The sequence below is a fragment of the Hylobates moloch genome, unplaced genomic scaffold (genome assembly GCF_009828535.3).
Source record: "Hylobates moloch isolate HMO894 unplaced genomic scaffold, HMol_V3 SCAFFOLD_21, whole genome shotgun sequence".
Taxonomy (NCBI): domain Eukaryota; kingdom Metazoa; phylum Chordata; class Mammalia; order Primates; family Hylobatidae; genus Hylobates; species Hylobates moloch.
In genome coordinates, this window is record NW_026652296.1 from 1746529 (window position 1) to 1815282 (window position 68754).

Sequence of the window (68754 nt, forward strand, 5' to 3'; positions counted from 1 at the left end):
ACCTCAGAGGTTGCAGAGACTCAGCAGCAGCTTTGGAGGACAAAGCGCTGAGCCCGTGGCCCCACAGCAGATCCCAAGGCACCAAAGGCAGCACTCGTGCCAGGTGGGGACAAGTCACACAGACACCCAGGGCCCGAGCCCGCAGCTGCGCCTCCCGCAGCCAAGGGTGCAGACGGTGCAGCCCTGTCCACTGGGGCCTCGCCCTCCGCCAGCCTCCTCAAGGCCGTCCTCTGACCCCCCACACACACACACCCGAGGTGGCTGCATCAACAATTTCTCCTCCTCTTTTCTTGTGAAATAAATGGTCGTTTGTGTCTAAGCTTGCTGGCATTTGCCTGGATTTAATTTGGCAACAAGAAATGAGAGTTTCGGGGCCCATCCATGCTCTGTACACACTCTAGTGCTGGTGGCCCTGGGAGAGGAGATTCAGTCTGTTTGCAACGAGCTGGAGTCACATTGGGTCGGGGAGGAGGGGGGCGCCTAAAGCCCTGGCGCTGCCTGGGTTCCGAACGCCCGGCACCTCCTGGAGACCCTCGCTGACCCAGGTCCCAGAGAAGTGCCCCGCAAGGCCACCAGGGGGCGCGCATCGCCTGTCAGCCCCCACCCCCACCCCCACCCCGCAACCCTCCAACCCACCCAGGAGGGTCGGGCATCGCCTGCCGGAACTGCCACCCCCACCCCGCAACCCCCCATCCCTCCCAACCCACCCGGCAGGGTCCGGGGCTCGGGAAGGGGGCTCAGGTGGAGGACGCACAGGCCCTGCGTGTGGCTGCTCAGACAGGGAGGGCGGACCAGGGTCTCCCTGGGTCTGGCTCTGCAGGGGTGGAAATATGCCACTCAGCCGAGGCGCCACAAGCCCAGTCCTCCACTCCTCAGGCAGCCCCCCTGATCCCCCTGCACCTCTGCGAGGCCACCATCCAGGCACCGCTTGAGAGCCCAGATGACAGAGGCAGGCCAGCTCCCAGAAAGCCGGGAAAGCCCTGAGGATGTGCTGAGGCCACTGGCCCTGCGCTGGACCCCACCTGTGTCCACACACCCAGCCCTCTGTATGGAAATCGCCACTGCTGACCCATGGGACGGGGCCAGGTGGAGACAGACACACGGGTCACCCAGCCCTCCCTACAAGGGGGAGTGGGCGGGAGGAGGAGGGGGCGCAAGGCCCGAAGGGCCAGACACAGGAGCAGCCGGGAGACGCCGGCAGCCGGGGCTGGGGCTGTTTCTTTCTCCTCTGCAAACCGAGCTGAGCTGTGGGCAGCCTCACCCCCACCTGTGAGAGAACAGACTGGGGAAGGTAAATGGCCTGCTGGGAGCCTTTGGAGTAATCACCTTCCTGGGTGCCAGGTGAGTCCAGGGGGAGTCCAGGGGCCGCCAGCTCCACGGGAGGTGCCAGGAGCCTGGGCCGGGGCAGGCAGGAGCAGGGAGGCCACAGGGGCCGGAGCTGAGGGAACCTCTGTCTGTACCCCTCCCTCCAGAAGCCTCTGTCTGTCACCCACACGTGCTCAGCCAACCTCCCTCTGTGGCAGGTGGTGAAGGAGGTGGACGAGGCCTGGCCTTGGTGGGTTAATCTGCTTGGGAAGATGGTAAGGAGCCTTCACCAGACAGACTGGCTGGGGTGAGGGGCCCTCGGGGCCAGGGCAGGCAAGGAGAGCTTCCTGCAGGAGGCAGTGATTGCCCCACCAGCAGAAAGAGGCCACGGCGTCCCTGCGGCCTGGACTCCCGTCCGCCCACAGCCTCCCGAGGACGGCCTGATCCAACAGGAGGGTGCCAACCTCAGCCAGTCTTGGCGCTGCAGGGGGCTGAGGACATGCCCGCATCCATCTGTCTGCCCTGCGCGTCCATCAGGGACCCCACATGCCTCCTCCCGGTGATGACCCCCCGCCCACCCCACAAGACATTCAGAGCGGATTCGGCTTTCTGGAAGACACTGTGTGTTGTTGAGCATTAATTATTGGACACTTGGAATAATACGTTCCGGGAAGTTTCACAGCTATATTTAGTCTGGCGGTTTTTCAAGCCAACTGACGTCTCCCGAGCCTCCAAGGAGAAGAATTGAGCGCCAGGCCCCATCCTGGCGCTCGATCTGCACCCAAGGCCAGTGCCAGCGTCCCGGGGCAGGGCCCTCCTGCTAGAGACCTGGGGTGTACCCAGTTTTCCTGTCTGTGATGCTCGTGTCAACCTGTTGGTTCCAACTGCAACCCACCAGCGCCCCCAGCATTCCTGCACCCAGGAGGCCGGTATCTGAGGCTCTGCAGACTTCCCAGGGCCTCCGTCAGGGGTGCTGTGTGTCCTGCCCCAGGGCCCAGGTCGCGGTCTGACCATTTTAAATCTCCAGCTGAACAGCACTCACAGGGGACAGGAGCCCTCAGTAAACTCCTGTCGCAAGCGACCCCTGCCACCTTCCTGTATCTGTAGCCTGGCCCTAAAGATAGTCTTGAGATGGGGGCGGGGACTGTGTGAGGCAGGATTTCACCTTGAGAAGGCACCGTGGGAGAAGACGGGAGCGACCATTTCACACACTTGGGGGGTGAGCTCAAGGCCTGGGCTCCCACCCTTGCACTGACCCTGGCAAGCTCGTAACCTTAGGTTACCTGCCTTCCCTGAGCCTCGGTTTCCCCTCTTTGGGTCCCCACCAGAGGTCTCGTGGCCTCATCAACTCTGCCCTGGTCTGATGGGGTTGAAGAGCTTTGGTTTCAGGATGTCCTGGGCTCAGATCCCAAACCCATCACTCCCCGCTGGGGGACGCCTGAGCAAGTGCCGTGGCCTGGCTGTGGCCTCATAGTTGTCATCTGTAAAATGGGTGGTGATGATAATATCACCTCCATGGGAGACAGAATAACAGCTCCCCAAGGTGTCCACATCCTAATCCGAAGACCTTTCAGTATGTTACCTTAGGTGGCAAAAAGGACTTTGCAGAGATGGTTAAGGACTTTGAGGTGAAGATATGACCCCAAATTATCCGGGGGGGGGCCTACATGAGACCACAGGAGTCCTTATAAGAGACAGGCGGAGGGAGATTTGACACAGACCGAGGAAGAAAAGGCCCCCCCCATGGAGATGCAGGCGGGGGCTGGAGCAACGAGGCCTCAAGCCCAGGAGTGGCCGGAGCCCCCAGAGGCTGTAGGAGCAGGAAGAATCCTCCCCCAGGGCCTCCAGAGAGAGCAACTTTGACTTTAGTCCCTTAAGGTTCACTTAGAACTTCTGACCCCCAGAACTGTACCCAGAGGAATTGGTGTGGTTTAGGGTCCTAAGTTTGCGGTGATTTGTCATAGGAGCCTGGTGACACACCCGGGACTTCTGGAGGGTTCCACAGAGGCCCTGCGCAGAGGCACTCAGTGCACGCACGGAGGTCCCTGCCTTCCACCTGCTGAGGCCACCCAGGTGTCTGGTCCACCCTCACCCTGCTGGGTCCAAGCAAGACGCCCCCCACCACCTCCCTGCCCTCTTCCCTGCACAGCGCTGCTGGGACCCCTCCAGGGCTGGGGGCCTCACCACCTAAAGCAGCCTGCCCAGAAAGCAGAGCATGACACCAGCGTGGGGCCACCTGGGGTCAATGTCATGGGGCCCCGAGGCCAGCCCTGCCTGGGAAGCTCCAGAGTCAGTCCTTGGGCTGCACCTATGCCAGCCTCGCCCCACGCATCCACGTGGCACAGGAGTCCCTGGCAGCCAGCTCTCTGGTCCCCGACCTTCCCTGGCATGTTCTGTCTCCCCACCAGCTCCTGGCTTCGTTTCCGAGCTCTGGATGCCTCTGATTTCCTTCCCAGGGTCCTGGCATGTGTGCCCGGGGCAGGGATCTGGTGCCACAGCCACTGGGCACCTGCTGTGTGTAGACACAAGAAGGCACTGCCCGGGCCTTGGGGAGGTGGTCTCCAGGGCCCTGGGAGCTGGGTCTCCACTAGGGTTCCAGGGCAGGCAGAGAGACTGCCTGGAGGGGGTGCTGAGCAGGCCTGGCACAGCTGCTGCAGGTGTGAGGGGGCTGCCCAGGACCCCCTTGGCAAGGGCATAGGAAACCCCACCGAGAAGGGAACAGGAGGAGCAGCTCCAGGAGCCAGCCGGAGGCAGGGCTGGCTGGGCCTTCGGAAGCTTGGCTGTGCCTAGAGAAAGTGGGGGGCTCTGGGGGTTCCAGCGAGGCTGGCAAGAGCTGTCCGCCATCCCCCTCTGCAGGCCCCAGGGGCTGTGGGGTTTGGGAGTCACATCAGGCCCTGCGAGGCAGCCTCTCCCCAGGAGCCAGATGCTCCACTGGGCCGGAGCCCCATGTCAGGCCCCCCACAACTGTCCTGCCCAAACAGGAGGGGCTCAGCACCCCCCAGTGTTGCACGGCCCCCGTGCTCCAGGCCTCTCTTGGAGCTGCGGCCCCTAGAGGTCTCATGTCTCACCAATTCCCCTGCTCGAGGGGCCTGCCGCGCTGGGAGAAGAGACCCTCACCCACAGCTGGGTCTGGCCCCAGAAGCCCCAGGGCCCTGTAATCAGCAGCTCCCTCCTCCCCGCCGCCTCCATCCCGGCCTCAGGCGTGAGTGGCTACTGTGCGGCAGCTGGGCTTAGGCTGTGCTGGAGCTCTGGGCCCTCATCATCTGTTCTCAGCACCCGTGTCACCTTCTCTGGGAGGCCTCCCTGATCACCCCTCGAATGTCAGCCCTGAGGCTCTGCTGTTTCTGCCGTGCCCTCCTCACCATCTGCCCTTGTTTCCGTGTTTATTCTTTTCTCCTCCCATAGGCCCAGGGACAGGGGCTTCTCTGCAGGTCGCTGCCCCGTCCGTCCGCAGCACCCAGCCCACCATGAGGTCCATGCCTGGAGGGCCTCCCTGTCACCACCACGACTGTGGACGCATCCTGCCAGCCCCATCACTCAAGCCCTGGGTCCCGGGGAGCTGCAGGGAACCTCAGAAGACTCGGGCCTCCACCTACAGCAGGAGGGGCTGGGGAGAGGGGCTGTCTCCTCCATCTGCAGAAATAACAGACAGATTCCAGGGCTGCAGGAACCCCTGTGCCACGAGAGAAAGAAACTTGGCACTTTGGGGAAGAAAGAACAGAGGCTGGAGCAGTGAGGCCATCAGGGTGGAGACCCGCCCCGCGCGGTGGCCACTCTCCCTGCAGGCCTCCAGGCCCCTGCTACTGCTGTGCCTTTTCCAGGAAAACTCCTATGCAGCCTCTGAAGCACAGCACAGAAGCCCATTCCCCTTGGGAAGCTCCTCTAGATCCCCCCTATGTCACACTGGGAAAGAATCCCCATCCACGCCACAGCAGGTGCACAGTGGGCACCTGGCAGGGCCAGGGAGAGGCTCCCTGGGAGCCTGGTGGGGGTGGGGTGGGTGGAGCTGGGAGAGCAGAGAGGGCAGTCTGGGGTGGGGGTGAGGGCTCAGGGAGGCTTCCTGCAAGGGAAGGTCCTGCAAAGAGAAAAGGGGGCAGTGAGGACGCCTGGCACAGATTAGAGGCTGAATGTTGGCTCCAGGTAGGCAGAGAGGAAGGAGAGAGGGAGGGAGACAGGAGCGTAAGTGCAGGCGGTGGTCCCCAAGTCGTACCCTTCAGAAGAGTAGTGTGAGGGTGGGAGTCAGGGGCTCACAGCTGAAGCGGGGAGCAGGCACAGAGAGGAGGTTGCTTAGCAGCCGTGGGCCCTGAAACCCATCTGGAGTTTCAAGACACACGTCTTCTCACCGGCTGGACATCCCCTCCTCCAGAGCTCTCTGGGGCCACTGTCCTAGGTACTGCATCTGCACACAGGGGTTCCTCCCAGCCTCCCTCTGGGGTGGGAGTTCAGAGTCACGCAGCTCTCCAGGCTACGCTGCTCCCCCCACCTCAGGACTCAGTTTCCCCAGAGGTGACAAAAAGGTTGGAATGGGCCAGTTTCTGTGATCACCCTGTGTCCAGAGCTCCATGTGGCATGGGAAGGAACAGGCAGGGGTGCTGAGCACAGCAGGTGCAAGGGGGACAGGGCCAGTGTGAGGGTGAGGGGCGGTGTATTCGTCAGGGTTCTCTGGAGGGACAGAACTCACAGGACAGATGTATATATAAAGGGGAATTTATTAAGGAGTATTAACTCATGTGATCACAAGGTCCCATAATAGGCCCATCTGCAGGCTGAGGAGCAAGGAGAGCCGGTCTGAGTCCCAAAGCTGAAGAACTTGGAGTCCAATGTTCGAGGGCAGGAAGCATCCAGCACAGAGAAAGCTGTAGGCTGGGAGGCTAAGCCAGTCTAGCCTTTTCATGTTTTTCTGCCTGCTTTATATTCTAGCAGAGCTGGCAGCTGATTAGATGGTGCCCACCCAGATTGAGGGTGGGTCTGCCTTTCCCCGCCCACTGACTCAAATGTCAATCTCCTTTGGCAACACCCTCACAGACACACCCAGGATCAATACTTTGCATCCTTCAATCCAATCAAGTTGACGCTCAGTATTAACTATCACGGGAGGGGAAGGGCAGGACAGGTGCCAGGGATGGGATAAGGGGGCAGAGCGAGGGTGTGGGTGAGGGGCGGGGCAGGGCAGGTCAAGGAGGCAGGGCAAGTGTGAGGGATTGGGGGAAGGAGTGAGAGGCGGGCAGGTTGCACAGGCGTCACTGCCCCAGGGTCTCTATAGTTAGAGCCCTGCAATTCAGGGTGACCCTTGAACTACAAGGACCCCAGGGCCAGTGGCCCTATTCCTGGCCCTGCAGACCCTGGGGATGGCATCAAGGGATCCCGCCAAGGCTCTGCACAGCAAGGCAGCTCTCATCCCTCCCACCTGCTTAGTCCCTGGGAGACCCCGCTATCTGGTGGGGAGTGGGCCCCCCAGGGCCCTTCCCATCTCTAGGACAACATGGAGGCACCCCATAAATCATGGTCCTGCCCCACGGCATCACTCACCAATCCCCACACAGCCCCGAAGGGGGAAGGAGCTACTATGAATCCCACTTTACAATGAGGAAACTGAGGCACGGAGAGGCTCAGCAGGTTGCCCGGTGCCAACAGGGAGGAAGCGTGGTTTGAATCGGACACCGTGGCCCCAGGGCCCATGTTCTTGGATCGGTCCCGCAGCCCCCAGGAGCGTGGAGGGCCCTGGGCTGAGCAGAGAGTACCTGCTTCCTCCAGATCACAGCCTGGACAGGCTGAGCGTCCTGGCCCTGAGGTCTGCAGCCCAAACTGGGCTCCCGTCCTGCAGTCCACTCTGTAAAGTGGGGGACAGATGACCTGTGGACTCTGACACTGTTAGTCCTCCATCTACCCTTGCTCCCCCTCCCTGGGACTCCGTTTCCCCAGCAGTAGCAAATGAGTTGGAATGGGTGGGTCTGGAATGGGTGGATAGTCCCAGAGTGGCCCAGGCTGTCCCCCAGGGAGGGAGCTCTGCCCAGCGCAGGCTGCAGGGAGGGGAGGGGAATGACATTGGGGCAGGGACTCCAGGGAGCACAGCTGGGACACTGAGCCTGTTACCCTGACTTTATGGCTGGATGAGCAGTGAGTCACTGTCTGTTATAGGCTGTGTCATGCACCACCTCCCTGGGGCGGTCCCTTGTCCTCCTGCCCCAACCTCGGGGCACCCAACTTTCAAGGCTAGCAGTTGGGACGCTGCTAAAGGTTAGGGTAGTGTGTGCTGGGGGACGCCCTCTCCCTGGCCGTCAAGGGCCCAGGCTCAAAGTCCAGAGCTGCCTGCCTGCTGCGCCAGGCTTCTGTCTCAGAAGTGCTCGGCTGGCAGGAGGGGCCCGGAGCCCACTGGCCATGCTGGGCCAAGCCCAGGCTCAGGTGCAGAAGGCCCAGATGAAGCCCGAGGGCTGAGCCACTTCGGGACAGTGAGAGGTGCAGGGCGCACTCAGGATAATAAAGTGCCTCAGACACAGGTGGGTGTCTTCACCCCTCCAGTGGCCAAACGTTTTAAACAGAAACTTCAGGTATGGAGGGGGAGGAGCCAGGCCTGCCAGCGCATGGCTGAGATGTTCTTCATTTCTGGAAGGGGATCTGCAGCATTTGTTAAATGACATGTCTGTAACTGTCCCCCACAAGCCCCCTTCGGGGAACTTATAAAGGCCACTCACTACACCCGTTTAAGTGGGCTGGGGAAACTGGACACACCTGCACGTCCATCTCCAGGGACTGGCCAAAGCCCCTCACACATCCCATCACAAAACATCCTGCAGCTGTCAAGGGAGGGAGACCAGACCCCAGCCTTCTAGGGGCTTGTGGGGAAAAGGTGGGGTGTGGGAGAGGCAAAGGATCATTGCTTTTCCTTTAGAAACTGTATTATCTAAATGGTGACTGTCAGCGTGCATTACTCTTTCAAAAAGAAAGTCCAAAAGGAAACCCTATGGAGGGCTTTGCTTTGGCAAAAAGAAAAAGGAATTGGTTCTTCTTGCCTTAGCACCCGCCATCTTCCAGATAAATCCCCAACTCCTCGGGCACCCCCGACCCCCAGGTGTCCTTCCCCATCTTCAGTCACCCCAGTTCCAACCACTCACTCATAGCAGTCACTCTCTATGGGCCTCAAGACCCTTCTTACCACCCCAACCTGTTCCCTCTGCCCTGAAAACCCTTTCCTCTCATTTCACTCAGCAAACTCCTACTCATACCTCAAAGCCCTGCCCAAATGCCTTCTCCTCTGTAACGCCAACAGACACACTTCCATGGTAGATAAGCTCCAGGCTGGGGCAGGCTGACCTGGGGGACCTCTAGGTTCTTCCTTATGGAGCCTGAACTTCAGCTATAAAACAGGGCATGATGGAGGGAGCTGTCTTCATGAGCTCTAAGTGGTTGACAAGGATGATGATGATGATGATGATGACAATGATGCCATCATTGTGAGGACCACAAGCCAGACCGGGGTGAGCTCTTCCCACCTCCCAGCTCCCTGCGAGGCTGGGCTCGTCACCCCACTTCTTGGATGAGAACTCTGGGCACATGGGGTGCTCACTTGCTCCAGACACAAAATGAAGGAAGGGCTGGAACTTGCACCAGGAGGGCCTCCTGCCAAGCCTGAGTCTATGTGCACAGAAGCCTGTGTGGAGGACCCGGTCTCAAACTCATTTCCTACGGATTCCCAGGGATTCCTGGTTAACTGGTCCGTGGCCACAGGGCCAGTGCAGCTCAGGGCCACAGCCGGGAGGTGGGCAGCGGAGGATGGCTCCCACTCACCCGTGCCCCAGGTGAGAGGCTCCTGCCCAGAGGGGCCTCTTCAACCACCGGCACCCCTTGCCCTGTTGGGAGAGAAAGAGCAAGAGGAAGGGGGTATTCACTCCACCCCCCTCTCCCTCCACCCCCAGCCCCGACGGCCTGCAGGGGCCAGGGAGGGGGTAGGGAGGGCAGACTGGGCAAAGCCCTGGTGTTCTCCAGCCAAGGCCAGGGGATTACGCGGCCAGATAAGGCCTCTGGCTGGAGCAGGGCGCTTATCAGACCTCGGGCAAAACCAACAAAGGAAAATGCGGCAGCAGGGGTGGGTGAACGCCCCATCTACCCTCCCCCGGTGCAGCCCTCTGTAGGCTTCTGTCCTCTCCTCGTCCCCAGGTGGGGACCAGCCCTGACTTCAAGGCTTATCTCCAGGGAAAATGTTCACCTCCTTGAATCAGGTGCAAATGCTGCCAGCTGCGTGACTTATCAGCCCCCAAGGAAAGAAAGTGTGAACAGCCTGGAGGGAGACACCAGGAGATCTGTGGAGGCTGGGGAGCCCCCGGTCTGCCTGGTGAACAGGCCCCGCCTCACCCAGGAAAGGAACCCGCGCAGGGAGAGCCCCACTCCTCTCTCCCCGCGGCTCTGAGACCCCAGGACTCCACAAGCTGAAGTCAGCTCCCAAAGATCCCGTCCCTCCCCCAGCTCTCAGTGGGGAGGGGGCAACAGATGGGGCGGCGGGGAGCACAGAGCCACAGTCAGACCTGTCCCGTGGCTTAGTTCAGCACCGCTGAAAGGTGTCTGTCCGGAGAAACGCTGCTCCTCACAGAGCCACGGTCAGCGCCTCAGAGAATGTGACGTATCAGAGCTCTCGCTCCCAGCCCCAGGCAGTGCTCCTGAGCCCACGAAAGACGGAGGGCAGAAAGGCCTCCCAGAGGAACCCTCCCTAAGCCTGTTTCTGTTTATTTCCCCCTTGCGTTTTTAACTCCACAGCCCTTTTCCAGGAATGCCTGTGAGGGCCCCACCAGTCTTGCTTTGAGAAACCTGCTCTGCAGATTCCGTTCATCCAGGCCTTTAAGGGTGAAGAGGGCCCTCCGAGGTCTGTCCCCAAGAAGATAGAGATAAATGTGTCCCCTCACGTCCCAGTGGCTCTCTAAGCCATCTCGAAACCTCCCCAGCACCAAAGCTATGGAGAACTACCCCCACCAAGGGCGGGGCTGCCCTTCCGCCACATGCCGTTGGAGAGCACACTTAGAGGCCGGCGTTCCAACAAAGGCAGCCACCGTCAAAGGCTGTGCAGTTTACACGTTGCATCCACAGCACAGACGTGGGCACACACAGCGCTGCCCTCTACAGCGGGAGTTGGGCGCACACAGGGACCTGTGGCACAGGGGCCACCCCCAGCTGTGAGCTCTGTGCTTAGGCACGAGCAAGCCCGCCGCTTCTGAGCGCCTCGGGACAGTCCCTTGACACAGGCATCAGCCCCTGTTAGGATAGAGAAACCGAGGTGCAGAAAGGCAAAGTCCTGCTCAAGTCACAGGGTGACCGGGAATGAGTGTCCAGTTCCGAGTCCAGGCCAAGTGACCTTCCTGAGAAGGATGACCTCCCTGTGGAGGGGTGGGTCTTTGAATGAAATATCTGAACCAGGGGATGGGCCACAGAAAGGCCCAGCAGGGACCGGGTGAGACGACAGGGAGTGGGGGCGTCTACGGCAACCGAGAGCACTGCCTGTTCCGAGGGAGGAGCCCCCAACGCGTAGAAACAAGCCCACCGTGGTCACACTTGGCTGTCAATTTTTTTCAAGAAAAAATACATCTGGGCTTTTACATGAATTGTTCCAATTTTAAAAAACATGGTGGGGTAACTGCAGCCACCGGTTTGCAGCTCTGACCTCAGACAGGAAGGCATCCCTAGCCAGGGCACCCATGGTGCTGGAGGTGCCAGGGGCGGGGTGGGGGTCTCCGCCCCCGCCCAGGGAGCCCCTGACAGTCTCTGGGAACTCCCTGGCCCTTTGTGCATCGCCTGCACCTCGGTGAGACCCCAGGGTTTCCCTGTGTGCCTCTCCACACCTGCCATCCCGCCCTGGAAGGTTCCAGAGGGCAGCCACGTCCACTCGCTCACTCTCGTGTCCCCCTGTCCGGCCCATGGCAGATGCCATCACAAACTTGGAGAAGGAGTCAAGGACAGAACACGTTTGCTCTTCCTTGGCTGTGCCCAGCTCCAGCTGGCTCTGACTGGGAGACGGTGCCCCCAGGAGTGAGCCCTCCCTATGTGCTGGGCACACTTCGGAGCCACTCCCGGGTTGGCAGGAGTGGGCCACAGCTGCAGAGCAGCCCCCAGGCTGGGTGGGTCAACCTTGGGCCCTGAGGGCTTCTTTCTGCAGCAAGAGGGGAGGGGGCTGCAGGGGCTGAGGAAGGTCTGCGGCTGCCTCTGGCGCCTCCCTGTCAGCGTGCTGGGCGGATTCTTCAGCCTACAAGATGCCAGGAGCCCCTTATCTCCCCTCCAGAGGAAGCCAAGCCAGGGCAGGGGATCCAGGGCTCGGACGCCAGCCCATGTCTGCAGGAGGAGACAGGAGACGCTGGTTTCCCTCGGAACGACCCATCTGGAGACAAGTTCCAGCTGCAGTGGCTGCGGCTGCTCGGGAAATTCTTTGCACATGAGGAATGGGCTTGGCCATCTCCAGTCAGGCACTTGGAGGCAGGCGCAGCCTGGGACGGGTAGATTCGGGGTGGAGCAGGGCGGCTATTGTGGGGGTCAGCCTGGGAAGGCGTCCACAAACCTGCCAGCCCTGCCCTCCTGACGAGGGGACAGCCCAGCCGGCCTGGGAACTGCCCAGTGATCTCAGCGGCCCTGGGCCCCTGAGCTGGCTCTTGGCAGGAGTGTGGCCAGGGCTGCTGCCTCTCCCGGGCTTGGGCGGCCAGGACAGCAGCAGCCGTGGACTTTCTTACTGCCCTGCCGGTGCAGGGCTGGGGGCTTTTCCAAGAGTGACCATGGTGGCTCCTCCTTGCTGCCCTGCAGCGCCAGCCAATGCTCCCTGGGTGCATTTCTCATCTCCTCACATCAGCCCCACCACAGATTGGGAAACTGAGGCTCGGAAATGGCAGGACCTGACAAAGGCAACCCCGCAGGTCCTGATCCCAGGAACAGAGTCACATTCCAGCAGGGTCTGACCACCCACCAGAGCAGCTCCGAGAGGCCGCCCCCGTGGACTGTACTCGAAGCACCTGGCAGGCCTGGGGCCCTCACCCTTGAGATGCAACCATCGACCCCGGAGATGGACATCACCACCCTCCTCCAGGGTCACAGACCGAGGCACAGAGCATGCGAGTGGCTCCCCCAGGGTCCCAGAGCCCAAGGGGCAGGGCTGGGCTTGACCCCAGGTGGCCCCCCAGGGTCCCACACATCTCACAGCCATTCCAAGGTGACACCCAACTCCCTGCTCAAAACTGTGCTCTGTGCAGCCCCCAAACAATGGACGGCGCACGCAGGCAGGTATCCTGAGGTGCGGGGGGCAGCAGCTCCAGGCCGAGTCTCCAGCCACCCTCTCCAGAGGACCTGGGGGTCCTGCTGCCTGCAAAGTGCCCTGGAACACAAAGGCCTTGCTTGGTCCATCTGCCTCCACCTGCCAAGACTCTGGGACTTCGGGACATCGCACAGGGCCGCTCTGGCCCCTCAGCATCAAGGTGTCAGTAGGCCTGGCCTGGCTCCTGATCACTGGGAATGGCTGCCCTTTGCTCCACTCCACCAGGCCTCCACCTGCCATGGAGAAGTTTCCATAAGGCCAGACCCGCCTACATGCGGAACATTAGACATTCTTTTGCAGCCCCAGGACCCTCGCTGGGCACTGAGTCAGGGACTCAGCAGACACAGGAAGGGCCCTGGTGGCCCATCTGGAGGTCAGTGCCCCAGCTGGCTGCCCACCTACGTGACCAGGCCACTCCAGGCTACTCACCTCCCCTACCCTGAGCCCGACTAGGGTGAGGAATGACGGCCAGACTGGGGCAGGGAAACAGGCAGCAACGCAGCTGCTCACCGAGCATGGCAGCCATCGTCATATGGAAAAACAGTCACCTTCCAGGCCTCTGTGAGTACACGTGCCCTTGGGCGTACATGTAGAGGTGTGTGTGCAAGTGTGTGCGTGCATCTGGATGTACACACATAAGTGTACACAGGTGTGTCATGAGCACTGGGTGGGTGCATAGGAATGTGTGTAGGTGTGCATGTGCACATGTGCATTAGGTGTGGGGGCACACAGGTGTGCATGCATGTGAGCACGGGCCTGCATGTGTGCACATATATGAGTATATGCATGTGTGTGCACAGGTGTATGTGTGTGGCTGCACACAGGTGTGCATGCACAAGCTCAGCCCTTGCTATCCCCATTCCCAGACAGGACCGCAGTCCACGGCTGCGCCTCTGGAACGACAGTACTCACCCAGAAAAGCCAAACCAAGATCTCGGCGCTCCTTCTCCTTCGTTGCTGAAGGAGTGGCTTTCCCTCTTTGCTCAGGCCCAGCAAATGTGTGTCTTTGTTGCAAATCCTCAGAGCTTGAAGCCATGGCTGGCTCTAAGGTGCCTCTGCGTTCTCACTCCCTCAGATAGGTTTTTGCATAATCCCCAGAGCAGCTTCAGCCAGACCCTAGAAAAATGTTATTTCCCTTTTCAGATTATCTCTTTGAATCATCCATTAAATATTTCAGTCTCTATTATCAATGAACTTTGTTCATGGTGGCAAATACAGAAATGCAAAAAAAGTTAAAGGATGAAAATAAAAGGCTCGCATCGTCCCAGCCCCTCAACTATCCTTTTTTTCTCCATACTTTTGGATGCTTTCTGAAGCCTTTTAACTCCCCTGGATTCTCATCTCAGGTCCCCTCCCGCCCGCAGAGTGGGGCTGACTCGTTGACACTCACCAAAAGCTGAACATTGGGCAGACAGAACTGGAACGTGGCAAACTCTGCTCCTGGCCAGGAAACCCCACTGTCCTGCTCAGAGGCGGACAGACGGCCGCAGGGCTCCTGGGCAGGAAGCGGCAATGCAACCCACAGGCGGGCTGGGCGCTCCCAGCTCCTCCACGCTGCTCCTCCGCCGACAGCCCAGCCCAGGACAGGTCCCCTTGACGGGGCTCCAAGCCTGTCACTGGCAGACGTCTCCAGGAAGACAGGGGGAGAAAGAGGAACATGGGGTCAGGAGGCTGCGGGCTCCCCAGGCTCCTCTATGGGGGGGTTAGGAGCAGAGAAGGAATGAAGGAGCGGGCAGGCCAGAGGAGGGAGGGAGGGGAGGAGTGGAGAGACGTTTTTAAAGACAAGAGCAAAAGAGAAAGCAAAGGCGAGAATGCAGGGGATGGGGGGTCCCAGGCACCAGGCAAAGCCCTCCCCCAGCTGCCTGGGCCAGGCTATGATCCTTCAGCCACTCACTGGCTCTAAGAGTCTCCAGAGTAAATTCCGCTCCCACATCCTAAGGAGATGGCGTTGCTGAGGTGGTGGCCAGGCTCCCGAAGACGGGGCCACAGTCTAGTCGTGCCCAGCCCAGCCCAGTTGACGCCTCCCCCGGCCCCCGCATCTAGTCCTGAGAGTGGGAGTTGAGTGCAGGCCCCGTCATAAACGGCCACGCCACCGCACACGGCCAAGGTCATCGCCAGCCCCGTTTGCAACCCCAGGTAAGTCTGTCAGCTGGGAGACTGAGGGTGCCGAGGGGGTGTGACAGTGGGTGTCGCCAACTGCAGGGACACCAAAGCAGCTCACTAAGATGCCCTGCAGGCTCCTTGGCTTGTGGCCCTAACAGCCCAAACCTGCTTCCCCTCCCTGCCCCCCGGAGGGCATGCCTGCGGTGGGTGGGGTTATCCCAGCACGTGGCAGGACGTTTGAGAACGCTGCAGTCACGGGGGACCTTGAGTGCAATGACCTCCTCCCCGAAAGCAAACTCGCTTTGAGCTCCTCCCAGAAGACCCCATGAGCGGTCCTCGGTGATCTGGCGGCCAGTGCCTGCCATGCCGAATGCAGAGCCCGCGTTGCGAGGGGCTTTGAAAACAGATTCGGTTACACAGGCGACGCGGCCGAGAGCTGTTTTCCTTTCCCGCTCCCTTTTCTTGGCAGCCAGTTTGGGCCCGGCCGGCCGGGTCACCCACAGTGCAGGCTGTTTCCAAGGCCCAGCATCTTCCGTTGGCAGGACCTGGCTGCCACCTCTAACACGAAGCCTGCCCAGGGGTCGGAGATGGTGCTGGTGGATGCGGGGCACTGAGCTCTCTCCCCACCCCACGGACCCTCTGAGGGCTGCAGGCGCCTTGGACGAAGGAACACCCACAGAGCAGGCGCCAGAAGGAGCTGACAGGAGGCTGCGGGGCCCACAGAGCAGCACCCAAGAGGCACGCAGCTGGGTTCAAATGCCAACTCCACCCTTGCCCAGCTGTGGCCCTGGGGCAGGTCACTTCTGTCCTGGCCTTGGCTTCCTCATCATGAAACGAACATGAGAATCACCCACCTCACAGGATAGCTGTGAGCTTTCAAATGTCAGCTTGCTGGGCTGAGCCAGGCACATGGGATGCTCAGAAATGCCCAGGCTGGAGTCAGGCAGAGAGGGGACGCTGCCAACCTGTCCTTGCCCCTGGAGACTGACCCAGAAGTGGCACCAGCAAGGGGCAGTGAGCCTGGGCTGCCCTTGGGCTATTGAGCTCAAAGGTTCCTGCAGAAGGGGGCACACACGGGGGCACACACTGTGTCCAAAATGAATTCTTATACCCGTATGGTGCCCCCAGGCTCCCCAACCCCACCCAGTTGGGACCACCCCCAAGGCACCCACCTCCCGGGCCCCCCTCGCCGTTGATGAGCTCTGCAGTCCTTGGCCTTCGGGCGAATGGAGCCCCCTGTGTAGGAGAAGCCCTGGAATGCTGCCCTGTGGATCCCAAGGGGTGGCGAGGTCCTGAGGGTGCTGTGGGCCCAGTGGGCTCAGCTGACGCCCCGGGCCTCACAGCCCTGCCAGGGTGGAGCCTGGGGAGAGGGGCAGTGCTGAAGGTGGGGAGAGGGCCATGAACTGGCTTTTCTCCCACTCTGGGGGCCCAGGGGCACACGGTTTACCTGAAATAACCGATGAGAACACAGACCTCTGCCCTGCGCTGACTGCCCTGCGCTGACCGCCCTGCGCTGACCGCCCTGCTGGAAGCAGGCCTGCCCCTCCCTCTAACCTCCTGCCCATCAGACCACAGGGAGCAACACAAGGCCTCCCACTTCCAGGCCCCAGCACAGCCCCCAGGCCTCCTTCCCCACCCTGGGGTCTCTGGGGCCTTTTCCCCCGCAACTTCTCATGGCCTCCCCACTTGCAGGGAGGGACAAGAGCCAAGGAACCTCAGGACTGGGGTTGATAGGGGTCATCCCAGCCCCCTCCTCAGGCAACCCTGACAGCCCCCTTCTCAGGGGCACCCTCCCCCTGGCTGGACAGAGGGTGGCCTTGCCGGAGCGCAAAGCCTCAAGTGGGACCATCCCTGGTGCCCACACTGCGGAGCATCCAGCATCTGCAGGCAGTGTGCAAGGCGGGGACCCACTGCCAGGGCTGCTCCTCAAGGGGGCCCTGCCCAGGACTGTTCCTGGGAGGGGCCCTCCCCAGGGCCATTCCTGGGCAGAGACCAAGGCCCCTGGGGGAGGCCATGTACCCAGGACTCCACCCACAGGGGCCGTGTCTGAGGCGTCTCCTGTGAGCTGGTCCTTATCCTCCTGAACAATGAGACTGTTTTCTTTCCCTTGATAAGTGTGTCTGAGTTAAGGGTTCCCAAGCTGGGGGCGGGCGGGGTGGGGGGTATGTGGGCACTGCTAGGAAAGTGACAGCAGGAAATGAAACCCAGAGCCTGATGGCTGGAGCCTTCCTTCCCCCAACCCCCAATGCCAGCCACCCCCCCAACACCTGCCTCCCTCTCACCCCAGCCCCACCCCAGGCCACTCAGGCCCCAGAAGCCCCTCACAGCCCAGGACTCATGGAACTTAACTCTGCATGGTCACCAGGGGGTTAACGTGCCCACCCTCTTATCTCATTGGGGGTGGGGCCCCCACCTTAGAGGTGTGTCTTCGCAGGCCAGCCCTGGCAGGTCCCTGTGTCCCAGTGAATCAGGGACGCCTTCAGGAGAGAGGGGTCACCCGTGGCAGGGCCAGAAATTCCCTCCCGGTCTTTGTCACCTCCCCTGGCTCCCTGACTCTCAGGACTCCGGGCACACAGCTCAGAGCCTCCATCCCTGCATCAGTGCCCTGGGCACACAGCTCAGCTCAGAACCTCTGTCCCTGCACTGGGTTCTCCCCGGCTCTCAGGGCCCTGGGCACACAGCTCAGAGCCTCCATCCCTGCACTGGGTTTTATCTCAGCCAGCATTAGCCCAATGCCTGCTGCACGCCCATCCCGTGTCAGATGCCCTGAGTACCCAGTCCCACTAATGCCTCCCCAAAGCCACTGTGAGAGGCAGGCACTATCATCACCCCCACCTTACAGAAGAAGAGGGGCACAGAGAGGGAAGCAGCTCATCCAAGGCCACACAGCCTGGAGATGCCAACGCTGAGTCCCAAAGGTCTGACTGTGCCCACTCGATGCCCTGACCCGCTGTTCCTTAAGCTGTTCTGGCTCAGCTTCTGCTGAGGTGACAAGACGGAGGCACACAGCCATCTGACCACACAGCACAATGAGGCACCAGGAAGGGGAGAGAGCAACGTAGGGGAAGGGACAGGAAGGGAACTGCAAGACGGGCCTTGAAGGATATGTAGGAGTTTGGCAAGTAGAGAATAGGGCAAAGGGCCCATTCAGGAAGCAGCATGGGCAGGGTCCAGGGGAGAAGAGGGCTTGCTGCTGGGTGGGGTAGCCTGGTGGACTGGGTCACCTGGCTCAGGGGCCGCCTCCTTCCTGAGGGGCCCAGAGCACCGGGAGTGGAGAGCTGCACAGAAGCATGGCTCGTGGGGGTCGAGGAAGTTGGGGGCACCTGGGTTTTGAGGTTTGAGCTGAGACTCCTCTCTTTTTGGCTCAAGTAGAAACAGGTCTGAGAGGGTGTCCAGATACTGTCACAGACAACCCCCACGGGTGGGTGCCCACCCCCACCAGTCACTGTGGAGGCAGCTGGATCCACATAGAAAACACGCCACCAGTGGCTTCTGCTGCTGCTGCAGAGCAGGTAAGCTTGTGACTTGCCTAGCAGGGCACCAAGTGGCCAGAACAGCCCCAGACTCCCAACCCTGTACCGCCTTGTGTGAGGTGCCGCCTCGGAGGAGCCTTCAAAGGGTAAATTTTCCCTTCCCCGCCCTCCATGGAGGCCCAGGGTTTAATACAAATGTCCACTGTAGATATTTATTAACTCAAGAAAGCAACCAACGACTATCACTCAGAGACTCCCTTCTTTGTTTCAATTGGCTTGTTTAATTGCTAGCTGTGTGGCCTGGGGCAGGTTGGCTCACCTCTCTGTGCTGCGTTTCTCCATCTGTATATAGGAATGATAATGTGATCTGTTGCATAAGATTGCTGTGAGGATTAAATGGAAATGTCGGGACAAAGCACAGCACCGGGGCAATGTTGCTGTTTCCTGTTCAAGAACTTTACAGATTTTATGGCAAGTAAAAAGCACGAATCCCTCCCCGATTCGCCCTGCAGGGTTCCAGGTTTGCTGTGGCTCCTTTCTTGTTCTCTAGACTTTTCTTGGGGTTAGGGGTGGCTCAGCCCCCAGCAGGTCACGAGTGTCCCTTTTTACTTCTCTTGGTTCTTGGTGCTCATGAGGGCTCGGTAACCCAGGCTTTGAGGGCAGAGGGGTCAAAGCTTGGGTCCAACCAGCTTTGCTGCACTGGAGCCCTCTGCAGCCTCTTGGACTGCACTGCGCTCTCTCGCCCGCACCAAGGCCCGGGCACCTCTCCCCACCTTCATGGAGTGCACTGCCATCCACAGACAAAGTCTGCAGGTGTGGGGTCAAAGAGAGACCCTCGTGGAGACCCGAGTGCTGGGAGAGCAGAAGGCAGGGGAGTCCACGCAGGGCAGGCAGCACCAACCGGGCTTCTGAGGACAGGAAAGGAGGGAGCGTCTGGTGGGAAGCTGGCCAGGAGGGAGCTGGGAGCTGGTAAAGGGGTAAGGGAAGGTCGCCTAGCTCCCTACGCCAATGGCAGCCACCCCCCACCCCAGCCTGCCGCGCTGCACCCTCTCCTGCACAGGCCTGAGCCTGCTGCGGAACCGTCTGTGGGGTCCCAAGGCCACCACAGACCAGGGGCTTCAGCCTGCTCCCTTCCCAGACGCAGGGACCCTGGGCACCTCCACAAGCACCCTGAATCCTTATCTGCTGTGGGCGAAGAGGAAAGGCCAGGGATAAGGCGCGTGTGGGGCACCCCAGCTCTCCCCAGATGGACAGCGCAGGCCGTCCAGAACCCCGTGGGGGGATCCAGTGACACCCACCCCGACGGCCCCACACCGCCGCCTTCCTGCCTTCCCAGGTCTTCACCCTCCACCAAGGAGAGAAGCCAGCGTCCTCTCTGAGCCCTGGCTGACAGGCGCTGAGGGCCGTTTCTGCAAGGAAAAACTTTCATGCCGTGGCTCCCGCCTGTAATCCCAGCACTTTGGGAGGCCGAGGCGGGCGGATCATCTGAGGTCAGGAGCTCGATGAGACCAGCCTGATCCACATGGTGAAACCCCGTCTCTACTAAAAATACAAAAATTAGCCGGGTGTGGTGGCGGGTGCCTGTAGTCCTAGCTACTCAGGAAGCTGAGGCAGGAGAATCGCTTGAACCCAGGAGGCAGTGAGCTGAGATCGCGCCACTGCACTCCAGCCTGGGCGACAGAGCGAGACTCCGTGAAAGGAAGGAAGGAAGGAAGGAAGGGAGGGAGGGAGGGAGGGAGGGAGGGAGGGAGGGAGGGAAAGAAAGAAAGAAAAAAAGAAAGAAAGAAAGAAAGAAAGAAAGAAAGAAAGAAAGAAAGAAAAGAAAGAAAGGAAAGAAAGAGAGAGAAAGGAAGGAAGGAAGAAAAGAAAAGAAAAGAAAAGAAAAGAAAGGAAGAAAAGAAAGCTTTCATGGCCACCAAGCCTGGGTCCACCCAGTGTGCTCCGAGCCCGCCGTTCTGTTTCCCGCAACCTGTGGAGCTGCTCCGCGGCAGCGACGCCTCCACGCAGCCCTCACCGGGAGTGCGAGCGGGACACGGTTTCCTGACCTGGGTCGCTTCCTACCCTACCCGCATTTCTGGCGCCTGGAGGAAACTCTTCCCGAGTCCCCGAGAGCCGGCTGAGAGTCCCACCGGGGTTAGGGCCTTCGAGCCTGGCACCCAGATCGCGCCTTACAGGCTGGACCCTGCCCACCTCCCAGTGGGACCCCGAGCCTCGTGGCCCCGCTTGCTCAGAAACCGAGGAAATCGCGGGGCTCCCGCCAGTGCACCCCGTCCCAGTCCAGCCACCCGAGCCGGCCCGTCCCTATGGAAGCCGGTTCCCTGCATCGAGCCCCGGGTGCGGCCACTCAACGAGGGGGCCCACGGGGTTCCACCGCCGCGTGTCCATCGGTGAGCGGGGCCGGGATCACCGACTCAGCCACCACACACGGAGCCCGCCTCTAGGCCAGCCTTCGGCGGGGGCCCGGGCAGGGAGGAAGAGGGCTCGGGACTCGCACAAACTTGGAGAAGTCTCTGCGCGCGACTCCCCGGGGCCCACGAAGCCCTCGGCCCGCCTGTCTAGCTGCACTGGTCGGGGCTCCGCGCTGGCCGCCCCGTGTCGTGCGTCCTTGTCGCCAAGCCCCGCGAGCAGGGCCTGCCCGTGTCACGTGGCTCTGCGGCCGGAGCCCCAGCGCTGACCCTGCGGGGAAGGAGGGGCGGGCGCGGGGAGGGAAGGGGCGGCGCGGCGGGGGCGGGCCGGGGCGGCGCGGAGGGGGCTGCGGAGCTTCACCGGCCCTGGCTTCCAGTCTTCTGCCCGCCGGTCGCCGACCCACCGCCACCGCCGTGCCCTCCTGCCCTCCCTGCCCGCTGGTGAGTGCTCCAGCCCGGGCTGCAGCCGCGCGCCCCTCCCCACCCGGCCCCTCCCAGCGCGGCGGGGCCCCGCTCTCGAGGCCCTGCGTCCTGCGGCCGCGCCAGGCCCGTCCTTCCCAGGCCCCCACCGAGCTCACCCCGGGGACCTCCGAAGCCCGGTCGGGGAGGAGGTGGGCTCGGCGTTGTGACTGCCCCGAGGATGACGCCCTGGCCGCTCCCATCCCCGCGGTTCCTCTCCCTCGGGTTCGAGGACTCGCCCCGGGAACGGCCCGGGCTGGGGACTGGGAAGCGCTGCCCAATGCGACGGCACCTGTCCGGCACAAGCTCGGGCGCTGGCGGAGGGCGCACAGCTCCCGTGACCTCCACACCTGTCCCTCTTCCCTGCAGGTCAAGACCACGCCTGGGAGGATGTACCAGAGCCTGGCGCTGGCCGCGAGCCCCAGCCAGGCCGCCTACGCCGACTCGGGCTCCTTCCTGCACGCTCCAGGCGCCGGCTCTCCGATGTTTGTGCCGCCCGCGCGCATCCCCTCGATGCTGTCCTACCTGTCCGGGTGTGAGCCGAGCCCGCAGCCCCCCGAGCTCGCTGCGCGCCCCGGCTGGGCGCAGACCGCCACCGCGGATTCGTCGGCCTTCGGCCCGGGCAGCCCGCACCCGCCAGCCGCACACCCTCCCGGGGCCACCGCCTTCCCTTTCGCGCACAGCCCCTCGGGGCCCGGCAGCGGCGGCAGCGCGGGGGGCCGAGACGGCAGTGCCTACCAGAGCGCGCTGTTGCCTCGAGAACAGTTCGCGGCCCCGCTTGGGCGGCCGGTGGGGACCTCGTACTCCGCCACCTACCCGGCCTACGTGAGCCCCAACGTGGCCCAGTCCTGGACTGCCGGACCCTTCGATGGCAGCGTCCTGCACGGCCTCTCAGACCGCAGGCCCACCTTCGGTGAGTGCGGGGGCTCCACAGTCTCGGGGCCCAGGAGCTGGCCGAATCCGGGTGCAAACCCGCACCCTGCGAAACGCTCCCCTCATCCTCCCCCACGGTCCGAGCCTCCCTGCCAGGAGCGACACCAGCAGCCCCGGGGCGAGACGAGGAAACCTGGGTAACACCTCACACGAGAAACACCCATCCAGAATTCTGTTTTAGCCTGTTAATGAGAAAGAACATCTATTTCCAAACAGCATTCCGGATTGTGCCAATGTGGAGCCTCAAAAGTCTTAATCTTTTTTTTTTGGAAAAGTTTTGGAAACGATTTTTATAAAGTCCGAAACACCGGTTTATTTAAGTGGCCACATTCGTCTCGGTTCTAGGATGTTTACTTATTTTAATTTGAGACCTGGTTTCAGTCGCTTCCCGAGTATCAGTTTGGAGAATCGGATTCTCGGCCTGTAAAGGGAGCGGCTCTTCCCGGTTGCAGCGTAGTCACTTTCTGGCGAAGGCGGCGCCTCTGAGCTCCGCAGGGGCCCATCCCGTCCCTCCGGGACCTTGGAGGCCTCGACACCCAGCTCCAGAGCTGCCTTTGGGACCCCGCCGGCCCTTTGGCGCAGGAAGCAGGCGCAGCCGCATCCGCAGGACCCCTGGCCCCCGCCTCCCTGGACAGCCCCGCTGCTGGCGCGCACCCCCGGCGGGGCGATGATTGATCCCTTCCCCACCCCCACTCGGCGCCCGGGCCTCCCTCGCGCCGGCGCCGGGCCGGGCCTGGAGGGGACCAGGAAGACCTCCACCCCCAGCCGCACAGTGTGCGAAGCCCGGCCCCAGGGGGCTGTGAGGCGGGGCTGGCCTTCTAAAGGAAGAACACTGGTTGCCACCACAGCCAAGCTGACAGACGGCACCTCCTCCACCCTCCCAGCCCCCCACCCCTGTCATGGACCTGCTTTGCAGAACAGGAGGGCAGCGGGGTTAGCGTTCCCAGGAGAGCCCCGGGGAGCCCAAGAGTGTCTGCCAGATAAAGCCCCTTCATCCCTCCCCTGCCAGGGTAGACACCCCTTCATCCACCTTCCCCGCCAGTGTAGACACCCTGCTTTCCCAGCAGGTCAAACAGGCAGAGGCCAGTGCTGGCCCCTGGTCCCGGAGCCGGGAGTCCCAGGTGTCTGTCTTCAGGTTCTGTTTATTAACACCCCATCCTTGAAAAAGCAACCCTAGCGGATTTTATCATATGTGAATTAAAAATTTAAAAATAAGATTAAGTAAGCAAATAAATCTTAAAATAAAATACATTTAAGGCACAAAATTTGTGCCTTAAATTTATTCGTCTGATGAAAGCCACCAGGCTCCTGGGGAGGGGAGGGTACTGGCCCATGAGCTGGGGAGGCTCCTGGGGAGGGGAGGGCCTGGGCCCACCAGCTGCCTGTCCCCTCAGTGTCCGACTTCTTGGAGGAGTTCCCGGGTGAGGGTCGTGAGTGTGTCAACTGCGGGGCCCTGTCCACACCACTGTGGCGCCGAGACGGCACCGGCCACTACCTGTGCAATGCCTGCGGCCTCTACCACAAGATGAACGGCGTCAACCGGCCGCTCGTTCGGCCCCAGAAGCGCCTGGTGAGTTTGGGCTGGGCAGATGGGCGCCTGGGTGCAGTGCTCCCCCAAGGGGACCTCTTGCAATCCACCCCGGCGACACCAGAGCCCCTGGGGTGGGGGTAGGGGAGTGCGCCAAAAACAGCCTGGATGCCCACCCCGGTCGGTCGGGTCAGGCCAGCTCAGGTCCTCTCTGAGAGTGCTCAGGGCAGGGGATCCCAGTGGGGATGCCAGGGGCCACCAGCTAATAGCGCCAGCCCTGAGAGTGCTCTGGGGGCCAGGAGCCCAGGCTCTGGAGCAACGGTGTCAGCCAGGCTCAGCTCACTGCTGGGTCCAGGAAGGGCTGCTGCCAGGAGCCAGGAGCCAGGAGCTCAGCCCTACGAGTCGGTGGTGGCTGGCTGTGGCCTGGCCCGATCTCGGAGGCCTCAAGGTGACCCTACCTGGGATGAGGCTTGAGGGAAGGTGGCTGCTGGATACTTGATTGAAGGGCCTTGAAATCTGAAATTGGAGAGTCTTTGGGTCTGTAGTCCCCTCGGGGAGCACTTTCTACCCATATTGCAGGGACCACAGGGACACCAGGTTTATGCCTGTCCTCTGCCTCATGGGCGAAACTTGTTTTCACTTTTGGTTCTTCCTGGCTTGTGGTTGAGCAGGGAGTGGGGGACTCCGGAGCCCAGACTTTTGCCCCAGGCAGGGCACAGTCCCCAGAGGCTGGACGATGCTGAAAGTTACTTTGTTCTATACGTTTTCCCAGGCAAACCTTTACATTCAAGTAATTTCACAAATAAGGATTTGGGGTGTTGATTTCGTTTGCCGGTTATCTAAAATTGAGGAGGCCACAGTGGCCCCTGGGTCAGAAGGCTGAGCAAGGGTATGTTCCTGGGCACCAAGCCCTCCTCTGCTGGTGGTGTGGACTCCATGCGGGGTCCATCAGCCAGTTCCCACCGTCACCCCGGGTGGAGGCCAGCCCTCCTGCCACTGTCCTGCAGGGCGGCTGTTCTAGATGCCTGGATTCGCGCCCTGTGCCGGTGCAGCTCTGTACATCCCTCAGTTACAGGCTGAGGGGAAATTCTGGGGCCCTGGGCTATGGGGGACCAGGACCTGCGCGTGGGAGGTCCCAGTGGAGCAGATGGTGGGAAGCAGGAGCACAGGCCGGGGGCGGCTGTCACTTCTCTTCCTTGGAGCTGGCCTAGGGCCTGAGGCTCTGCAGGCCCAGCCTCCTCCCATGCCTGCCTCTCGGAGGGAAGGCTCCTAGGAGTCCATTCCCCTCTTGGCTTGTTTGCTCCTGCGACTATGCCTGTGCTCCCAGGTGTGCTGTTCCAGCCTGGTGTCCATGTGGCCCTCGCTGAGGGGTTAACCATTGAGGTGAAGAAGGGGTAGGGGCCAGGCACAGTGGCTCATACCTATAGTCCCAGAATTTTGGAAGGCTGAGGCAGGAGGATTGCTTAAGCTCAGGAGTTCGAGACCAGCCTGGGCAACATAGCAAGAACCCATCTCCACTAAAAATTAAAAAAAAAAAAAAATAGATTAGTCAGACATGGTAGCACACACCTGTGGTCCCAGCTACTCAGGAGGCTGAGGCAGGATGATCACTTGAGTCCAAGAGTTCAAGGGTATAGTAAGCTATGATCACACCACTGCACTCTAGCCTGGGCAACAGAGGGAGACTCTGTCTCTAAAAATAAATAAACTGGTCCTGTGCAATGACTCATGCCTGTAATCCCAGCACTTTGGGAGGCTAAGGCAGGAGGATCACTTGAGCCCAGGAGTTCGAGACCACCTTGGGCAACATAGGGAGACCCACAAAAAATTTAAAAGTTAGCCAGTCACGATGGCACACACCCATGGCCCCAGCTACTTGAGAGGCTGAGGCAGGAGGATCTTTTGAGCTGAGAGGCTAAGGCTGCAATGAGCCGAGATGGCACCACTGCACTCCAGCCTGGGCAACAGAGCAAGACCTCATCACAAAAAAAAAAAAAAAAAAAAAAATTGTAATTGAAATTAACTTCTCTTCTCTTTAATTACATTTTAAGTTAAATTATTTTTTTAAAAAAGAGAAGTGGTAGGGAGCTCAGCCCAGCTTCTGTGAGACTGCAGCCCAGACCTCCCTTCCCCACCCTCACCCATGCAAAGGGCTGCCCCTTCTCTGGCTGTATCCACTCCTCCTGCCAGGCTTTGAACTGGGCACCGGGACACACTGGTGTCAGGAGGAGCTGCTAGGAGGGAGCCCTTCCTCCTGCCCTGCCCTGCCCTGCCCTGGGTCTTCCAGCCGGGCAATACCTGTGTCCAGTTGGATCCCAGACTCCTGGGTTGGGGCATCTCGTAGACAGTTCCCCAGCTCTTTGAGCCTTTGTCTCCTCATCTGAGAAGTGGGGAGAGGAACTTGGAACCGTCCACGCCTTGCTGTAAAGATTAAATTAGCTGCTGTTGTGTACTTGGACCTTGGCTCTGAGGACGGGCTGATGGGGGCCCTTGGCGTGATGCGGCCTCCATTCCCTGGTCTGGGGGATGCAGGGTGGGCTTTGGGGTGCCTCCTGGGGGAGGACCCTGTTTTCTGTCCATCTTGCCAAGACCAGAGGCTTCGGAGGGTGGGGACGACCGTGCCCTCTCCCCGTGGTCTGGCTCTGTGCGTGGACACGGCTGGGAGCTCTTGGACCTCAAGCAGCCCACCCCCAAGAACACCGAAGCCTCGGCGGAAGCCTGGGGCCCGGCAGCCAAGGGCAGTGCGGACAGCAGACCTCCTAGCCCAGGGCCACCTCTGGCACCAGCTCCAGGAAGTAGCCCAGTGTCGCATGGAGCGAAGCATCCCTTCCCGCTGAGCAAGCCTGGTCCTTACTTGGAGTGACACCTGTCACCCACCCAACCCCAGGGTTTCCTTCCTTCGAGCCCCTCACAGACCCACGTCTCCAAGTCAGTCTGTCCTCAGCCAGCAAGGGGCATGGGCACTGTATCAAGTGCTTACTACATTCCCCCTCCAGGAGGGGACCCGTTTGAATTTGGAGACATTCCAGCCACTCACCGGTCCCCAAGGCTCAGACTCTGCGGCACAGCAGCCTCTGGTTGTCCACGGCCCAGTCTTCCATCTCAGAGGAGGCTGCTGCGCTGCAGGTCGCTGTGACCTGCACCTTTACTCCAAAGTGTTTCCCGGCATGTGCGCGTCATCCCTCCAAGCCAGGCTCGAACCTCCTTCCCTCTCCCGCCCTCTTTGAATTTCCGCCAGCACCGGCCGGGACCCTGCCCTGCCCAGAGCCTGATTTATTTGGATGTCTCAGATGCACGCAGAGCCTGGTGCTTAGAGCAGCTCTGCTGCGCGCAAGCAGGCTTTGAAGTTTGACTTCTTTTGAAAAGAACCGACAAAAAAGAAAAACGAAATGCAGCCAGGAGAGAGGCCTGGGGGGCAGGGTGCTGAGCGTGGCCAGGCCGGGCTGCTTGTTGGGCAGTGAGGAGACGACAGATGAAGGCATCGTCGCGGTATGGTGGCACAGGGAGCCCCAGCGTGGGCAAGCTGCTGGGAGCGTGTCCCCGAAGTATCTGGCTGACGGGGGCGGTTATGTTCACCCTGGGCCTCCCCAGTTTCCTCTGGTCCCGCAGCTCCTCTAAGCCTCAGTCTCCCACCCGTACAATGGCGATCTGGTGAAGATTTAGGAAAGGGTGGATGAAGGACAGTCTGTCCCCCCGCAGGTTGGATGGTTGCTGCCTCTACCACCTGCAGGGCTGACCTTGGGAATCCATGTCTCTATGGAAGGTTTTTCCATGTTTTTCCCATTTTCTTAATTTGATAGACATGAAACATGCTCACTGTGAAAACATTCAAGGTGGATTCCAGGTGTTTCCCCGGCACTCGCAGGGGTGCGGGGTGAGGGGCGTGCCTGCTGCTGGGGGCTGTCCCAACCCACACACGTCCTGCGCGCCCCCCCTTGTTTGTCTCCACAACCCGTGTCTCAGACGTGGCTCCGACGGGCATGCTGGCAGCTGTGGGGGGACGTGTGGAGTGTGCTCATGTGTGTGCACCCCCATCTGTGTGTGCTAAGGGGCGATGGCCGGTCCCAGACCCGAGGGTCCCTCTGGTTCAAGGGAGAGGACGGGCCTTGGGCCATGGATGCCCCTCAGTCTGAAGGTGGGGACTGCTGGGGCACAAGGAGGGAGTCAGCAAATAAACTCCAGGCCACACATGGTTCCATGTGGTTTCAGATAAGCACAAATATTTTAGCACTCATGTCCCAAATACTGCAGGAGACAAAGGATTCATCATGTATCAGAAATTCACATATACCTAGGCATGCTGGGTCGATCCGTCTGGCAGCCCTGGGGGAGATTTCTTTCCACTTCAGGAAGACAGATGGATGGGTGGATGTCCGAGGGGTGGGAAGGAGACCATGCCTCATGCTGGACAGTGGCCTGAGGCCACCAAGAAAGCAGCCACAGTGCCTGGCACCTGACGAGGATAGAAGAGAGGGGGGCTGGACCAGACTCAAATCCTGTCCCGTAACAGTAGCTGCTTCTAGACCCATGAGGGTGTGGCAGGTGGCATCCCAGGGAGAGACACCAGCTGGGGGCCCTGGGTGACCCCAACTGCTCCTGCACAAAGGGTGCCCACCATCCAGCCGGGGCCAGGCACCATCTCCCTTCCAGCTCTGCTGGGGCCTAGGCTGGGCCCTCCAGCATGAGCACAAGTCTCACCCCCAACATCCCCCCAGGGAGACCGCTGGAGACCCTGAGTGGCTGGATGCTATTGGCCCAGGGTAGGAGACATTGTCCTCCCCAGTCAGGCCAGGAGCTGCAAGCTGAGGCACCTCTCAAGCCTCCCCAGCCTCACTGGCCTGGCCCCTTCCTTTGCTTTCTGCCCCTTTGTCATGGAGCTCAGGGCAGGGTCCTGCCTGGAGACAGGAGGCCTGGCCCCAGATGAAGCAGGAGCAGTATTCCCAGAGCCTTTGGCAACTGCCTGCAGCTGCGGCTGGGGGTCGAGGAGGCCTTGAGTTTGGGGGTTGGCTGGTGCTCAGGGCTGCAGGCAGGCCCCCACTCTCCCACTCAGGCCTTTGACAGGGTGGCCTATGCCCTTGGCAGCAGCCTGGGGGAAGGGTAGGCAGGAGATGGTCAGCAAGGCCAGCCCTCATCTGATCATAGAGGGCAGTAACAGACGGGGAAACTGAGGCAGGCTATAACAGATGGGGAAAACCGAGGCTGGCTGTGTCTGCTCATGGCAGTAACAGATGGGGAAACCGAGGCAGGCTGTAACAGACGGGGAAAACTGAGGCTGGCTGTGTCTGCTCATGGCAGTAACAGATGGGGAAACCGAGGCAGGCTGCTGTGTCTGCTCATGGCAGTAACAGATGGGGAAACCGAGGCAGGCTATAACAGACGGGGAAGCCGAGGCTGGCTGTGTCTGCTCATAGAGGGCTGTAACAGATGGGGAAACTGAGGCAGGCTGTAACAGACGGGGAAAACTAAGGCTGGCTGTGTCTGCTCATAGCAGTAACAGACGGGGAAACCGAGGCAGGCTATAACAGACGGGGAAGCCGAGGCTGGCTGTGTCTGCTCATAGAGGGCTGTAACAGACGGGGAAACCTGGGTGGGCTGTAACAGACAGGAAAACTAAGGCTGGCTGCATCTGCTCACATAAGTAACAGACACAGGCGGGGAAGCTGAGGCTGGCTGGGTCCACTCAGCCCTCGTCCAGGATGGATTCTTTTCCCCTAATGCGGCTGGCTCAGTTGTGACTGCTCTCTGGCTCTGTCCTGGCTAGAGAATCTGGGGGCATGGCTTTGAGTGTGGGGGCCCCGTCCTCACGGGCTGCATCCTGTGCCTGAGGCACACTGATGGTCTGGCCCTGGCTGCCGCCGGGAGGGCAGGACAGAGCTCCTGCAGAGCCACCACTGTGGTCCTGGCAAGAGAGGCCAGGGACCTGGACCAGGCAGGGGCTGTGCAACCTGAGGGAAGGGGACCGATGGGGTCAGGGTAGGGGCCGGGGATAGAAACAGCAGCCCCCCGGGAGAACCAGGCCTGGGGACAGGAGTGCTCTGAGATTCGGGAAAGGGCTTCCAGTCTGAGGTGCCTCTGGGGCCCTGGGCTGCAGCTCCCAAACGCCACCTCCCTCCAAGCACCAACCTGTGAGGCCAGTGGGAGAAAGGCTGGCTTGAGCTGGTGGGAGGCCCCTGGTCTGCCTTCAACAGGGACTCCCCAGGCAGCCAGCTCGGAGCCTCCCAGGCGTCTCTCGGTTCAGATTCCTGAGCCCCAGCTGAGCTCATGGACTGGGGCCCTGGAGGTTCGGGACCTCTGATTGGACCTGGGTCTGCCAGATTGGGGGTCAGTCTCTACTGAGAGCCACAGGAAGGAGGGAGGCAATGTTGGGGCCTCTGGAGGGTTCCAGATGGGTCCAGTCTTGCTCCAACAGCAGGTGCAGTGCACAGCAATGGGGAGACATAGGCAGGTGGGACCCGGAGCCCTCAGCCGCTGTCCGGTGGGGCCCCCCGGCCTGGGAGGCAGGTGCCCAGGGGGACCACAGGCCCTGATGCTTGCTGTGTCCTGGCCTCTGGGGGGCCCTGTGGCCTTGGAGTGCTACTCCACTGCAGAATTGCGGGGTCCAGGCGCAGGGTTGGTGCTAAAAGAGACAACAGGAAAACCATTGCCTAGGTGCCCGGCCCCCACGGGCTCTGAACCCCACAACCGGCCTGTGGTGGGTTTGTTATCACCCCTTTTTCTGGGGGGGAAACTGAGGCCCAGGAAGGTAAAGTTACCTTTCCCAGGGCTCGAGACCGTGTCCAGGCAGAGTTGCCAGGCGGGGCCATTGCAGAGCTCACGACCTTCATGCTCCAAACACCTTCTAACCAGGTCCCGCGTGGCCGCAAGGCCGACCTGAGTCTCACTTCCGTCCCCCTGCTCCAGCCGCGCACCCGGCCCGGGGCTCACTCCAGTCTCCCTCGCCCCCACAGTCCTCGTCCCGCCGCGCCGGCCTCTGCTGCACCAACTGCCGCACGACCAACACCACGCTGTGGCGGCGGAACTCGGAGGGGGAGCCCGTGTGCAATGCCTGCGGCCTCTACATGAAGCTGCACGGGGTGAGTGTGGCCCCCGGGGCGGCGGGGGGGGGGGTCTGTCCAGCCTCCTAGCGCGCGCCCTCCCCGCTCCCAGACCAAGAGGCTGGGGAGGAGCCGGCAGGATGGCCATTGTCCCCGGGGCTGTTTTACACACATGTCCCGGCTGACTGCAGCACCACCCCCGGGGGCCCGGGCTATTCCTGTTACACTCACGGCACAGACGGCACAGACGCGCTGACTGAGGCTCACCACAGCCATTCAGCCTGGGCCAGACAAGGACACTGCTCCTGCCCTCTGGGCACCCCTGGTGCCTTCTGGCCCCTGGCAGCTCTGTCGGACTAGGGGATGGGAATCCAGCTCCACAGGCTCCCCCTCACCCAGCCCAGCTGACAGCTGACCCACCAGGGCTGTGAGGACACAGCCAGCTCCAGGAGTGACCGGCTCTGGGGGGCTGGAATGAGGGGGTGCTGTGCAAGGGGCCCAGGGGTGAGCAGGGACAGGACCAGCCTCCACCCTCGCCACCCCTGCCAGGTGCCGCGGCCTCTGGCCATGAAGAAGGAAAGCATCCAGACACGGAAGCGGAAGCCAAAGACCACTGCCAAGCCCAGGGGCTCCTCAGGTGCGTGGCCAGGCCCTGCGGTCAGCCCCCCTCCTGCGGGGTGGCCTTCGGTGCCTCCAGTTCTGTCATGAGAGACCTGTGTGTTTGGTTCAAGCACAGTCCTCCGGAAGTCCAAATGCCCCCAGCTCTGCCCTGTGGTGACCTTGCTGGGGGAGTGTGGGGGGCCAGGGTGGTGACAGCATGTGGGCAGCAGGGGCAGAGGTGGGGCCAAGGAAGCCACGCCCGGCCCTACCACCCACGCCTGCGGGGTGACCGTGAGGAGTCTCCAAACCTCTCTGGGCCAGGGCTGGAGGAGACCTGGCTACATGGCAGTAAGGGGAAGTGAGGCCACACCTGGCCCCTCTGTAAACATCCCCTCTTCCCTTCCAGGATCCACAAGGAACGCCTCGGCCTCCCCATCTGCTGTCCCCAGCACTGACAGCTCAGCAGCCACTTTGAAAGCCAAGCCCAGCCTGGCGTCCCCAGTGTGCCCTGGGCCCGGCATGGGCCCCCAGGTAAGGGGGCGGGCTGGGGTGGGGTGCCCAGAGCTGGGGACCCTGTGCTTCCTTGGCCAAGTCAGATCCCATCAGAGCCCCTCGGAGCCTCTTCCAGCAGGTGGGCTGGACACACCGGCGGCCTTCAGCCATAAGTATGGTGGCCCGTCCCCTAGAGCTGGCTCTGTGCCAGATGTGGGGGGAACCCCAATGCCTCACGAGGGGTCCTTCATGCCATTCCAGGGCATGAAGGGGTCCCTAAGAGCAAATCCCAGTCATGGGAACTCCTGACCTAAGAGGCCGCAGCTTCCCCCAACCCCCCAACCCCCCACGCCCCACCCCGAATTCTCATGCTCTCCTGCCCCTGCAGGCCTCTGGCCAGGAGGATGACTCCCTTGCCCCCAGCCACTTGGAGTTCAAGTTCGAGCCTGAAGACTTTGCATTCCCCTCCACAGCCCTGAGCCCCCAGGCTGGCCTCGGGGGGGCTCTGCGCCAAGAGGCCTGGTGTGCCCTGGCCTTGGCCTAGGTCCCCAGACCAGCCCATGTCAGGGGAACAGCCCAGAACAGAGCACCCACTGGGTCACCTCCGTGCCTGCTTTGCTCCAGCGCAGCAGAGACCAGCAGGCCCCCCCACCCAAAGAGACTGGGTCTCCTGGAGTCTCCACACGGTGGTGGGGAGGCCTTCTGGGCAGACGGCAGTCAGGCCCCAGAGCAAGAAGGCTGGTGAGGGAAGGGCTCAGCTCCCCACGCCACGTACAGCAAGGGACTTCCCAGGTGCGGCCCAAGGCTCTGGACCACACTGGCCCCCTGCGGCGGAGGCCAACGCAGGGCACCACCGCCAACTTGAATTCCGTCATCAACGCTCCCCGTCAATATGTTTACAAGTTGTAGCAGTTGGGAGAAAAGCAATCAACCTCCCAGTGTAAAACCAAGATTCCCAGTGAAGCACCTGAGGCCAAGCAGGGGAGAGGAATGAGGGGAGCAGCTGGACATAGGCCTCCCGAGGCCTCGGGGCTCTCCTTCGTTGCCCACATGGATAGACGGAGCTGTGGTGCAGAGAACTTTTCCCGCAACGGATGCAGGACTGCCAAGGATAGGAGTGCGGGCCACACATGGTGCGGGGATTCCTCCGAGGGGAAGCCGCTCACGTTGCAGTCATCACAGACTTACGCACTTGTTTGGACAGTTTTTCCAGAGGGAATGGGAAAGGGCCTTGTTCCAGCTGAATCTGTGTATCATGACCGTTTCTGACAGCAGAGTGAATTATCTGGTAGCCCTGTCCTGACCCATCCAAGCGCTGCTGGGGCTGGTGGCCACATGTCTTGGCGTATCTGGGGCCATGCAGTTTAGTTTCTTGTCCCAGGAGAATTGTTAGTGATCCCTCTTTCTCCTGCAAGCCCCCTCCACACTGGGTTGGATGATACCTTAGTGGGTGACACTGGCGAGAGGCACCCTACCCGACGCAGCTGCGAATGGCCCATGACATAATGTTAGGAGGCCACAGGGAGCAGAGGAGTGGGGCAGGCGGCCACAGCGCCCTGCGGGGAGCACATCTTCGCCTCCGTCCGGCTGCCGCCCTTCAACAACAAGCCCTGATTTTTCCAGCAATGCCAGAAACCTGGATTTTAAGTCTACCAATTTGATTCAAAAATATTTTTAACACTGTGAGCCAGCTAGACCCCCAGGGCACCGCCCCACATTGAAAAACAGTTGCGTCTGGCGTCAGCTTCAGGGGCGCGTCTGGTCGCCCTGAAGCTGTCCCTCCAGAGGTTCTTCCAGCCCCATTTCTATGCGATGTCATCTTTTCTAAAAGGGACAAATGAAGCCACAGGGAAAGTGAAATAAAACCTTGAACCTCACTCTCCCTCTGCCCGCCCATCACCCGGGTAGTCTCCCATCTCCCCCTGCCCATCACCCGTGGGGTCTCGAAGCCCTGCCCCGCCTGCTGGTCACCACCCTCCTGGCGATTTCCAGCCATCCTCTGCGTTCTGAAACATCCCCGGTCCCCTGCGTCCCCCCCAGGTGCCCTCGAGGACATCTCCAGGCCCTGATGATGCTCAGGAGCGCCAGTGTCCCCCAGATCCCCAGTGGCTGGGAGAGGGGTGCCGGGCAGGGCAGGTGTGAGGCTCGGCAACAGCGCTCAACAGGCCTGGCGCCTGGCCCTGAGGTGCAGCAGAGGGGCTGGGCTGGTGGGCGCCTCCATTCCCACAGGCTGGGTCCCTGCTCAGAGCCTCCTCCTAGCCAAGCCCACCTCCTCCTGGAAGCCTTCCCTGTCTGCTCCCAACCTCCTCCATCCTATCAGGCACTGGGGTAGGGGCTGTGAGCAGCTCTAGTAACTTCCTCAGCCACCTGCCCCTCACTGGACCTGGCTCAAGAGAGAACTCAGGCAAGGCCCCTCATTCTAGCCCATGCAGTGGGAGCCATGCTGAGAGATTTTCAGCTCCGTGGGATCTGAGGCGGGCCCGGGAGTGAGCATTTTAAACAGGAACCCCTCACACCAGCTGGGTGCCTGGGGGCCCACACTTTGAGAAACCCTGCACTATGATGGCTTCAGGGTCTGAATCCAGTTCAAGTCCCTGCCCTGCCCTGCCCTGCTCATCTGGTCTGGGGACGGGGGACGGGGAAATGGGCTGGGGCAAGGTGGCACCTGTGTCCCCATAAGGGTCGCATGTGGCATCCGGGCACCATTGGGGTTCACTTGCTACTGTCCTGTTTCCAAGCCCAAAAGCCTCAGGCTGCCTTCTCGGGTGCCTGTGCACAGTGAGGACACTGAGGCACGGGGGGTAGAGGGTCGCCCCTCACCCTGCCTCCCGCACATCTGCCTCAGGGCTCACGCTGGGCGTGAATGGGAAAACGGGTGACGGTGACCTCCCAGGCCTCATGGGTGGCAGTGAACTCCCAGGCCTTTCCAGCCCAGGCCGCGGCTGGGGAAGGACAGTCTGTCCCCCACGGGTTGGACGGTTGCTGCCTCTACCACCTGCAGGGCTGACCTTGGGAATCCATGTCTCTACGGAAGGTAGGGCCAGCCCAGCCTGTTCTTAGCACCCCAGACCCTGGGTGAGGGGGTGAGGGGGCCACAGACCCAGAGGGCAGGAGGCCTGAGGACGGCCTGAGGGAGACAGCGGGAAGCCGCAGAGCCGCCTGGGCTGAAGACCTGGAGCAGGAGGCAGCCGGTGACTGTCTGCGTCGTGGTTTTCACATCAGCGCCTCCCCATGCCTGCTGCTGGGTGGACACTGCGCAGCCTCATCCTTGCACTCCCCGCTCCCAGGAAGCAGGCGTTGGTTTTCCTCTTCCCTGATGAGAAAAACCATGGCTCAGAGAGGTGATTCAAGGTGCCAGGGTCAGAGGGCACAGCATGGCGTCCCCAGACCACAGTGCTGGGTGCAATAGAGCTGGCCATGTTGCTTCCGTTCCGGCCTCGGTTTCTCCACCTCTCCTGGGGAGGGGGTACCACATATCCGTGGCCATATCTGTAATCCATGCACTTGTGTAGAAGGCAGGTCCCTGGGAGGCCCCAGTATAGGGAGGCGGCACCAGGCACCAATCCCTACCTGGAGAGGCTTCCTGGAGGTGTTTGTGGGGGGCGTGCAGGACAGGCAGGGTCCCCACAGGTAGAGTGGAAGGAGTCCAGGTGCTGACCCGACTGTGGCCCTGGACACACCCCATCCATGAAGGGAGGTCCCCAAAGGGAACAGGGGGATTTGCCCATGGGAAAAGGGGAAGCAACCCTTTCCCTGTATTTATTCCATTTTTAGGGATGTGTCCGGGATGACGGAGGCTGACAGCTCCACCGCTGGGCATGGTCACGGTCACTGTTGCTAAATTTAAGCCTTTCTCCTCTTAGGGCGGAAGCCATGAGGACCAGAGCCTTAATATAGCCGCCAGGCGCCCTGCACTCTCCCTCCCGCCAGCCCACCCTGCGCTCTGCCCAGCCGGCCATAAACAACCAGATGAGCCGGAGGCTGGCGGGCAAAGTGGCCCGGCCCCTGATCAGAGCGACAGGACTAAAAGGAAGGTCACTTTACCTGCACTGCCTGGACCTGGGCATACTGACTGCCCATCACCTTTTGAACTAAAGCACGTGCCCAGGCAGCCTGCAGGAGGAGGGCGCCGCACCTGGAAATCCCCAAAGACCTTGCAGTGGCCCCTCCAGCCTGCAGAAAGTGTCCACCAAGCCCCACAGTGCTCCGTCCTGGGCACCCTGGGGGAGGGAGAAGGCCCTGGTGAAGCCCCAAAACTGAGCGTGGGCAGCACAGAAAAAGAAGGGAGACGCAGAGCCACGTCCGCTAGGGCTTCCTGACCCAGAACCATTTGTAGAGCCCTCCCACTTCAAGCCCTTAATTTATTGCTTCATTCAGAGCAGAGCAGCAAGGCTGAAAGCATCCCAGGCCCTGAGGCTGCGGCCCTGGCTCCTCAAAGCAGGCCCAGAGGCTGGCATGTCCTCACTCTCCCATCATTCCCGGACCTGGCTGCGGCCAACCAGCAGGGTGCTCCTTGACACCCATAGGTGTGTCTTGGCAAAACATGGACACCGGACCCTGAGAGCCGCCCTGTACAGGCTTAAACCAGACCGGGCAGCTGAGTCCTGGGGACACACCACATCTCCACTGTGCTGGGACCGCAGCTTCCAGGAGTGAGCTCTGGGAGAGGGTCAGTCTCTCCTTTGCTGTTGCAAAAGACAGCTCATGGCTAAGTGGGCATGAAGCCTCTAAGGCTTGTCTGAAACATGCAACGTGCTCATTAAGGAGGGAACATGGGAGGGTCACTCGAGCCCAGGAGTTTGAGACCAGCCCGGGCAGCATAATGACAGCCCATCTCTACAGAAAAGTATAAATAAATAAATAAGTAAATAAATAATCCAGGTGTGGTGGCGTCCGCCTGTAGTCCCAGCTGCTCAGGAGTCTGAGGTGGGAGGATCACTTGAGTCTAAGAGTTCAAGGCTGCAGTGAGGGCTGACCGCACCACTGCACTCTAGCCTGGGTGATAGAGCAAGACTCTGTCTCAAAAAAAAAAGAAAAGAAAAGGAACATTGTTAATGAAAAGTGCCTCCTTATTTGACCAAATAGGGACATCCCTCAGAAAAAAACAGTTCCTATTGTCACCATTGTCAAACGGGTCACTCTGCCACCAGGAACACGGGTGTCATGTCTGGAAGGGGACATCTTTACCCAGCTATGCTGGTGCCACAGCCTCACAGGCAGTTTGTGGGCTCCAGGCTGCCTCCTCCAGGGTGTGTGGACAGCCTTCGGGGACAGCCAGTCAGACGTGGGCTGAGTCAGGGCCTGGTGTGCGGTGGGGAGGGCAGGGTGGCTGAGTGAGCAGAGAGAGGAGAAGGTGGGGAGGGCAGGGCGGCTGGGTGGGGAGGGCAGGGCGGCTGAGTGAGCAGAGAGGAGAGAAGGTGGCGAGGGGCCCAGGCGGGAGGGAGGCAGGACGGCCTTCAAGGCCAGGCTGTCATCTGAGAGCAAGGCTGGATCCACAGCCTCAGGGGCCGTGCTTCTGGAGACATCAGACTTGCCTTCGGAAGTTGGCCAGTACCCAGTGTCCACCCCAGCCCAGGCTCCCCGTGGCAGGAGCAGCTGGCACTGTGACCCTCGGGCACCCTGGGGCCCAGCCTCCTCCTCGGAGGGCCCATGGTGGGGAAGGGCCTGGTGTGTACTTGGTGGGGTCCCTGAGGAAGGCTGAATGGGGCTCTTGACACACCAGGGCCCCCGGCCCAGCACTGCCGGCGGCAGCATCCCCTCAGCAGCAACCCCACCTGTGCAGGCTGGGGCCCCATCTCCACGCAGCCCCCCAGGTGCTCAGCCACCAGGTGGAAGGTGAGACCCAGGGAACGAGCACCCAGGCCCAACCCCTCCACGTCTGCCTCTGGGCCGTGCCTGGGCCTCCACATGAGGACCCCCATCCCACAGATGAAGAAGTGACTCTTGAGGGGCCCGGCACCCCCGAGGCTGTGAGGTTGTGGCTGGGGATAGACCCCAGGTTGCCCGCGCCTCCACCACCCCCCCATCAACAGGCGCCTCAGCAGCAGAGGCTGCCTAAGCCCACAGCCTCCCCCCAGGTGGGGGTGGCCCTGGTGGGCAGCCCCCTCCCCCACAGTGCCCTGTGCGGCCGCCAAGATGTTGACACGGACGGCTCCAGCCGCCTTATTTATTATCTGATAACGCGCTCTTGGCCCCACTGCTGGACGGCGTCGGGCCGCACTGGGGCCACTGGCCTGGGGGAGGAGGAAGGCGGGGTGGGGGAGCCAGGAGCCCAGCCGCGGCCACACCTCAGCTGGCCGGGCCTGCACGCTGCACTCTGGGCTGGGTGCACTGAGGGATCCCCACGCCCCCTCCTCCACGCAGGCCTTCCTTCTCCACGGCCCAACAAGCTGGTGGGCCCAGAATGAGCCGCCTGGGGTCTCCCTGCGTGGGGAGGCCCCCGAAACCTGCTCTCCCTGATCCCGGTAAAACCCTCATCTCAGCGCACCCAGCTCCAGCCACAGCCCATCCCCCACGCCCCTGCACTTGGCCCCGAATCGGATTTCCATGATGCGAATCTGGTTCTGTTTCTTCTTTGCATCCAAACCCTCACTCCCTCGCAGCCCAGGCTCCGCTGCGGCAACTCCGCACAGCTGGCCCGGCCCTGGCTGCCCCGTGGCCTCAGGCCCCCCAGTCCTGACACCTGTGTCCACTCTCAGGTGCGGGGACAAGACCCATCACATCTCAGAGTCTCCACAAGTGCTGTTTCCTCAGATCGATGGCCCTCCTTCCTCTGTGTCCAGCCCAGGACACGGTGCTCAGGGGTCGAGGCCCTCTGATGCCACCACTGCCTCCTCCATGGCAGCAAGAGGGGTCACGGTGCACAGAGCCCTCCTGCCTGGAGGTAGGAGCCCAGGCCTCCGAGGAAGTCCCTGGCTGTGTGGACAACCTGCGTGGTGGTGTGTGCACCTGAGAGCCGGAGGTGCGTGTGCACCAGGTGTGGGGACATTGCGATGAGCGGCGTCGGGCCCTCCTTTCAGTGCCGCCCCAGGGGCCACCCCCCGCCTCGGGCATGCAGCTGCCCAGTCTCCAACAGACTGAGCCATCGCCGGCCCCTGGGCTGCCCTGGGACAGTGGAAACGGTACAATTCCAAACAAGAGGGGCTGCCCAGGTGGCTTGAGGGCACGTGTGTCCAGGAGCCCTCACCCATTGGTGCCCTGGGAAGATGTAAGAACGCAGACACGCCACGGAAACGCGGGGCCTCAAGCCATGTACGGGGTCTCATCCATCCCCTGTGTTGACAAAAACTTATTGTGTAATGATGTTTGATCTGGAGGGGAGTGGGTGATAACGATAGTTATCTCTCAACAATTATAGCTGATTCTAAGTTCTTTTTCCTAAACCTTCTCCAGTGAATCAGCGTTAATAACCAGGAGGAAAATGACAAAGGCGGCCTTCATGGGCCCCTGGGCCAGCCCTGCAGCCGCACCATGTCCCCTCACCAGGGACACACCCCAAGGAGGACAGCAGGGAGGCTGAGGGAGGCAGGTGAGGAAGGTCTCCAGGCCTGTGTGTGGAGGGTCCCCAGGGCCTGTGTGTGGAGGGTCCCCGGGGCCTGTGTGAGGAGGGTTCCCGGGGCCTGTGTGTGTGGAGGGTCCCCGGGGCCTGAGTGTGAAGAGGGTCCCCGGGGCTTGTATGTGTGGAGGGTCCCCGGGGCCTGTGTGTGTGGAGGGTCCCCAGGGCTTGTGTGTGTGGAGGGTCCCCGGGGCCTGTGTGTGGAGGCTCCCCGGAGGCAGGTGCTGAGAGGAGGGTGTTAGTGATTGGGGGGCTGTGTGGAGGCCGCAGCGTGGGCCCATCCAGGTGATGTTTCCAGCACCTGCTTGGCCCACGGGGATCCCAGAAGTGCCGGCTCGTGCTGTCCCGCCACAGGTGGGGAGGCTGCTTCGCACCCGCCGCTCTGTGCTCCTGGGTACACTGTAGAGGGGCTCCAGGACCCCGCAGGGGGTCCTCTGCCAGTCCCGGGCTGTCTGCCCCCTCAGGGTGGGCACTGCTCCAAGTGGGAGACGGCTGGGAAGAGAATGTGCCGAGTGGTGGTCTCCGTCCTCTCCAGACTGCCCTGCTCCCATGGGAAGCCGGATCCTCACTCCCCACGGCTGCCGTCAAGGTGTAGCAGGCGGTGCAGGCTCTGAGCCCACTCAGCCTCTCCGCGCCAGGGGAGCCTCAGCTGGACCCATCCTTGCCAGTCACCGACTCTCCCAGGACTGCGCAGGAGCCTGAGAGTAAGGGGCCTGCCGTGGTGCCAGGAGCCCAGGGAAGCCTGGCCGGGAAAGGTCTCTGGAGAGGCCCTTCCCAGGCGGCCACTTGGAGGCTGCTCCCAGCAGCCCATCCAGGGGAACGGCAGCCCTGGCCCCAGCCCAGGTAGGAGCCGCCGCACAGGCCACACACTCTTCTGAGAAGCCTGTGGACGCTGGCCGGGCCCGGTCTGCTGGATTCTGGGTCCCAGAAATGTGGAAATGATGTGAGGTTGTCGGGAGGAGGCCCCAATGACCCAGCCCTTTACTTACTTCGAGGGCTTCCCCTTTGACCTCTGAACTCATCGTTTCTAAACTGTAATGCTTGTGTATAAAACGTGCCAAATTATTCGCTGCAAACACTGTCGAGGGTCCGCCACTTTGAGGCCTCGTTCTGCACTCCTTCATTTCGTAATCTGCAGGATCCTAGGACATGCAGGGCCCTTGATCTTGACCTCCAAGAGGCCCTGGTGACAGGGATGGGGACAGGTCCAGTTGAGTCTGTGGCACACCGTGTTCACAGGAGGGAGGGCAAGGCTGCCCCTCTGCAGGGAGCAAGGAATGGGGCCGGGATGGGGGACTCGAGAGGCAGAGACCTGGAGACAGATACAAAGACGGAGAGACAGAAAGGGAGAGAGACCAGTGAACCAGGCCCACCGACCCCGGTCTGGTAACCACGGCCTCCTGGGGATTGCATTCCCCCCGCCAGCCTCCTGCTGCACAAGCACCCACACAGGCCCCAGAGGGAACATCGACAAGCCTGTCCCTGTCGGCCCTGGAGGGTCAGGGAGGGGCGAGGAGGACCCGGGCCGAGCTGGGCAGCTGCTCAGCCAGAGCCGCCCCTCGGAGGCCGCCCGGCCAGCTCTCGAGCAAAAATCCCAGGGGTGTGGAAGGCAGCAGAGCAGCTTTTCTGGGGGCTTTGAAGGAAACACAGAAAACCCTTCCCAGCAGCGTGGTCAGGACCCTCAGCCCCAGGCCAGGACCCCGTCAGATTCCTCCCACAGGCGTCTCCTAACAGCCTTTCCAAAGGGAGGTGCTGGGGGCAGATGGAGTCTGGGGAGGAGCCCCCACAGGGACTGGGGGCCTCCACCAGGAGCCTCCCCGCCTCCCACTGGGCACTCTCCCCCAGGCAAATTTCAGAGGTCAGCCGAAGGCACTGGCCAGCACGAGGCTGGGGCTATGGTCCTGCCAGCCCGAGATGGGGCACCCGCGTGAATTAGCTGAAAGACTTTGGCGCCCTGAGCTTGGATGATTTGGGGGTGGCACCCCCTCAGAGGATGGGTGACAGTCGTCAGCCTCAATGCGGTGCCCTCTGGCCCATCTCCCCGCCTCAGGGAGAGCTGAGGGGATGCAGAGAAGGGGCCTGGGAGGCCCGGCGGCTTCAGGAATTCATCCGCAGTCACACAGGGTGTCACTTCCTTGGCTGGGCCAGGAAAGCCCATCCCGGCCTCGGCTGAAATAGGATCAGCCGAGATGAATGGCGCTGAGGGCCCGTCCCCTCAGTGACCCTGGCCCGGGCTCCAGAAGGATCTGGGGGAACGGTTGGTCCCTCCGTGAGCCTCCATGTCCAACGGCCTCTTCTGAGCCCTCAGCCTGAGCCCAGATCGCCGCTTCCGGAAGCAGTTAGGGAGAGCGCTAATGAGTTTTTCTGCAGATTTTAAACTAAACACAGAAAACCCTCAATACCTTGGCCTCCTTAAATCAACAGCGCTTTCGAGCGGGTGCCTCTGCTGACGGATGGCTGCTCTGCGGCCCGGCTCTCCCCCAGGCCTCCTCCAAAGCTTCACCCGGATTGTCTAGTGAAAGATTTAAGGCCCTCCATCCCAGCCCGTTAACCTCCCTAACGAAAACACCAGGTCCGACGCTTCCTGCCCGCGCCTCCCTTGCAAGCAGACACTTGGGTTGAGTCGGGAGCAGCACACGGTGCTGTGGGCACAGACTCCGCAGAGAGCCTGGAAGAGTTCACAGTCACTTTCAGATAAATCTCCCTTGTTTATTTTATGGATGAGAGGGGAAATTAAATACTCAAATAAAGTTGTACATCCACGCACTGGAAGCCCAAGAGACACTTAGACCCCCCAGCTCTCATGGGGGCTCACGAGAATTCCCAGCTGGCCCCAGGGGCGGCCATGAGGGAGGTTTGGGCACAGCTCAAGCCTTGCCCCCAAGCCCAAAACTCAGGGCCGGGTTGGAGGCCCTTGAATCCAGGTCCAGGACAGAGTCTGGAGGTCCGCTGGCAGGCCAGGCACCTCGGATGTCTGGCAGAGTGCAGTCGGCTGGGAAATGGCTCAGGCCAGGGTTCAAGTTCAGCTGCCGCTGAATGTGGAGGGCCCAGGGTAAGCTCTCTGTGCCTCAGCCTCCCTGTCTGCAGAGCCAACGAAGATTCCCAGCCATGTGCCCGCCTGATGGTCAGTGTTGGCCACTCGTCCGGTCCCTGAGACATCCTTGCTGCCTTTACTCCTGAATCCCCTTCCACAAGTGCAGCTGCCACTTGGCCTCAGCTCTGCTCAGCCCTCCTTCAGCCTGCCCTGGAGCAAGACGGGGGGCTCCTGCCCCCTCCCCACACTCTGTCTCTTTGCAGGTGGATGAATGTGCCCACAAGTGCCAGGACCGCTCCAGCTCTGCAGAGGAGCTGGGGGCACCCTGGGCCCATCCTCTGGACCCAGACAGTGCACGCTGCCTCCTTGGTAGAGACGAGGTTAGAGGAACCTCGTAAGGATGGACAATAGGCTCTAAAAATACCCCAAAGGCAGGCAGGATTTGCCAGTAACATCTGTAAGTTCTGTCCGGCGGAAGTTATAAATACTAAATAATATTAATTCAGAGCCATTTGTCATTTGGGGACAGCTATGTCCTTTGTGGGGACAAGGGATGTTTTTCCAGATTTGTAATTTATTGCTCTTTACAGTTAAATCCAGCTACAGACCCAAAAAAAAGGAAAAATAAAAAAAGCAGAGTCTCCCCCAGAACCACTGAGAGCTGGTGCTCAGGGAAGGTCAGGGTCATGCCAGGGCCACCTCTGTCCTGGCCCCCAGGCCCATGGGAGTTCCCTGCTATCAGCCCCCATCCCGCTCCGCACTCAGGCAGCAGGACTTCTATGTGACCCCATAGGACCTTGGGGCTGTGCTTGGTGTCCCCAGGCAGCCAATGTCAGCCGCACCTGCCTCTAGAGAGGGTGACAGTTCCTTCACTTGACCCCACCCCCCAGCCCTGGGGTCTGCAAACCTGTCTGGGCCACCTTGGCAGTGTCCTTCTCTCCTCACCAATTCCACGCTGCCATCTGCCCACTCCCTCCCCACAAAGGCCCCAGGGCTCCTCAGGGCCCCCCAGATTCCCGCCCCCGTGGCCCTCGAGGCTCTGCCCACCTGCTCCACGCAGACCCCCCGAGCTCACCCCCCACCTCCCCACCCTCACATGCCCAGGCCAGTGCTCCACACTTCTCCCACCTGGGCGCCCTCTGCCTGGCTGTGTTCCCCACCCTGTGGGTCCCATCATCCTTCCAGGCCAGCGTGGGTCTGTGTGGCCCTCAGCGCCCCTCCCGGAGCTCAGCCACCCTCACAACTCCTTAGTTATTGGTGTCACTGGCAGTTTGCAGTTGTCACTGAATCTCAGCCCCAGGAGGATGGGTCCCGTGCAGACCATGCTTGTTATTGTACGAAGGGGCCTGTACAGGGCCTGGCATACAGCAGGTGCTAAATAGAGCCCCGCTGGGCAGTTAGGACCACACAGTCCCCATCGAGGGTCCCCTTCGAGGACTCCTGCAAGGGCCTCAGTGGCCAAGCCCCAGTGAAGGGCAGCCAGTCCGTGGGCCAGGGACCACATGGGGCTGCAGTGGGCTGGCCTGAGGGTGTGAGCACAGCCGGGCAGGTGACCAGTTATCCCCACTTAGCACAGAGCAGGTGAAATGTCACCGAGGCAGTGCAATAAAGGGCTCCCTGCCCCCTTAGACTTCCTCTGCAGCCCCAGCCACACCCAGATCTGCCCTGACTCCGACCCGGGGCCTTCCCACCTCCCAGCACATCCCGCCCAGTCTGCCTCCCCGGAACCCTGACCCCTGCCTGGAAAATGGACCTGTTTCCTCCCCAGGGTTTTGCATCACAGGAACCTGCGGAGGAGCCCCGCCCGCCCGAGGCCCCAGAGGGTGATCTGGGTGGAGATCCCAAAGAGGCTCCAGAGCCCGCACCGGTCTGCTGGTAATTGCTGTGTGGCCTCAGGCAGGCCCTGAACCTCTCTGAACCTCAGTTTCCTGCTTTGAAAAGTGGAGGCAGTAAGAAGTCACCCCCAAAGGACAGCAGCATCCCTAGAACAACACGGACACCCACCTCCCAGGCACACAACCTGGGCACAGCAAAGGCTGAGGAGAAGGACTGAGGAGGGCTGAGGGCCTCCTAGAGCCAGGGGGGCCTGAGGCAAACCTGAGCCCGAGAGACACCTGAGCCTGCCATGCTGCGGTGCTGGGTGCTAGGACCACCCTGGCATTCTCACAGGGACAGCCTGAGGGCACGACTGAGGTGCAAATTCATCTCCACCCTCTGCCCTCCTCAGGGTAGGCAGGCCGCTCTCCTCTGCCCTCCTCTGCTCTTTGTCTCTCCGTGCATCTCTCTCTGTCTCTCTTTCTCCCTCCCTCTCTCCCTCCCTCTCTGCTTCCTTCTGCCCCTCCCTCTCTCCTTCCCTCCCTCTCTCCTTCCCTCCTTTTTCTTTCTCTCCCTCTCCCTCTCTCCCTCCTTCTCTCTCTCCCCTTCTCCCTCTCTCTCTCCCTCCCCCTTCTCCCTCTCTGTCCCCGCTCTCCTTCTGTCTCTTTCTTCCCCTCTCCCTCTCCCTCCTCTCCCTCTTTCTCTTTCTCTCTCCCTCCCCCTTTCCCTCCCTCTCTCCCGTCTCCCTCTCTCTTCTCCATCCCTCTCTCCCTCCCCCCTCCCTCTCTCTCCCTCCTCTCCCCCCTCTCTTCCTCTCCTCTCTCACTCTCCCTTCCCACTTTCCCTCTTCTTCCCCCCCTCTCTTTCCCTCTCTCTTCCTCTCCTCCTTCTCTCCCTTCCTGTCATTCTCCCTCCCTCTCTCCCTCCCCCTCTCCCTGCCTCTCTGTCTCTCTCTCCCTCCCTTTCCCTCCCTCTCTGTTTCCTTCCCTCTCTCCCTCTCTCTCCCTCTCTCCCTCTCTCCCTCTCTCTCTTCTCTCTCCTCTCTCTCCCTCTCTCTCTTCTCTCTCCTCTCTCTCCCCTCACAAAGGCCTACCCTCCCCAAATGCATGCAGTCATCCTTCAGGAGGCTGTGAGGCCTGGGCCGGGTGGGGGGCCTGGGACAGCCTGCAGTCCCTCCACCTGCCCTGATCAGAATGTCACCACCCAGGCCCCCATGGCCCAGGTGAGACCCCTGATTCCACCGTGTGTTGGGGGATGATGCCAAGGTGGCACCGGCCAAATAGGACCCCACAGGCCTGGGCCCCACCAGGCCTCCCCCAGGTGGAGGAGGGGCTGGGGTGGGGAGCAGGTGGGCCTGGGGTGCTGAAGAGCCACAGCTGAGGCTCGGAGCAGGACCCCGTCTGACCTGGGGGAAGGCGTTGGCTTCAGCTCCCTCGGTGGCTGCTCCAGGTCAGCTGGGCTCAGGGCTGACCTGAGGGGTCTCCAGGTCCTTGCCAAGGTACTCTGTCCCCTTGACCCCCCACCACAATGGTCATGGGGAGCCATCTCCTCAGAGTCAGGGGATGGTAGCTATTCCTGTCTGCAGGACGTTGGTCTGACGGAGGGGAAAGGAGGGAGGGAGGGTGTGCTGGGAGGTAGAGGGAGGTCTGGTGGGGAGGGAAGCGGTTCTGGGAGGGGACCTAGGGGAGGAAGGAAGAGGGCCTGGGAGGGGTGCGGGGATCCTGGGAGGGAAAAGGAGGGGGTTCTGGGAGGGGTGGGGGGACCTGGAAGGGCAATAGAGGGGCTCCTGGGAGGAGGGGGGAGGGGGGTCCCGGGACAAGGAGAGAGTGCATGCTCACAGGCAGGGGCGTCCTGTTCCCGCTGCAGGACTGTCCACCTGGTGCCTGCCTGGCCCTGCATGGCCACCCCTGCATACTGGTGCCCAGCACAAGTCGGGCACACTCCGCCCTCCTGGGACATTGGAAGTGGGAGGGGCACATCACCTTGTGCACTTAGAGGCTGCCTGCCCCCTCGGCACAGTCCCCAGTGTCTCACCCAGAGTGAGGTTAGGGGGCTGCCTGGGAAGCCAGGCCGGACCCTCCTCCGCAGGCCGCCCTCCGCTAGTGATGAGGGAGAAGCTACGGCCCAGCGCCCTGGAGTGTCTGCCCGCCCAGACAGTGGCTGCTCACAGTCAGGTCCACACCATCCGGCTCACAGCTCTCGCCCGCTGAGCGTCCTCCCCATGGCCTGAGGAACTACCCCAGGGGGCCACAGCCTTATCCTGAAGACCCTGCCAGCCCTGGTGGGACAAGCCTCTGGGCGAGATGGTGAAAAACAGCCACGTGGTCAGGAAGGAGTGGCCGGTCCTGGAGCCCCAGGCAGCGTGGCCAGGGTGAATGACCTTGGAGACCTGCCACACACAGGGGCAGGGATCCTGGTACAAAGGTTCCAGAAACAAGAAACGACGACAAACCAAAGGGCAGCTTCCATGGAAAAAAGGGTTGGGGCCGCAGTCGGTCCCCAGCGGCAGGAGTGGGTATAGGAGCTGCTGGCCGGGATGGATGGGCAGCAGGTGGGGACGCGGGGCCCCTGATCCAGCAAAGACCCTCTTGGGGGGGGGTCCTTTCCCTAATTCTCTCAGCAGAAGCTTCCTCAGTGGCTGCCAGGATTCACTGGGAGCCAGATGCGCCCCCGGAGCTCAGCGCCTCTCCGAGGACAGACAAGAAACCGCGAAGGGCTCTGGGCGCCTCCCCAGACCCGGGGCCCAAGACTTTTCTATCTTACTGGGGCTTCTGGAATATTAAGAACCGAAAAAGGTGAAAGTGGAGCTAGCATGGCGTCAAGTGTAATGTATCTGAAATGTTTCACAAATTCATCTTTCACCCATCGTACGCATGGCCCTGAGTCGGCCGGGCCCACTCAGGGGATGGGGACACACAGGTAACAGGGACACAGTCCCACTGGGACCGTCTGTCCGGGGCTGACGCAGACGGTGGAGAAGCACCCTCAGTGCCATCCGCGATGGTGCTCAGGGCTGAGAAGGCTGGGGACGCTCACTCATTTGTGCGGGATTGGGGCAGGGTGGAGGCCTCCAGATTCAAGGGGAGAGAGAAGAGAAACTCCCCGGGGTGGGAGGAGGTCAAAGGACATGGGTATTTTAAAGCTGCATGTAACTCAAGGAGGGCCTGGGTGCCTCCGGGCTCGGAGTGGCCCAAGGATTCTGGGTGCCGGTGTCCTGAGCCAGGGTGAGCCTGGGGGTACGACCCAGCCAGGCCTCCCCGGGCACTGGGTCTTTGCCCACGGGAGGGGTCCTAAGTGTTCTGCCTCCTGCGCACCTCCACGTGGCTCCTTCACCCGCACAGCCCAGTGGCTCTGTGTGTGGCTCCATCTGCTCACAGCTGTCCATTCCCAGGGAACACCTGTGGCCAAAGGGGGCCAGGACCCACCTCACCCAGAAGTGCCTGCTTCTTTGGGTGGTGGTCAGCAGCAAGCACAGAGGCGGAGGGAGGTGAGTGGGGCAGGAGGATGAGTCCCAGAGAGGCCCCAGCCAGGAGCCAGCTGGCCAGTTTAGTGCAGCTCCAGAGAGGAGGCCATGGGCCCTCGCCTTGTCCTCACCACCTCTGACCCCTCTGCTGCCCATGCTGAGCTGAGCGAATGGGGTGTGCTGAGTGGAGCCAGCGAGTGGACAAATGAATTAATCCCTGTGTGGATAAATGAATGGAGGTTGCAGGGAAGGACCCGCTCCGTCCCCACACGTAGCCAGCAAGTGCCCACAGTCCAGAGCCCACCACGTGCCTCGCCTGCTGCTGGGCAGTGTGAACACAGACCCCCGGGCCCCACCTGTGAGGCCGCCACAGCCGATTGCTGCCAGAGGAGGGTGCAGGGACCCCCCTTGTGAGTGAGTGGGGCTGACTCTGGGGTGCGTTTCAGGCTCTGGGGCTGTGGCTGAGAGCCCCTCCCAGCTCAGCTCCCCCAGTCCTGCGTCCCACCCCCCTTTCTCCCGGGAGCGCCTCTCAGTGAGTCCCTTGCACAAAAATCTCCATCTCACACTCCACTTCTCGGGAAACTGTGCATCATAATAAAGCCTGTGGGAACCATGGATGAGACAGGTGTCCCCAGCACCAATTCAACCTGACCTGGGGCTCCCAGCCCCATTCTCAACCAGCTCCAAGTGCCATGGGACTCGGAGCTCCCGCAGACAGGTCCAGAGCCCAGAGCCGCTCATTCTCATACACCCCAGGTGATGTGGGCGCACCTGTGTCTCCCAAAACTTCATGTTGAAGTCCTTTCCCCAGCACCCCAGAAAGTGGCCTTATTTGGAAATAGGGTCACTGGTAACGTAATTGGCTAAGATGAGGTCATGCTAGGTTGGGGTGAGCCCTTATCTAAGATGCCTGGGCCCCGAGAAAAGGGGAAATTGGGCATAGACGGGCACAGGGAGCAGGTGTGAGGTGAAGACAGAGACCATGATGCTTCCACGAGCAGAAGAGCAGCAGAAACCGCGGCACGGCACCAGAGGCCGGGAGTGGGAAGCAGGTCCCTCACCCCCTCTCAAGGAACCAGGCCGGCCGATGCCTGCTTTACGCGGACTTGTGGCCTCTGGAACTGCAAGACAATGGATTTCCACTGTTTCCGCCACCTGGTCTGTGGCACTTTGCTATGGCAGCCCACACCAGGCCACCGGCCTCTCCACCACCCTCCCATCCTCCCTCTGGTGTCATCTGCCCAGGAAAGAGGACTTAGCTCTGCTAATATCACCCAAGACCACAACCCATGCACCCATATGGGCCTGGACCTTTCAAACAAAGGGCCTCTGACCTCACAGCCAGAGCCCTTCCACGCTGCTCGGCGGCCTGGTGAGACGGCCGGGCAGCATCTTTGTCCCCAACACATAGATGAGAAAACTGAGGCCCAGAGACTCGAAGGCGGGGTTCTGTACCTGGGCCACAGTGGGTCAGAGACTGCCCCCCAGAAATCTGCCTACTGCAGGGTTGGGAGGCACAGAGCAGACAGGATGGGCTGGGTGGGGCAAGCCACTTAGGGTCCACCCTGCGGCTGGGCAAGGCGGGGCACTGACTTCCATCGCAGCAGTGACTACCGTCCGAGATGTCATCCTCATTGGCCTGCTTGTCAGATGTCTGCCTCGCTGTCCAGGCCGGCGCTGCCCAATGTGTGACTTCAAACATGCTAGTGGCCATGCTAAGAAAAGGCAAAAGAAACAGATTATTTTAACGATCTATGCTAACCCAGCGCATTGGAAATGTCATCAGCTCAGCACCTTATCAGCATAACATGTGGCAAGTGGTTCTTCTGTTTGTCCCAGGTCTTCACAGTCCACGTGAGCTTTAGGCCGGCCCCACAGCTCAGCAGGGACCAGCCAGCCTGACTCGGGACCACTGAGCCGGAGGAGATGGCACCATGGGACCGATTCCCCATTTCCACGCCCACAGGTGAGGGCGCGCCAGGCTATAGAGGATTATTCGAACTTGCTATACGAATGAATGACCACAGGGACAAATGTGCTGTGACTCGGGCTGGGTTGAGGCCAGGGCTACATCTTTGTGGGTGAGCAGGAGGCTGCGCGTAGCTCCAAGGTGTGAGTGGGAACAGACAGCTGGGTGCAGGGGCAGGACGCTGCCCCTGGTGCCCTCCCCAGGGGACAGGAGGAGGGGAGGTGAGGGTCTGGGACACCACACCCTCAGTCTCCTCCATGAAACCCATAGAGAACGAGGACAGGGGTTTTGCTCCCCATCCCAACCCTGGCCAGCCAGACCCCTGTGGCTGTCGTTCCAGCCCCACAGATGAAGGGCTGAGGCAGCAGGCAGAGAAGCTGAGCCTTCCCCATCAGAGCCCCCAGGCCCACAGGCAGACCCCCACTCAGTGAGAGATGGGGTGGGGTTTCCACGTAGTCTTCCAGCCAGCTCCTCAGAGCAGCTCGGCCACCCAGGCAGGGTGAGGGTCGTGCCAGTGTCTGCTGCCAGGCGGAGGCATCTGCTGATGCCCCTGGTGAGGAAGGGGCCTGGTGGGAGCCAGCAGCAGGGAGTGGAGACTCAGGTTTTCCAGGGAGAATGCTGCGGCCAGGCCTGGGGGAGGCTGCTGCTAAGAGGGGGCCCTGGTCCCTCCCGGGGCTGCTGCTTTGGGTGGTGGTTGGCAGCGAGCACAGAGAAGGAGGGACAGGAGGATGTGCCCTGGGAGGCCCCAGTCAGGAGCCGTCTGGCCAGGTTTGTGCGGCTCTGGAGAGCAGGCCCCGGGCCCCCACCCTGCCCCGACCACCTGTGGCCCCTCTGCCACCCACGCTGAGCTGAGCAAATGGCACATGCTGAGCAGAGGAGCCAGTGTGTGAACAAATGAATGAGCCCACGTGTGAATACATGAACGGAGGGTGCCGAGAAGGACCCACTCTGTCCCCAAGTATAGCTGACCAGTGCCCACAGTCCAGAGCCCACTCTGTGCCTCCCCTGCTGCTGGGCAGTGTGAACACAGACCCCTGGGCCCCGCCCCGCCCAGCGTCCTCCAAACACCAGGAGGTGAGACCTGGATGGGCGAGCTGCATGCCTACATCTAACACCGTCCTCAGGGAGGGGCAGGTGCAGGCCGTTTGGAGCCCAGGCCAGGCCACGCTGGCTCAAGCAGCAGCTCTACACAGCCACACTGTGTGGCCTTGAGCAGGCCGCTACCTTCTCCGTGCCTCGTGTGGGTAAAACAGCCCTGGGGGTGTGATGGACAGCTCAGTGTAAGGCGTGAGTAGAAGAGGCGTGGAGCAGCATCCCGCAGCCCTGCCTGTCACTGCGGAGAATGAAAGCCCCCCAAGCCTACCAGTCCGGGGGCTCCATGGCAGAGCCCTGTTTCTGGGTGATCTGCTGAGGAAACCTCCTGTCTCACTGCTCCATCGAGAAACCTGCTGCCAGGTGAGACCTGCACCCAACAGCGGACTCTCAGGCCGGAAGGACAGATGTCCTGCTGGGAACCTCAGCCACCTCGAAGTGAGGCTGGGGATGCTGGGATGACGCCGCGGTGAGGCTGGGGGTGCTGGGATGACGCCGCAGCTCAAGGGTCCTCGCGGTGAGGCTGGGGGTGCTGGGACGACGCCGCGGTGAGGCTGGGGGTGCTGGGATGACGCCGCGGCTTGAGGACCCTCGCCGCTAGAATTCTATTTAGAAGGAGAATGTGTTCCTGTATTACTCGTGTCATTAAAAATCAGTTTAGGAGCCCAGGCGCTGTGGCTCATGCCTGTAACCACAGCACTTTGGGAGGCCGAGGCAGACAGATTGCTTGAGCTCAGGAGTTCAACAGCAGCCTGGGCAACGTGGCAGAACCCCATCTCTACAAAAAAATACGGAAGAATGATCTGGGCACGGTGGTGTGCACGTGTGGCCGCAGCTACAGCTGTAGACAGCAGGACAGGCATATGTGGCCCGGGATGACCCCAAGCTTCCTTCCTCAGTGCCAGCAGCAACAGTTGCCACGAGGCTGGAGAAGGGGCTACGCTTAGTGGGACGTTCTCTCTGAACCCCCCGAGCCATGCTGGGGATCACTTTTACAGTCGTGAGTAATATCAAGCTCTGGGTGACGGGTCTACTGAACAGCCCCAGCCCTGCAGCCCCAGAAGCTGGCCAGGCTGCTCCCTTCCTCCACCCTCCTTCTCCTGCCCCATGCATGGGGGACGAGGCCCAGCCTGGGGACTGGTGGCTGGCAGGTATGGGAGTGGCTTCTCCATGCACCTCTCCCATCCCCCTGAGGCACCAAGCCCTTTGCAGAGTTAGCTCCTGAGTCCTCATCCCGACACTGAGATGAAGAGGCTGGTTCATCCCCTTCCCCACTGCACAGACGAGGCATCCCAGGACCACCCAGCTGTGAGCAACAGTTTCATCACTGAGTGGGGCCACTCCAGTAGGGGCCTGCACAGGTGACGCACTACAAGAATAGGGACAAGTGAGCACTCAGGGTTCTGAGGGATGTGTAGGAGTTCACCAGACGGTGAGTGGAGATGGTGAGATTGGACACTGAGATCCATGCCCAGGCAGGGCTGAGCCCCCAGCAGCCCCAGCCTCAGACCTGTGGTCATGGGCCATTGCTCCTCACCTCCCTCATTGCTCCTCATGTCCCTCATTGCTCCTCACCTCCCTCATTGCTCCTCACCTCCCTCATTGCTCCTCACCTCCCTCATGGCTCTTCCTTTTTCGCCTCCCTTCCTGGTCACCTACCAGCTGTGTTTTAATTCAACAAGGATGGTGTAAGCACCTGCTGTACACCCGGCACCGCCTCTGTTCATCCCCGGCCCCCAGCCCTGCCTTTAGTTGACCAGAAATATCCCACTCAGATTTATCTGCACTGTTCAAAAACTGGCCTCAATGTGGAATCCCAAAGGACACCCAGCTTGCCCCAGCATGAGTCCCACGGTCAGTTTGGAGGTCAGAGGTCAGAGGAAGGGAAGATTGACAGGCATGTCCACATCCAGGTTTACCCTCCTGTCCACAACACTACAAACAAATGAGAAGGAAAACATCAATGGGCTACAACATTTGCAACATATATGATAAAGTATTATTATCCTTAAAATATAAAGAGCTCTTAGAAATCAATAAGAAAAAGGTGAAAACCTCATCATGAAAAAAGACACCAGACAATGTGAAAGCAGTTCACCCAAAAAGAAATATAAGTGACTAATAAATATGACAAATGGTCAACTTCACAAGTAATCTAAGAAACCCAAATTAAGGGCCGGGTGCCGTGGTTCACACCTGTAATCCCAACACTTTGGGAGGCTGAGGTGGGTGGATCACCTGAGGTCAGGAGTTTGTGACCAGCCTGACCAACATGGAGAAACCCTGTCTCTACTAATAATATAAATTGGCCGGGCGTGGTGGCGCATGCCTGTAATCCCACCTACTCAGGAGGCTGAGGCAGGAGAATTGCTTGAACCTGGGAGGCAGAGGTTGTGGTGAGCAGAGACTGCGCCACTGCACTCCAGCCTGGGCAACAAGAGCAAAACTCCATCTCAAAAAAAAGAAAAGAAAAGAAAAGAAACCCAAATTAAAATAAGATGCTGTTTTACCCAGCAATTGGCAAAGTTGAAAAAGATGTGATGCCCGCATTGGTGAGAATGTGTAGAAATAGACCATCTCGGGTCTGCGACGGGGGTTGAGGGGAGGACTCCGCAGGGCAAATGTCGGTGTGGAAAGAGCCTTAGAAACGGGCACAGCACCACCAGGGAGTCAAGGTCTCATTTAAGAAGAAAGAAGTGGATGCGGCGTAGCCCCCACAGGTTCGACTTCTGAGGAGCATTCCCAAGACATAACCTCGGATGAGATGTGCCTAGAGATGTCCATACAAAGCTGCTCTTTCCGGGTTGTTTATGAGACCCCCAGATAAACGGGAAAACAGCCCAATGCCGAACCAGAGCAGCGCGTTGGTCCCATGCGACTTTATGCAGCTTTAAAAATGAGAGCGTGAGGTTCAAAAATGAGAGAACGCACCCATGAAATATTCTTAAAGTGAAGAAAGAAGCTTATGGAGAAGCTCAAGATGACCCCCCATTTTTATAAAAGGAGGAAGAAGAAAATAACTATAACTGCAACAATAGATAGATGATTGGCAGATAGACACATAGATACATAGACGAATGTATACACATGGAAACATATAACGGAAATATTAGTAGTGTAACTGGGGGTGGCCGGCTGTGGGTAACTGTTTCTTCACCATTGGTGGTGTGTATTTATTTCCCAGGATTTAAAATCTTCCACAGTAGACATGTGGTTATTCCTGGGCAGTGTCCTTGTGTCCAAGCCATTCTACTAGCCCCACTTTCCCCTCTGGCCCCCACAAATGCAGGAACCCGCAGGGCATGGGAGGCCCCAGTGTCACCAAGGCCCCACCAGCCCCACTACGACAGCACAGTGGGGACTTGGTGAGAGGCAGGGTCATCTCTGCTCTGGGCATCAGTTCCTCAACCTGCACGGCAAGCGCATTGGACCCCAGGGTCCAGGGACATCTCTCTGCCACGGTGGGGCTTCCTAACCCACCTGGGGGCCTGCAGCGCCCTTATAGCCAGAGAGAACCTGAAAGTCTTGCTTCAACCCCAGCCAGCTGACCAGGACCCTGACCATGACCCTGACTGACCATGACCCCAACTGACCCTGGTCCTGGCTGGCCACGACCCTGACTGATTATGACCTTGGCTGGCTGTGACACCGACTGACCCTGACCCTGACTGACCATCACCCAGGGCTGACCATGAGCGGACTGGCCTGGACTCACCCCTGGCTCTCAGCCCCGGTGGCCACATGCCCTGGAGTGAGTGACTCAGCTTCTCTGAGAACCCACGTGCTCGCCTGCAAAGTGGGTTTACCTGGGTGCCGGCCCCGCAGGGAGCTGCAGTGGCTCAGAGAGACACACGTGGAGTCCTCACAGCCCGTCGGTGTTCAGGAGGCATCCTCCGTGGAGGGAGGAGGAAGGCCCGGGCTGGCCTGTAGGCTGCCTCACAGGCAGATCTCCCTGCACCCAGTCCCCCAGGGCACACCCCCTCCTCTCAGGGTCACAAGGCACCTGGCAGGGTTTTCTGTGTCTCCACCGCCCTTGCCCTTGCTGGGAAGGCTCTACCAACCCCTACCCCCAAGGAAGAGGAGGCGTGCGCTATCTTTTCCTAGGCCCAGCTAAGACCCAGCCAGGGGATGCAGGAGCAATGGCCTAGGGGGGTTCAGGTAGGGGATCCCCAAAGGTGTGAGAGGAAGAATAGCTGGAGGAGAGGAGGGGCCTGGGCTATATGCTGTGGATGGGGCAGCACACCAGGCTGGACGCTGGTGACCCTGGGAGCAGAGGGCAGGGCTCTGGGCCCTTGTGTGGGGAGCAAACTGGGAAGGAGCCAAATAGCCCTTCAGATATGGACTGCAGCAGCCTCCCAAGCCCCTGAAGCCTGCAGGACACCCCCAAGGCTGCCAGCCCCTCTATAAGCCAGAGCCGAGTGGAGCACCCAGAGTTGCCCCTTCAGCTCCAGACACCTGGGCCAGGCACCCCCAGGGGTCCTAGGCACGTCCCAACAGAACAAGCGCCCAGCAGATGCAAAGCCCGCTGTGCTGGGGTGAGCGCTCCGGCTCTGCCTGGGAACTCTGCTATGAGCCCAGGTTCTCCCGTGCACTCTGAGCTGACCCCGGCCTTGGCCAACAGGGCGTGGAAGTTTGCAAACCAGTCAGTGACACCCAGCCAAGCACAGACAGCAGGGCTCAGGCCAGGTAGGTGGGACCCTCGGCCTCTGCTCGCTGCAAACCATGAGGCCTCCCACTGTGCCCCCAGCCCCACCCCAGGTCCTCCACCTGGCATCTCGCAGGGGCTGGCTCTGCAGCGACACCCAGCGTCTTTGGAGGAGCCCCAGTCTGGGCCCTTTCCCATCCTCCATGGCCTCCCTCCCAGAGAGCTACTTTTATAAAAATCGTTTGCAAAATATTAAAAACACACACCAAAAAAACTCACCCTTAAAATTGCTTAAAGACGCACAAGTCCCCCTTGTCCCCTAGAGGTAACCCCATTCCCTCCTCCTGGGTCCCCAGCATCACCACAGGTGATGGGCCAGCCACGCCCACATCATCCCCTTGACAGCATCTCCCTCTGGACTGAGGTCTGGAGCTGGAACGGGTGTCCTGAGCCAGAGGGATCACCTAAGACCTGGGTGGTTACGGAAGGAGTGGTCAATTCTGTAAAAAGAACATTCTGGGCCCTGGTGAGGAACCCAACCCTCAGGGTGACATGGACACCCCTCAATCAGCAACCAGCCACTGCCTCAAGGCAGATCCTCTCCCCAACTAGGCAAAGTCCACACCCCTGGACACCCCATTTCCCAGCAGGAAAGCCAGGCTGTTCCAGAATGTGGCTGCCGCTCTAGGAGACGACCCCACAGGGTAGGCACTGAGCGCTCAGCCTCTGTTGACCGGGGAAACGCATGGGACTAAAAAGCAATCACAACTCCGGGAATGTCACAATGAACGCACACTCATCCATCACAGTGGCGTCTACCCAGGTTGGGACATCTGTCATGCTGGGTCGGGTTCTCCAGAAGCAGAGCCTGAAACCAAGCATCTGGTGACACACTGAGGCTGCATTCGGGAGAAAGCTGAGGGAGGCAGGGTGGGGTAGGCAGGCAGGGCGGGGTAGGCAGGCAGGGCGGGGTAGGCAGGCAGGGCGGGGTAGGGAGCGCTGGGCAAGAATGGGGTCCCGGAGGCATCCGGCCTCAGTCTGCTCCAGTGAGGAGCCCTGGAGCATGAATTGCACCACAGAGGTTCTCCCATTCAGAGGCAGGGAACGGGTGTTACCCCAACACTGCTCAGCCATTGGTTATGAGCTGCCTGGGGGGCGGATGGGAAGACACAAACTCCCAGGCCCTTCCTGGTAAGGTGGCTCTGGTTTCCTAGAGCAATTCTCAGAAGTGACGGGTGATGGCTGCTGAAGACACAGGCGTGGGCTGCTCAGGGCACAGGCGTGGGCTGCTCAGGGCACAGGTGTGGGCTGCTCAGGGCACAGGCGTGGGCTGCTCAGGGCACAGGCGTGGGCTGCTCAGGGCACAGGTGTGGGCTGCTGAGGTGTGGGCTGCTCAGGGGAGACACAGGTGTGGGCTGCTCAGGGCACAGGTGTGGGCTGCTGGAGACACACGTGTGAGCTGCTCAGGGCACAGGTGTGGGCTCCTGGAGACACAGGTGTGGCTGCTGAGGTGCACTTAGGGGTAGGCTGCTTGGAGTGCACACAGCTGTGGAGACATGCGTGCCTCAACCCAGTAACAGGGGTCCAAGGACCTGGGGGGAGCCTGACAGTGCCTGCACCCTCAGCCCCAGTAGCCTGTGGCCCTGCTGTGCAACTGTTCCAGCTCACAGGTGTGGGGCCAGGGCTCTGGGTCCTCAAGCCAGACCCTGCTGGTGGATACAGCTGCACACACCACTTAGCCACATTCTGGCCGAACAACTGCTTGGAGGCCACCCTGGGAAGAGCTGGTAGGAGGAGCAGGCAGGGCCCAGTGACGTGGAGCAGCAGCGGCATCCCACCCTGCAGAGAGGGAGAGAGAGAGCAGGTCAGGGCGAGCTGGGCCGACCCATAGCTTGGAAGTTACTGGCCTGGGACGGTGGAGTGGCCTCCAGCAAGGAAAGGCCTGGAGAACAACTCATGAGCCAGACATGAGGAGCGAGAAGCCCAAAGCCCAGCCTCAAGGCGCCTGTGGGCTCAGTGCTGAGCCTCAAAACAAGACTTGGGAAGCACCAGGCTGTGAGGTTCACCTGGAGCCCTGAGTCCTGGCTGGTGGACGCAGAGAGCACACTGAAGGATTCTGCACTTCCTCATTCTCTCACAGATGTCTATAGAGTGCCTTTCTGGATGGTTTCAGGTTCCCAGGCCTCCACAAAATGAGCAGCCTACAAGAGAAATTCATTCTTCCAGCTATGGAGGCCAGGACCCCAACATCAAGGTGTGGGCCAGGCCACAAATGCACCCCAATACAGGCTCCAGGGGGGTTGTGAGATGCTGGGATGCACATTTAAGTGTGGGCTGCTGGGAGCACACGGTGCCCTGCTACAGGCTCTTTTTGCTTCTGGCGAGCCTTGGGCGTCCTCATTCCGGGCTGCGCCTCCTCTCCAAGGCGCTCCCTGTGGGTCCGCAATCACGTGAGCTTCCTATGAGGACGCCGCCATGTGGGTCAGACCTCCGTGACTTCATCTCAACTTGACCACATCTCCAAAGCCCTTATACCCACACGAGGTCACTGGGGACCAAGGGACCACTCACAGGTGCCAGGGCTTAGAACTTCAGCATATCTTCTGGTGACACGAGTGACCTCCCGGCTGTGTGCCTCTCAGACCCTCAGTATCTTCCTCTATAGAAGGATAAACAACTGTCTCCCTAGCGGTGAGCCTGGAGTAGGGAGGGAGTCACGCCAAAAGCTGAGTGTGCTGTTGTCAGCACAGCACAAGTAAACACCGGTGCTTCACCAGCACCCTGTACTCTGCGTGTCTTTCAGCATCGTGGCGCCCAGAGAGAGGGTAACAGGAGAGGCGGAGGAAGCACCATCTCTCGAATCCACCCAGGTCAGGCTTTTCCTGTGGAATTACCCGCATTTTCCAATGGAATCCAGCCACATCCCCACCTGATCCCAGAAGGGTGGGGCCAAGCCCTCATGAGGACCCCCCAGAGCCTGGCGACAGCGGTGGCCTCTCTCTCTGCACAAGAGCAGTGGGGCCTTTCCATCAAGACCCTGCTGTCCCCAGCCACACTCTGCCAGCTCCCAGCAGCCCTCCTGCACCACTGCTGCTTCAGAAGGGCTGTCCGATGTGGGGGTCCCCTGGCCCAGTCACTCTGCACCACTGCCCCGTGCTGACACCACGCACACTCCCTCTCCCATTTGCGTGTGTCCTCACAGGCCTCACACAGCCACCCCCCAACCCCGGCACACAACATCACGTGACACAAAGGGAGGCCGAGAGCAGGCAGGGCGGGCTGGGCCAGCAGTGAGGACTCCACTCAGGTGTCTCCACACCCCGGCGGTGGTCATGGGCCACGCGCCTTTGGAAGGATGGCGCTCGGCTGCCAGCTCCCCGGCGCCAGCTGTGGCTCTGAAGCAGGCAGCTGGCCAGGGCCCAACAGCTTGCAGTGCTCACAAGCCCATATGGCCCCCGCCCGACACCCCTCACCCGTGAGTCCTGAGGCGGCTCCCTGCTTGCCCGCTGAGCCCCGGGCAGTCGGTGGCTACGGGAAGGGGCGCTCGCCTCTGGACTCCACTGGCCCTTCCGCCCACAGCCCGAGCCCAGGGCTGCTCTCCGAAGGCCCTGCCGTCAAAGGGACAGGATGGGTCTCTTTCCTTTCCTCTTCTCTAAAGAAGAGACCTTTCTCCTGCCTTTGATCTTCCATAAAGCACTGTGGCTTCTGCTCCCTGTCGGCCAGGACATTGACAATTGTTTATTCATTTTAAAATAGCTGAAATTCATGTCAAACATTCCGCATGTTAGAAAAATGTTTATGAAGTGTTATCATCGTTTATGTAACTGTGCGTGTTGAGGAAAGCAACGTGGACTGTAATGGACCACACAGACCTCAGCGTCAGCCCGGGCAGTGTCCCCCACGCAGACCTCAGCGTCAGCCCGGGCAGTGTCCCCCACGCAGACCTCAGCCCAGGCAGTGTCCCCCACACAGACCTCAGCATCAGCCCGGGCAGTGTCCCCCACGCAGACCTCAGCCCGGGCAGTGTCCCCCACACAGACCTCACCCTCAGCCCAGGCAGTGTCCTGCAGAGCGCCGTGACCTGCCTGGCCCCCAGTAGCAGACGGCCGACCCCTGCTCCAGGGCCTTCCTCCCAAGGCCTTGGGGAGGGCACGGAAACATCCAGGCTACCTGAAGACCCCCAGTGCCCATATTTGAGGTGGGGTCCCTGTGCACCCTGTGGGGGCACTATTGAAGTTTCAGAGGGGTCTTTCCCAGGATGTCCCCCCACAAGCTCCAGTCTTGGGGCGGAAATGCTGTCCTGGTTATCTTGCTTCTCCTCAAGGCTGAAGTGTCCACTAATAATTCCTCCAGCACCTTTTTCTGGAGGTGGACCCCTGGCTTCCTCCCCTCTCTAGACGGGGTGAGGCTCGGCAGGGTGTTCCCGGCCACACTCGTGCTGCCTAAATCAACAACCAGCTGCCAGGCACAGCCCCCAGGGCCAACAAGACAGGTCTGGTCTCTGCCCTCCTGGGTCTCGCTTTTCAGGACAGAAAGGTATCAACTGCCACTTGCTGTCATTTCAAATGCATCACTCTGCTTGAATGCTGAGGGCACATGCCAGCCAAGGTGAGCTGTTCCCGGCTCATGGGAAGGATAAAACCAGGGGAGAGGGGCAGCAGGAGCAGCTGTGCAAAGGCCCCGGGGAGAGGAAGGCACCAGCATGGCTGGAGCGGGGAGGAGAAGGGCAGGGATGAGCTGGAGGCAGGGGGGCCACTGAGGGCTTTAGGGGGCAGTGGGGCATGGGGCTGTGGTGTGAAGTGAAGGCCTTTGTGGTCAGTTTGGGGCCTTGGGGGCCAGCACAGACCAGCTCTGTCTGAGAAGTGGGGTCACAGTCCAAAGGTCATGGGCAGGTTCTGACCCTGCCCTCCCCACTGTGCAGCCTGGACAGTTCACTTCACCTCTCTGAGCCCCCATTTTCTGATCTTTAAATTGCAACAAATACCAACAAGAAATGCTAAAATTAAAAAGACAGACAATACCAAGTGTTGAAAAAGACATGGAGCAAGTGGAACGCTCCCGTGTCCTGGCAGGAATGAAAGGGTGCGGCCACTGTGGGAAGCAGATGGGCAGTTTCCTGTAAAGTTACACAGATGCTTATCACAGGGCCTGGCCATCCACGCCTGAGTTCCTGCAAAACCAGCACATGGATGTTTATCGCAGCTCCATTCACAATCGCCAAAAAGTGCAAATGACCCAGACGGCCATTGCAGGTGAATGGGTGAGCAGAGTGCCACCCACATAAGGCACACGTGCTGCACACACAGGCCTCCAGTCCATTGTTCTGGCAGACATCAGAGCCACACAGAGCAGTGATGCAGGGCAGGTGAGCCCCAGAATTGGGGCTTAGCCTACGAGGGTTCTTGGCTTCACCCAGGAAAGATCTCAAGGGTAAGCCAGTGGTGTTAGCAGCTTTGACTGAAGCAGCCATGCACAGCAGCAGCAGAGGGACCCCTCCTTGTGAGGCAGGACTCCCCCATAGGCAGTGCACTCAGAGGCAGGGCTGCACTCATATTCATACCTGCATTCTGAATTTTTAGAAAAAGGGTGGTACTTCCAAGTCATCACTATGGAAACGGGGAGTAACTCCTAAGTGTCACTGTGGCAATGGTAAACTGGCCTGGCACTGGTGGGCATCTTATGGAGAGGTGCCTCTTCCCTGTCTCAGCCAGTCTTCAATCTGGTCCAGAGTTTGAGCCCTGTCTCTAGGGTTAAGTCCCACCTCCTGCCTCAGTGTGGTTCCATTTATACAAAATCCTAGAAGAGAATTAACCTCCTGCAATAGAAGGCAGGGCATGGGGTGAAACTCACTAGGAAGAGGCACCCAGGAGCCCGTGGCAACCAGAACATCCTACATTGTGATCTGGAGTCACACGACTGTCCGTATCTGTCAAAATTCATTGAACTGGACACTTGAGATGAAGTGTGTCCTTATATGAACTTGTGAATTCTTCAGCAAAATGTCCGTGACCAGGTAAATGCACAATAGAGGTCATGATTCTTCAACAGGCGCTCCTCTGAGGGAGAGAAAACGTGTCTCAAATTCTGAGCAAAATACCTAAAAGGGCCGAAGGCAGGAGTGTGCCTGGACACCCACAGCAGCCTCTTCCCAGCCGAAAGTGGAGGCCACCCAGACGCCCATCAGTGGATGAGCAGATCACTGCAGTCTGTCCATGCAGCCCAGACCTTAACGGGAGCAAAGCACAGGCACAAGCTACCATGGAGGTGAACCTCAAAAGCACAGTGCTCAGGAAAAGAAGCCACGCACAAGAGACCACACGTGGCGTGGATACAGTGACACGAAACACCCAACTGGCAGATCTGGGGACAGAAGCAGGGCAGTTCGCCAGGGCTGAGGGAGGGAAGGGGAGGGCCTGCTTGTGGGCACAGGGTCTCCTTTTGGGGGCAGGAAAATGTTTTGGAACTAGGTCAAGGTGCTGGCTCATGACAGAGTGAATGCATTACACACTCCTGAACTGACTCCCTTAAAATGAGTGATTTTATTTCATGGAAATCTCACCTTAACACTAAGCATCTTAAAACCCGAGCAAAGCCTTGGCAGATCCTCACCCTGGGTGTGCCCGTGTCCCACGGGTCCTCACGCAGGCACAATGGGCCAAGAGACAGCTGCAAAGAGCCCTCAGGCCCCAAATTCCCCACTGACTCCAGCACGGAGCACAGCCGTGGGTAAGGGGCACAGCCAGGGAAGAAAAGGGATCAGTCCATCTCTCACCCACAGGCGCATTCAACCAGGTCAGACCATCCCTCGTCCACAGGCGCTCATCAGCGCCTACTGCACACAGATTCCAGGGTGGAAGGAGCTGGTCCCTGGGTCTGGGGGACTTGGCCCCACATGTGGTTGCATGGCTCAAGCCAGGACCTCGCCCCTAACACCCCAGGCATCCACAGTGCCATCCACGGTGCCATCCATGGTGCCTTCCACGGTGCCTTCCACTGCCCCTTCACTTGTTCCTTTTCCAAGGGTCATTCAAGCCGATCTGTCACGTAAAAATTTAAACCTGCACCAGAAGAAATTGTCATCTGACAAGGAGCATGTGGCAAACCAGGAGGATTTCCTTCTGGAAAGGGCTTGGGTGAAACCGAGTCCTCTGGGTGTCCCCATCCACGCTCCCTGATCGTGCCCCAAAACAGGAGGGCCCGGGCTTCCTGGAGGCTCTTTTCCTGCCATGTGCCCCACTGCCGAGCCCTGCAACTGTTTGGACAACCCCAACGCCCTCGTCCTCTATCTCGGCTTTCCAAACCCTTCTCAAGGAGGAAGCTTCTAACTGAGCCGAAGGTTCACGCAGAGGCTGCCAGAGCCGGCCAGGTTCATCAAAGCCGGGCGGCCCCTCCCCCGCCATGTCCCCATCCAGGACTCTGGCCCGGGCAGTGACGGATACTTCAGTCTCCCTTCCCATATCCTCATCATTTAACTTTCTTTTAGGCTATAAAATTCTGACTTTTAATATTTTCAACTCTGGTTTCTCATAAAACAACAATATTAGTATTTCTTTAAAGACACATAGACCATTAATGTATCTTTATGATGTGTGCAGGATCTGTGATGTATGGACCATGCCTCCCTGACACCAGGCTCCTGGCCACGAGGCACAGGTTACAACATCTCGATCTGACACAGTCTCCGTGGGCTGCAGGACGACGCAGTTTTATTATCTGTGACGTGCCAGCTGACAGCCCAGCTCAGTCCGGGATCGCTGCTGTCACAGACACCTCCTCGTCCCCGCTCCAGCCTGCCCTCCAAAATCACGGATCAAGTTATCCCGACCGACAGAGATTTATGGTCCCATTTTACTCTTGTTAAATTCCCACAGCTCAAGGAAGCCGAGGCCACTCCGTGCAGACGCCCGGTCTGGGAGCTCTGCCACAACTGTTTCTAGCCAGGGGACAAAGTCAGCAGAGAGGAAGTCCAGAAGCACTAGCCAGGCTCGAGGTGGCCATCACTGCCCCGTGGCAGCCCCTGCCGGCCTGAGCCATCATCCCGCCTCTGTCCGGCCCGTCTGCCAAGGCTGGCACGGCGCTGGAAAATAGTGACAAAATAAAAGCCATCTCAGGAGTGTCACTAGGACCCTCAGTGGGTGGCACAGCCCTGGGCCCCTGGCACAGAGCCCCTCTCATTTAACCCCACACCCTCCAGGAGAGAGGCACCAAGGCAGCCCCACTGTCTCAAAAAGGAAGCTTAGGTCAGAGGTCAAAATGGCCCAAGGCACCCGCTGGTTCGCCCCCAGGCACCTCTGCCCCACTCCCCGGAGCCTCCACCCCACACACCCCAGGCAAGAGCCCAACCAGGACTTGGCCTGGGAAGACCCCACCCAGCCAGCCCCCCAGTTCCACACACAGGGCCACCATTCCACAGGTTCCCTAATTTTCATAATTTTTAACAAAGGTATAGGCACAAATAGTTTAGCCAGAGTAAAAGGGTTCTGTCAGCTCTTTAGGAAACATAGCCCTCCCCAAACCACTCCCCAGTTCTCACCGACCAGGGCCCATCTCGTCTCCACTCAGAGGAACCTGTAGGCTTTGCCTCTTAGCGCTTGAGTTTCCTGGGTAAGACACAACCCACCGGGGCCAGGCACGGTGGCTCACACCTATAATCCCAGCACTTTGGGAGGCCGAGGTGGGAGGATCGCTTGAGCCCAGGAGTTCAAGATCAGCTTGGGCAAAAAAGTGAGACCCCATCTCTACAAAACATTTTTTAAAATTTAGCCGGGCGTGGTGGCATGTACCTATGGTCCCAGCTACTCAGGAGGCTGAGGTAGGAAGATAGCCTGAGCCCAGGGGTTCAAGGCTGCAGCGAGCTGTGGTTGTGCCCCTGCACTCCAGCCTCAGCAACGGAGCAAGTCCCTGCCTCAGAGAAAAAGAAAGGAGGAAATGTTGATCAAGTACCGCCATATGCCAGGGGCCAAGATAGCAATGAACGGGCAAACCCTTCCTGCCTCAAGGAGGTGGCACCCTGAAGGCCCCCGAGCGACACAGTCTCTACCCAAGACGTGCATCGTACAGGCCTGTGCGAAAAAGCCCTGACCTACCTACAGTCGCAGAGGGCTTCCCGGCAGAGGGGTGCTTGGATGCCCAAGAGCTGGCTGGGAGAGGGAAGAGAGCAGCCACGGGGGACTCCAGTCCGGTGGGTATCTGTGGGCCAGTTCAGGAGGGATCAGACCCTAAAGCTCTGAGGAGGCTGACGGCTGTCCTCACCTCGGTGGCAGATGAAGGTCTCAGGGAGGGGCCCACTCACCCCAGCCTGCGCCCTGTGTGCCGCTGTGTCCTATCTTTAGAGCATTAGCTGGGCGTGGTAGCACATGCCTGTAGTCTTAGCTACTCGGGAGGCTGAGACAAGAGAATCACTTGAACCCTGGAGGCAGAGGCTGCAGTGAGCCGAGATCGTGCCACTGCACTCCAGCCTGGGCAACAAGAGAGAAACTCCGTCTCAAAAAAATAAAAGAAAGTTAAACTTAGGGTTACCATAAACCCCATCAATTCCACTCCTAGATACACACCCAAGAGGATTGAGGACAAGTGTTCAACCAAAATCTTGCACACCCATGTTCATAGTCATTCACACCAGTGGAAAGGTGAGACCACCAAGTGTCCGTCAGCTGATGACTGTGGTCTAGCCGTGCACTGGAATATTATTCAGCCAGGAACAGGAGTGAGGCCCGGCTGAATCTTCAAAATATCATGCTCAGAGAAAGAGGCCAGACACGAAGAGCCAAATGCTGTTCGATTCTATTTTTATGAAATGTCCAGAATAAGCAAATCCATAGAGACAGTGACTGCTGCCAGGTACAAGGCTTTCTTGGAGGTGATGAACATGTTTTGGAATCAGATCACGATGATGGCGGCACAAACTTGTGAATGTACGAATGACACTGAGCGGTCCACCTTAAGAGGGCTGACACTCAGGCAGGTGCTTACATACAGATGCATCCAGCAGGAAACATGCTCACCCCAAGCAGTGGCTCACCTGGGGAGGGGACGAGACACGACAATAAAAGGAGACTTTGGTCTTATTTGTCATGTTTAGTGCTTCGCAGGAGGGGGCGGGGGGCATCCTTGCAGTTCTTGTGTTATCAAAAAGTAATTTTTAAAAGAGGGTGCCTACGTTATCTTAAGCAAAACAACTCAGACACGGAAAGACAAATACTGCAGGTTCTCACTCATAAGGGGAGCTAAGTCACGTGTGCTCGTGGAGCAGAGTGTGGATGGACGGCAACGGGGCCTCGCAGGGTGGAGGGAAGGGAGGATGGGTGACTGCTTGGGCGTGCTGTGTGCATTGCACCCTTGACGGATGCACAGAAGGCCCTGACTTCACACAGCACGATGTCTCAATGCAGCATCGTCGTACTTAAACCCCATGAAGCTACACAAATAAAAATCATGAGAACATAAAATAGGGTGACTGGCAGTGAGACCATGTGGAGGGAAACGGGGGGGGCTTCATCCTTCCCCCCACCAAGAAAGCCTCTGCCCTCCGAAGTGCCCAGGCAGGGCCCACATCTGCACCCCTCCTGCCCAGCGTAGCCTGGCCCCGTGGGCACACAGCCATCAGGATGCCCCCCAGCCAGACCAGCAAGGGCTTGTCTGCAGGGAGGGTGGGGATGGGCCCCGGTCGTTACAGAAGGCAGCCCCATTCCTGCAGGGCCATGCTAATAGGTGACCCATTTATCTGGGGGCCAGGGCTGCAGGGCTGGCCTGGCTTGGCCACTGCACTGCCCACCCTACCCTTTATCTATCACTCCAGTAACACAAATACCAGGCAGCAGGGCCGGCTTTTAAAGGTGCATTTTACAGCGAGATGCCTTTGAAGCTTATCTCCCACCCCTCCCAGCTCAGAGATAAAAGGCTGCCTCACCCCTGGGGTGGGGCATTGTGCCCCCATCTGGCCTAGGAAGCAGGCATAGGGGGCCCTGAGGAGCCCTCTTGGTCCCCCTCCCCAGGCCCAGCAGCCCCAGCCCCTCAGGTGCAGATGGGGGTGGCTGCCAGGGCTGGGAGGCCACACACACACTTGGGGCCTCATTCCTCAGCTGTATAATGGGGCGATGGAGCAGCCCCCAAGCCGAAACCTGGCCACAGTTTGCCAGCGGCGTGTTGAGGGCTTGTTGTCTCATTCTGCGATGCTTCCTGTGAGCCCGGGTGCTGGTGCCTGGGCATCCATCACACCCCCCAGCTCCTGGCTGATCACAATTCAACACACATTGGCTGAATGAATGAACAGGTGAGTGGTACCAGGAGAGGATTCCCTTTCACCCTCATCAGCCCTGCAAGAGACAAGTAAACTGAGGCTCAGACAGTGCCCTCTGTGTGCCTGATTCTCACAGCCAAAAGTCCCCTAAATGTGTGAGTCATGTTCTTGGCCATCCATGTGCCTAGTGCCTGGACAGGGCCAGGTGGGCGGCCAGGAAATGGGTCTTGGATGGTTTCATGAATGAACGAAGGGGCACACAAACCCACAGCTGTAGAAGGACGCCAACCTCCAGTGACATTCAACCTCCTCCTCCTCTCCCAGCCTTCCCTCCTTCTCTGCCCATGGTGCAGGTGCAGTGCCAGGGGGCCGACGATGTTGCCTGGAGTTCAGGGTAGGAGGCTGCTGGCCTGGGGGTGCCACCTTCCCCCTGGGGACCCAGCCACAGGCACAACATGCATGGGCACCTCTGTCCTGTATCACCAAGGCCTGGACGTGGCGGGGTGGGGTCCCTGGCCAATGAGCCCGGGCAGGCAGGAGCGAAAACTGGCTGAGTCCAGGAGGGTGCTTGGCTTCGCCCAGGGAGGAACTCAAGGGCGAGCCAGTGGTGTTAGACAGCAGCTTTGATTGAAGCAGCCATGCATGGCAGACGCAGTGGGACCCTTCCTTGTGAAGCAGGGTTCCCTATAGGCAGTGAGCCCAGAGCCGAGCTCACATTCATCCCTGGAGGTTGCAAGTTCAATATCAAGGCACCAGCTCGTTCCACGTACAGAGAGGATTCACTTCCCGGTTCATAGACGGCACCATCTCTCTCGGGTCCTCACATGGTGGAAGGGGCAAAGGACCTCCCTGGAGCCGCTTGTAGAAGGACACTGATCCCACTCATGAGAGCTGCAGCCTCACAACTTCGCCATTCCCCCAGAGGCCCCACCTCCTAACATCATTGCCTTGGGGGTTAGGATTTCAATGAGAATCTGGGGGAGACACAAAAAACATACAGACCACAGCACAAAGCAGTTACATGTGTCCACGCACCCATGTGCAACACGCACGTGCAACATATGCACACACAGGCACACACACATAAGACATGCACACACATTCATATCCACACACACACGCTCACACATGCACACAGTCCCCACACAGGTACACACAAAACACACGCCAGCAGCGAGCAGACCCCACTCACAAAGGGCCCAGCCAGAGGCAGGGAGGTGGCCGGAGGAGGGGCCTCCACAACGTTCCCAGGCCAGCCAGAGCTGGAGTGGCCCACGCTGACCACAACCCCCTCCCAAGAGCCCGGTCCTGAGTGGGAGGGCATCGTGGGGCCGGAGATGACCCAGCCCTCATCCCAAACCCAGAGCTAGGCCATCAGCCACCAGCAGCGGCCCTGCCAGGGAGCAGGAAGTTCGTCCTCCCCTCGCGGCAGGGGCTGCAGGCCAGGCTCCCAGGCTTCCTCCTCTGAGCCCCGTGCATTTCTGGGGTCCTCGGGTGCGCTGGGGATCGTGGCCGCCAGGACTCAGGAACCCCCGCTCTGCTTCCATGCAGGGCTAAGACAGGCTGAGGCTGAGGCAGAGGCGGAGGTGGAGGTGGGGAAGAGGGAGTGGGGAGGGGTCGTGGGTAGGACACAGGGGGCGGGGCATGGGGTGGTCAGGGCTGTGCCCTGCAGCCACAGTGTTGCTGTCCCGGGAACACACATGTGAGACCACAGTGTGAGGCCGCTCCAGCACCTGGGCCGTGCCACCCCGAGGCCAGGCCAACCCCCAGCCTATTTGCCCCCACGGGCTCCACCTGGCCGGGGGCACCCAGCCTACCTGGAGGCCGGAGAAGCCTACTCACAAGCACTCACAGACCCCGGGCAGACTGCGCAGACCAGACAGACCCCGGGCAGACCGCGCAGACCAGAGGCCCAGCGTGCACCCGGTCCCCTCAAGCAGAAGGCCTGCTTTCCTGGGCAGGGCGGGGCATGCTGGGCTGGTCGCTTCCCATAGCAGCTGCTGGATTTCCGTCCACTGGGCTCTGGCAGGGACAGCTCTTGAGCTTATTATCCCCAATTTACAGACAGGGGAACCGAGGCCAGAAAGGGGACTGTCACGTGCCTATGGTCAGCCCACGGTGAGCTGAGCTGTGAACAGCAGGAAGGACCACTCTGTGTCAGGGGCCCTACCACCTGTCCGGAGGTGGCGAGACAGCACGTTTGCTGACTCCCGCCTGCAGCCCCCCACCCAGGCACCCCTGCAAGCCCCCGCCCTTCCCCGCCCGGGCCCTTCGTGCCCCAGGCCCCAAACTGGATTCTCAGTGCTAACCAGCTCGGCTCCTGCCGGCAGCC

At 60.3% G+C, this 68754-nt stretch overlaps 1 protein-coding gene and 1 long non-coding RNA gene across 3 annotated transcripts; one reads left to right on the plus strand and one right to left on the minus strand.

The window, feature by feature from the left end:
* Window positions 1-10836: 10836 nt before the first annotated feature.
* On the minus strand, window positions 10837-15579 carry LOC131382214 (uncharacterized). The gene is made up of 3 exons (XR_009211487.1): window positions 13974-15579; window positions 13496-13699; window positions 10837-12816 (listed from the first exon to the last, which is right to left on the minus strand). It is a non-coding gene; the product is annotated as an uncharacterized LOC131382214 (long non-coding RNA).
* Window positions 15580-20939: 5360 nt separating this feature from the next.
* Window positions 20940-33487, plus strand: GATA5 (GATA binding protein 5). 2 transcript variants are annotated; one of them, XM_032142528.2, is made up of 7 exons: window positions 20940-21005; window positions 21393-21936; window positions 23351-23526; window positions 30432-30557; window positions 31068-31155; window positions 31525-31649; window positions 31999-33487. In XM_032142528.2, exons 2-7 carry the CDS (start codon window positions 21414-21416, stop codon window positions 32152-32154), a joined length of 1194 nt encoding a protein of 397 aa, XP_031998419.1. In that variant the 5' UTR covers window positions 20940-21005; window positions 21393-21413; the 3' UTR covers window positions 32155-33487. The 2 variants fall into 2 exon arrangements, with proteins under 2 accessions (XP_031998419.1, XP_058289074.1); XM_058433091.1 differs by lacking the exon at window positions 20940-21005 and adding an exon at window positions 21151-21175 and having other exon boundaries at window positions 31999-33405.
* Window positions 33488-68754: the final 35267 nt, after the last annotated feature.

What these genes read in the sequence shown, in the direction of transcription:
- GATA5 (XM_032142528.2), top strand. Translation starts at nt 21,414, where the DNA reads ATGTACCAGAGCCTGGCGCTGGCCGCGAGCCCCAGCCAGGCCGCCTAC. An exon ending in CAAGCCCAGGGGCTCCTCAG is followed by an intron (nt 31,156 to 31,524) that starts GTGCGTGGCCAG and finishes CTTCCCTTCCAG; the next exon opens with GATCCACAAGGAACGCCTCG. An exon ending in GGCCCGGCATGGGCCCCCAG is followed by an intron (nt 31,650 to 31,998) that starts GTAAGGGGGCGG and finishes CTGCCCCTGCAG; the next exon opens with GCCTCTGGCCAGGAGGATGA.